This window comes from Nuphar pumila, chromosome 12 (genome assembly GCF_984573655.1).
Source record: "Nuphar pumila chromosome 12, dmNupPumi1.hap1.1, whole genome shotgun sequence".
NCBI lineage: Eukaryota > Viridiplantae > Streptophyta > Magnoliopsida > Nymphaeales > Nymphaeaceae > Nuphar > Nuphar pumila.
Window position 1 is genome coordinate 55850806 of NC_143260.1, and position 72089 is coordinate 55922894.

The window sequence follows — 72089 nt, forward strand, 5'->3', positions numbered from 1 at the left end:
CCGAACACCATTGCTCTAGGGAGAGGGCCAGGGTAGAACAACACTGCACATTTTTAGGTGTCTCAGTGGAAGCGTGGGACGCTATGTTTCAGGCATCCTGTGTGCACCATTTGCATCGGGCACGTGAAGAGCGGACAGCAGAGACCCGCAGGCACTGTTGTGCGCACAATCAAACACCCCCTAAGGTAACAGAGGATCAAAAGGCCTTGTAACGCAAACACAAAATCCAAAACTCACATCCTAATAAGCCTCAAAGTTTCTTTCTCTATCAAAGTCACTCTCTTACAAGAACCCCATGTAGGATATTATTAATAAGAATCCAGCTTCAGATAACCCAAATGTAGTTTCGATAAATTGCGGACTTTCAAAGCATTGTGACTTTCCTCCAGATAAATCAAATGTGGCTTCCAGTATTCATAATACACTGGAACACTGAAAAGTCCATCATACGGCTGCTACCAGTTTCATAAAGCTTCATCAGCTGAAGAGTCCAACACACAACTACTATCGGTTCTGATAAGATCTATCAGAAAATGATAATCAGTAATTATCATTTTCTGGTAAAATGATAATTCAAGACTATCGCATCCCATCAAAACTATACTTCATGTATTTTTGTGTACACAGTTCCTTGTAATTTTGTATATTCAAAGACCTATAAATAGATCACTCGACTCTCTAGAAAATATATAGAGAAATTCGTGATTCAAAATCTTCTTGCAATTCTTTCATGGTATCAGAGCTTCTCTTCTCCAACGAGTCATCCATGGCAGCCTTATCATTCTTTTTGTCCTCCATGACCCAATGCAACGCCATTGCCAGCCTAGTCTCAATAAAGTTGAATCGAGACAATTACATGTTGTGAAGATCACAACTTGAATCAGTCAGGATCTTCTTCAGTTTGTTGATGGATCTTGTCTACAACCAGATCCCTTTACTACTGAAGATGGACGTAAGATGAAAAAACTGAATTACCCTATTTGGATTCGTTCTTATTAGTTGGCCCTCAGTTGGATTAAAGCTATGGTCTCTAAAGTGGTTCTCGGGCAAATCATAAGAACTAAAACGGCTCGAGAAGCCTGGCTTCTCTTGAAAAAAGCATATGGGTCACAATTTCCTTTAAGACTCATGCTTCTGAAGAAAGATCTCACCTTTATCAAAAAAAAGAATATGGACATGTTGTCCTATCTGGATCGTATTAAATTTTTAGCCAACTCTCTTGTTGTTGCTTGTCATACTATAGGAGACGATGAGCTGGTACAAATAACCTTAAACGGCCTTCCTCTTGAATATGAAAGTTTTGTAACCTCTATTACCACCAATTCTGCCATGTATACTTCCATAGATTTGTATGATCTGCTCCTTAATCAAGAACGATGTGTGCTTCTGACCCGCACCAAGCCTTCTGAAACTCAAGAACAACAACAAATTGCCTTTTCCACGTTCAGAGGAAGAGGTCGTGGCCATGGTTACTATCATGATCATGGCAGAGGACAAGGAAAAAAAATCTTCAAACATGTCCAACAACAATACTGCGCCCCAAACGCAGGGTGGTCGTGGAGTTGTCATCTACCAATACCGTAGAAAATGTGGCCATATAGCCAAAACGTGTTGGGATATCCCTCAATCCTTTTCTGTTATGTCTCTCCAGCAAAACATAGATGATTTTTGGTATCCTGACACCGATGCTACCAATCATCTCACCATGGATGATAATCATTTTTCTCAAAAGTCACAATATCAAGGGAGTGAGCATATCATGATTGGTAACGGTAGGATGCTTTCTATTTCACATGTTGGTAATCTTACTCTAAACGCCCATGGTTCTACTTTTGATCTCAATAATGTTCTTCATGTCCCTGTTATCTCGAAGAACTTGTTATCTGTGGGCTAGTTTACTGAAGATAATAATTGCACTTTTGAATTCACTCCCTTTGAATTTTGTGTTGAAGACCTACAGACAGGCAAGATTCATCTACGGGGACCAAAATCAAGTGCGGGACTATATCCAATCAAAGTTGATGATCAAGTAAAGGTGGCGGCATATGTGGGTAAAGCGGCATTCCTTGATATATGGCACCAACACCTCAATCATGCAAATAAAAAGATTATTTATTATTTAAATTCTAAACATTATATTTTTGTTAATAAGCATGACAAAATAAAAGAGTGTGAGAGTTGTCTTATTGGCAAAGCTCACAAACTCCCATTTGGTAAATCTTGCTCTTCTACCTTATCTTCTCTGGAACTTCTACATGTTGATGTCTGGGGGCCAACTTCAGTATCTTCATGCGAAGGTTTTCGGTTTTAACTTCTTATAGTAGATTATTTTTCTCGGTTTACATGGCTTTTTTCGTTACAAAGTAAGTCTCAAGTTTTTGAATGCTTTAAGACTTTCATTCATATTACTGAAAAGCACTTGCAATAATCCATTTGTACCTTTCAATCTAATAATGGAGGAGAATTCACCAGCCATGACTTTGAAACATTTTTAAAAGACAATGGTATTCTTCATCGTTATTCATGTCCTCACACTCCGGAATAAAACGGCCTTGCTGAGCGCAAACATTGGCATATTGTTGAAACTCACTTGAGCCTGTTACATAATTTCTCATTGTCTGGGTCTTTCTAGGTTGATGCCTTTCGAGCAACGGTCTATCTTATCAACCGTCTTTTGACTCTTGTCCTTAACTGAAAAAGCTCGTATAAGCTTCTTTTTCATAAACCCTCCGACTATAGCCATCTCTATGTCTTTGAAGCCTGTTGTTATCCTCTCCTCACTCTATACCGCACCAACAAATTTTTGGTTTAGACTACCGCCTGTATTTTTCTTGGCTATGCCTCTCATCATAAAGGCTATCTTTGTTTTGATCCTACCCAGTCCCATCTTTATATTCCTCGTCACGTCTACGCACATATATGTTAGACCTTGGCATGGGTCTGTTTTGGACAGACTCCAGCCTATGCACGGAATGCAGCCGCCTCGCTGTCAGGTTCGCTGCCACCCCCTTTTGGTGTTGGCAGCTAGTGTATATATGTATATCTATATATATACATATACATATTTATGTTCCTTTTGTCGAGCCCTAGAGAGTTGAGAGTGGGCCTTTGGGCTGCAGCCTACGCGGCTGCAGGTACTTAGGCAGCATGGGGTCCAATACCCCAACAACGTTATAGTTTTGACTCATTGTGACTCAATGTATTGTACTTGTTGGCCGAAGAAATATTGTATGTATTTTTCTACCTTCATCGCCGAGCTTCTAGCCTTGTTAGCAAAACCTTCGAGCTGCATCCAAAGGGGCTGCAAGCGTATCTGTACGGGATCCAATATCCCAACGAGTCCACAAGTACATGGATTAATCATAACTTGTGCGGCGTGTGTGAGTGGTCGTTGTTCAATGCAAGTTACATGGATATAGGGGTGCATGCGTAGATATGTATACGTAGTGAATGGTGAAAACCATTAATTATTGTAGTATTGTTTCACCCCCGTTGCGGGTGTGGTCGTCTTTGCATAGAGCAGGGAGTGTTCGCAAACGATGTCTTGTTTAATGCCTCGTGATAAATAAGGTGGTTGCGGAATTGAGAATGTATGTTACCTGTTGAATGAATTATTTCAAGTATGGCACCACCCTTGTTATATATGTATATATCCTTGACACTTCATAACTCAATGATTTAAATGTATCTTGATAATGTCACGTAACGTAGTTGTACACACTCGAGCATTTAAGCTTTGCTCTCATGAATGCTATCATATGTCCACCCTGGTGACATTTGAATGCACTATCACATTGGCACACCTCACGGTTTTACCTTAGTATGGAGGGAGTTTGAGGCACCCTTATGTTGTAGTCGCAGTCTTATGAGACTTATACGACTGTTAGAACTCCTTGGCGAGTCTTGTTGCGGGCAATGGCCCCACTTAGCGAGATGAGCTCGCTTGTAGTTGCGAATGCATGGTTATGAACCTTGGCACAGCCTCTGAGTCACACCTTACCATGACAAATGTTTCTAACCATCTCATCATAGCGTACAATGGTTGGCATTGTCGCTTGACTAGTTCTCGCACTGGTGGCATGGTGCACATACGTATCTACGTGTATCCTTACACACTTCACGATATTACATCAATAACTTTATGTTCTGTGATGCATACCTCTTCTGGTTGCCATGACTATCCTTGATAGTTCTTTCTGGGCCAAACCCATTTGGTCCAGGGGATTCAGTCCCAGTAGTATGCGGATTGCGGGACAGTGTGGCTGGTTGTCCCTCTTTGTCTCTTTCCTTAGTTAGACCCTTGCTGCGACTGGTTTGCTTTCACCTCGTTGTGGGTGATGTCACAATTCGGCAGCATAGCCCAAACCAGGCTTGCGTGTGTGAGCGCAGTGCCTTTTTCATCGGTGTGGTAGGTAAGATCACCTACCCCTTTTTGGGAACTGTTCCAACACAGTTGTTGGATTCTCTTCCCTTTTTGTCTTGTTTTCCCACTTCGATAGAGAGTTCCGGACCCCAGCCTAAGAGGTTGCATTAGTGCCTACAAGACAAGACCTGATGAACCTGCTACCTAGGTTTGTACCATTGTCTAGACCAATGGGCGGCATGGGTCCGCATAGCAGTATCACCTTTATAGTGTTGGAGACTTCATTCCCGAGTTGTGCAGCTATAGTACTTGGGCTGCCTTCTAGCTGGATGATGCTGCGGGTTTTAGGCGAGAGTTTGGCCTTGTTACAACCCGATTGGGTTGTTGCTGTTGCGGCTTCGATGCAGCAAATGTTCGAGCTTCGTCATTGTAGTTTCGTAGTCCTTTGTACGAGATAGCTAGTTGACTAGTCGTACCTTCCCCATTGCACGACATAGTTGCCACTTTACTCGTTAACAACGATTGTCTCTGTCGCCGCCGTGATGGCAATAGTAAATAGTTAAATATGTATTTTGTTATGTGTGCATTGTTACGATAAATACATTGGAGTTAGCACTCTCTGTTATGTGTGGGTTGCCAAATATAAAGCATGTGAACACTTATGTGTGACACGATTCCCTGTAACCGTGTGCGTATTAGTTTGCATGAAATTAGATTATTTGGAGGCTTTGGTTTGATGATTCGAACAATGTGTCTTTTCCTACGTGTTCATGACACTTGGCTATTGCACTCCTTTTGAGGTATGTGTCCCTCGTTGTATAGTCGCGAGATTCATGAGATGCGAATGTTTGTACGATGATACTCTGTGTATGCTTGTCGTAAATCTCCTTAGCATGTCATTTTCGAGTTGTAGACCCACTTTGCGAGATGAGCTCGCTTATATTAAAGATACATGCTTTGTATGTTGTCTCGATTTGTTCGAGAGCGGTTTTACCGTGGCCACATGTTTCTAACTATCTTATTATGAGGCAAGTTGCTCTACAATGTTGAATTAGCTTGTTTGTATACTTGTGGTATTCTGCTCATGTATGACTACTCGCACTTAAGATATACTCGCTTAGTTCGTACTATTGCATTGAATTGCGATGCATGGTCACACTTGATTGTTCAGTACATACTCGTACTGTTTTGCCTTGTTTGTGGATATGCGAGTGCCATTGTTAATGTTTAGAGACAATGCTTTACGCAATAGAATATTGATGAAATATCATATGCATATGAATGTGTATTTGCTTGTACACTTATCTGTCTCTCAGAGATGTTATATATAATACCTTTGTGGTTGCATTTGTGCAAAAGATAGAACTTGTGATATTCTTACACTTTGCACTTGGCACACCCTGACACAGTTGTTGAGTAGTGCGTACCCTGAGGAGGTACTTTGCTTGAGGCTTTGGTAAGCGCACCACATGCCCTTACTTCATGAAATGGAAATATAACACCATAGGGTATGAATAATGATATGACTTGATATGGGCTCAGTTAGAGTCTTCGGGCAGTGGCCCTTGTGTTGTGTGGACTCTTGTGTGATATACCCTGAATAAGAAATAAATAATATGGTGTTGTGACTGCTTTCATGAGCAGTGTGCTCTGTTGGCCGCGTGAGGCTGAGTACGTGAATGGGCAGGCCAAGTCCTCGTTTTGCATACCCTGCGGGGACCACGAGGCAAATTCCTCATTGTGAGGTATGACTGAATAATGAGCCTAAGAAAGATAAACCGGCTTCGTCCCATTCACAAAACGGTTCACCTTGGGAGAAGGTGGATGGTACAGCCCTGAGTGACTTGTCGTTACTACGACACGTGTTTTGACAGGAGCCGTAGCGCCCTTTAGCCTTCAGTCACTCAGAGTTAGGGAGGTCGAAGTTACCTTTTTAGGACCTCACTACTGCAGTAGTATGGATTGCAATCCTTCCCTATACGAGTATTTTCTCCTAGTTGTGTGTTGCTCGCATGAGGTTGAACTTGGTTTGTAGCTTCCCCGGTTACCACACTAGAACATTAATAACAAACGTCGGGTGCATGTCTCACAGAATGCGAGGTTCCTTCGCGTACCCGAAGGAGTAATCAGAAGAACTTAAAGACTAACCAATCAGCTGACTTACTATAATTGTACTTTACTTGTTCTCTAGTCTGTGCTTTAGTTTCCGTTCTTGATCAGTTGTTACTTTGGTTGTCTTGTTATTCAGTACTTGGTACAGTTTGTTACGACCTTGTGTCTGCTTTACCGTTATTACAATTGTTACTATAGTTGCTTGCTGATTAGCTCTCATTGCCGTTCAGATTGGTTGTTTTAGTTATTTGTTGTACGACTGCTCTAGTTGCTTGTTCGTTTCCAGCACTTGTTACAGTTACTACAGTTTGTTACCTTTCAATTGACTTGTACTTGTCCTTCTCGCACTTACCTGACACCGATCACAGCACATTGGTTAATTAAGTTCCTTGATGCATGCTTTACCAGTTGATATGGATTGTGAAATGAAGTAGCGTAGCCACCGTTCATGAATTCCTGCTAGTTACTTCCACTTATAATTTTGTACTCTTGCTCATGCTATAGCTGATTAATTATTGTAAATGTGCATGCCATGTATGTCATGTATAGCTCTACTTCGTTTTCTACACTTTGGTATATTGTGTTTGGTTTGTCTCACCAACTCGAAAGAGTACTGACCTTGTTTTATGGGGATACAGGTTGCTTAGGCGTGCGATGCGGCTCGATGTGCTGCAGCGGACTCTGAACCCACACTTCTGGCAGTCGATGGATCTTGGCAGTTTCGGTTTTTGTATAAGGGAATGAGATTGTACACTTGTAAATGTATTTAATAAAAAAGTTGTCTCTTTAATATTGTTGTTCCATGTAGCTCGCCCAGAGTTTCCACTTGTCTTTCCCTTTCAGTTTTCCGCACTTGTGCTCTCTGGTTTTCAAAAAAAAAAGAATTTACCTAAAAATCCAAAGGATTTTTTTCCGAGTAGAAATTCTGGAGCGCCACACACAGACCATGGGTCTGGACATGCACCATTTGTGCCAAGTGTCCAAATTGAGTGTCTACAGAACAGCAAACACGGGACTTCCAAACCACAGGTTCTATGCTTCTTATATTATTTTCTCTTTTTAAAACTCTTTTCTCTTTTATTTCTTTTTTTTCATAACAAATTGCGGCAAGGGAAAAGACAATGCGGGCTAGGTGGTTGAACATCTAGAAGATCTCACCCTGGCCTTGCTTAGATGGAACCAGACCTAGGTGGGCTCACCCTTGCCCTGGTCTGAACTGGGGTGGTTTAGACAAGGTGGGTGCTGCAGAGGGAAAAACCTCACTAGAACCGCACCGGACTGGAATCGCCCGGCATTCCAGCAAAGCAAACGACCAGACCACAGGGGTCACAAGGGACCCTGGTCTGAACCCAAAAGTTTAGACCATGTGCTACACACAGAGTGCAGTCTGGTCTAAGGGCCAAAACTGTGGCCGGCTAGGCCACCTGGGTGCACTAGCACCCGGTGCCCTGCTGCCGCACCAAGGGCCTAGCTGGGAGCAGCTGGTCGAACCCTTGTTCAAACCAGGGTGCTTTTGGCTAAGTACAACCCAGGAGGATGCAGGCCATGGGCCCGCACAAAAGAGGCTTGCCTTCAAAATACAACTCGGGTACAGCCTGCACCCAGATCTAGCCCTTACAAGGCTCTCCAAAAAGAAGGGTGGGGGGTGCCCCAGCCGAGTCCCTGCTTGGCCAAGGAACACCCTGACAGGTCTGAACCAGGGTGGTTCAAACCAATCAGACTGAGGGTCAGGGAGCTATAGCAGGCTCTGGCTGAGGGTGCTGCTGCAGCTCAGCCACGAGCAAAGAAAAAAAAAAGAAGAGAGGGCAAAAAGGGGTTGCTTGCGTCCTGGGAAGAAAAAGGAGGCAGCGGCTGGAGTGGGCTACGAGCAAGCCCAGACCGATCGCTCCAGCACTTCCAAGGCCCACCAAGCGGACCTTGCTTAACACCACATCAAAGAGAAATTGCTTAGGACGAGGCAAACTCCAACCAAAAAAGAAGGAAACAACAAAATAAAACTCACATGAGCAAGGCTAAAAAGAAAAGAAGGAAAAAAAGAAGAACAAGAAGGCGTTTTTTGTTTTGCAAGGAACGAAGGAAAAACAAGTAGCTTAAAGTCCCTCACACTTCATGGAGTGAAATGGAGGGGTTTAAAGCTTTACTCCAGGCCTCAAGAAGCAAGCATTGTAAAAACAAATAAAATATCATGTGAAGAATGTGGATGAAAAAAAAATATATTAAGTGAGTGGGTGTTCAAAAGTGATGAAGCACAACAAACATTAATCAAATAAAACCCACTAATCCGCCAAGGATCCGTGCATGCAACGGATGCACAAGGATACCATTGGCTTCACGTGTTCTCATTCCATATGCCAAACTCTAAGAAAAATGGAAAAGCAACATTGAAAATCTTCACCTTGGGTTTTCGGATGAAAATGTAGGAGAGGGAATCAGCTACTAGCTTGAGAGCTTCCCTCACCAAAGGGTTGCACAACACACCCTAGCAACACACAGATACTCACATGGTTGTGGAGAGAAAGAAGAAGAATGAGAGGGACAGAGAGAGAGAGAGAGAGAATCACAAATTTTGGCTCTCTCTCTTTCTTGAAGGCTTTTAAATGCAAGAGAATCACATGGAGTGGCTAGGATTTAGTCTTGGGAAGATGGAGGGCTGGGAGTGTTTCACGCCCCTCCATGCCATGGCAAATTTGTAATTGTCATGCATGGCCGCCCAACTCCACCACTTGAATTCTTCTTTTTGAAAATCACAAAAAAGCATATCATAAATACTATGGGGTGCAGCCCCATGCATCTCTTGGAATGGCACACCACCCTCGTGATGATGCCCAAAACATCATCATGAGGTCTTGAGCTCAGCGCATGGCTCATTATGAGCCTCCAAAGGGATTACAGGATTGCCATGGGCACCGCCCACTTGGCCAATCTGTGGCACTCTTTCCAAAAGACTCATAGAACTTACCTCCATACCATCGCCCAGCTTGGTCAACCCTTGACCAGCTGGTCTAGGGCTGTCCAAAAATACAAATAGGGGTCGACCAAGGGCTTGGGTCAACCCCCCTAGTCGGATCTAAGACATAAATGAAGAAAATTATGATTAAATTCCCAATTATAACTAGAATTTCCAAGTGTATTTTTAATTTCCATCCTTTGTGAAAATTATCTCTGATATAACCCATACCTTATTGATATACATTCTCCATTAATTCACATAAAATAATAGGATTTTGACATGATTTGAATTATTCGATTCTAGATCCGGTTAACCTTATATCATTTGAATTGAATTTAGGGTTTCGACAATTAATGTATTGTGGATTTGCATTCGTATTAATTCATACATCTATATGTGTATACATTAGGGTTTTGTATATATGTACACACACACACACACACACACACACACACATATATATATATATATATATATATATATATATATATATATATATGTGTGTGTGTGTGTGTGTGTGTGTGTGTGTGTGCGGGAAAACCTCGTAACCATACCAAAAAGATTTATCACAGAATCACATCATACAATGCATTTTCTCAGAAAAATCGCGGGTCTTACACCCTCTACCTCCACCCCCCTCACCACCCATCGTACTTGTAGACCATTCACATCCTTCATATACTCCTTTTTCGTCTGTGACCTCTATCACCGACCCACCTGCATTTTCCTCCCCTATTTCTGAATCTTGTCACTTGCCTACCTGATCACACCCACCCTATGATCACATGTTCCATGACCAACTCTCTTAAACCTCGTGCTTTCACCACTACCTGCCATCCTTTATCTCTCTCTTGCTTCAGCTTTGTTCTTCTTACCCCCGAACCTACCATGTTCAAACAAGCCAACCTTGACTCTAACTATCGCACAGCTATGGAAGAGGAGTTTCACGCCCTTCATCTCAAGCACACCTGGGACTTTGTTCCTCCCCATCCTTATTATAACATTGTTGGCTCCAAATGGGTTTTTTCACATCAAACAGCATAATGAGAGTTTTATGGCTCGTTACAAGGCCCGTCTCATTGCTAAGGGCTTTCATCAAGAGGAAGGTGTTGATTTTTGTAAGACATCCCGTCCCATTGTCAATCCCACCACCATTCGTGTTGTTCTTACTCTCGTGGTTTCATTAGGCTGGCCTATCCATCAGTTGGATTTTAATAATGCTTTTTTGAACAACCTTCTTTCTGAAGAAGTTTATATGGCACAACCATCTGGTTTTGAAGATTCTGCTTTTCCTCACTAAGTATGTAAGCTCGATCGAGCCTTGTATGTTCTCAAGCAAGCTCTTCGTGCCTAGTATCAACGACTCAACACTTATCTCTAGTCTACAGGTTTCACATTTCTCTCTCTGATGTTTCATTGTTTATTCTTTAAGATCATGGACTAGCTCTTTGTATATTGGTTTATATTGATGATATTATAATTACTGGCAGCTCCGCAATTTCTATTAAGCAACTCATTTGACAGCTTAGTCTTGCCTTTTCTATCAAAGACCTTGGACGTCTGAATTATTTTCTTGGCATTGAAGTTATTTATGGTTATTCAGGCCTTCTTCTCTCTCAGCATGCCTATGCACTAAATTTACTTCATCGTGCTACCATGGTTGATGCCTAGCCCGTCTCTACTCCTTTGAGTGCCACAGCTCAATTATCTAAGGATGATGCTCCATTGTTCCATGATTTCACCCTTTATCGCAACATTGTGGGTGGACTTCAATACCTCACCATTACGCAACCTGACATTGCCTTCGCAATCAATAAAGTTTGTCAATATATGCACCAGCGCAAGGTTGCTCATTGGTCTGCTGTTAAACGTATTTTACACTACATCAAAGCAACAATTCATCATGGCTTGTTCCTCTCACGGTCCTCTTCTCACCAACTCAGTGCCTTCTCTGGTGCTAATTGGGCTGGCAATATTGATGATCGCAAGTCTATGAGTGGTTTTGCCGTGTTTCTAGGGACCAACTTAGTCTCTTGGTCCTCTCGCAAGCAACGAATTGTCGCCCGTTCCAGTACTGAAGCTGAATACAAATCTCTCACCTGCGATGCATCGAATTTACTTTGGCTCAACTCTCTCCTCCACGAGCTCGATTATGGGTCCTCTTCGCCACCTATTCTATGGTGTGACAATCTTGGAGCCTTATACCTCGCTGCCAATCCAGTTTTTCATGCCCGTACTAAACATATTGAAATTGATTTTCACTTTGTTCACGATTATGTGCAAAACGACATCTTCAAGTTCGTTTCATCCACTCCTCTGATCAGTTGGCCGACAGCCTAACTAAACCACTTTGATTTTCATGGTTTGCTTCTCTTAGAACCAAGCTCCGCACGGTTGATCCCACGATGAGCTTGGAGGGGCATGATAAGAATCCGGCTTCAGATAACCCAAATGTAGTTTTGAGAAATTACGAATTTTCAAAGCATTGTGACTTACCTCCAGATAAATCAAATGTGGCTTCCAGTATTCATAATACATTGGAACACTGAAGATTATATCCTACGGCTGCTACCAGTTTCATAAAGCTTCATCAGCTAAAGAGTTCAACATACGACTACTATCGATTCTGATAAGATCTATCAGAAAATGATAATCAGTGATTATCATTTTCTGATAAAACGATAATTCAAGACTATCGTATCCCATCAAAACTATACTTCATGTATTTTCGTATACACAGTTCCTTGTAATTTTGTATATTCAAAGTCCTATAAATAGATCACTCTACTCTTTGGAAAATATACAGAGAAATTCGAGATTCAAAATTTTATTGCAATTATCTCACCCTTTCTTTGGAAGACCTATATAATTTTGAGAAAAAACATGATAAAAATCACCTACTGCATTTTATTGAAATATTATCATGTAATTTTTCTGATATTTACAAAAATATATTTTTTACATATTTTTGTATTTTAATGTTTTTATATTTATAGATTTTATTAAATTTTTAAATAAAAATATATTGCTATTTTTCCTAAGATCTTAATGTGAAAAAAAGTTTTTTAATTTATGGTTTTCTTCATTTGTTAAGAAAACCCCGATAGTGAGAATTGTGGTTTTAATATGTATGTTTTTTGTTTTCTTGGTAAAAGTCACCTAATTTTTATATTTTGTCACTTTTTATGCCTTTTTCCTTATATTTTTCTTTATGTTTTTTTATTGTTAATAAGTGGCTTTTTTCTTTTTTCTTTTTCCTTTTTAAGCAAGCCAGTGGGCATAACCTCAACTGTCACTCTAGCTAGAACTCCCTACCCCGTAAGAACCAATATTGTCAGTATGGGTATCGGCCCTGAATGGTTGGGCCACCGATACTCAACTGAATCGTTCTATATGGACTGAAATTTTTTTTAAAAAATATATGTGTTAAAAACAATAAAATATTTTAAAATAATATTAAAAGTATTTTTTGGTATTTTTTTACATTTATTAAAAATAGGCAATTCAGGCCTGCAGCTTATTGAATTTGTGTGGATATGCACGGATACTGATAACATTGGTAAGAACCTAAAATACCAAATGGTGTTGCTACCTACCAATCCAGATGCTACATTTTAACTGAATTTCAATCTCAAGGAGACTTTAGTTAGCACACCTGTTTGGTGAAATTCCAAATGATTTCTGACTGAAGGAAAAATATATAGACTCCAAAACCAAGCCGAGAGATATAGCCCAGCCAGTCTTCCGTGCATAGAATTGACGGTTGAAGATCCCAAAGGATCACTTCAAGTTCAATCAAAGATGACTCATAACTGACAAAGTCACTTTTGAAATGCATCTCTTCACCGACAAAATATAATAAAATTGAGTAATCAAACACTAGTTGTCAATTTAAAGAGACAGTTTTTAACATCTAATCGAAAATAAATTATTTTTTAATAAAAACTCAAACACTAGTTATTCTTGCTAAGAGAGCATTTCAAATTTTGTCAAAACTTTAAGGCAATGTTTTCAGTATCCGCCTACATGGTACCGGCAAAAAATTGACACGATACTAACCAAAATCGATTATTTTTTTAATAAATATAAAAAAAATGCTTCAAAATATTATTTTAATGGTTGTAACACGTGTCATATTCTGATTGATATGAAATATTTTTTAGCCCATTCAGAATGATTCACTTGAGAATCAGTATCAGCCCGATTCGTTGGCCAAACGATTCAGGGCCGATACAGATACGGACACACCGGACCCCAACTGGCCTGCATGGGGCTCACTGGCTCAGGGGACAGCTTGAGACTCTCCACCCTGACAGTCTTGGCTGGCATGACACGGCTTGCAGACTTGCAGTGCTTGCAGTATATCATTCATTTTCCGATACCTAAAGTCTTAGCTTATAGTCTTTTAATTAGTTCTATCTTTTACTTTTTCATTTTCCTTCTAGAGGTTTACTTCAAAGGTTATCTTCAACATTAACTCCTAGAAACGTAACGTGATTCAGAAGTCCAATTATAGATAAGACTTTTAGGATTGAGTGGCCAGCCTAGGTCCACCCGTGTCCATCGTGTCTTAGCAGGTCTTAATAATCCAGATGAAAATGTCTCACGCCCATCGACTTGTTCAACCCATCTGGGTGTCCAGGTCCAACCTGCCCAGGAGGTCCTTATCACAATGATGTGGTTACATGGGATGGCTTAGTTGTGATCCATGACATGGATGGCACCAAGTGGGCCCACAATTGATCCTGAGGTTATTCAGTGCTAGCAGGCATATCCTGGTTAGGCCAACTCAACCCAGCTGTACTTGCGCCATTTCACCCTTAGGTCTGCTAAGCTAAGGTTTATCACGCAGTCCCAGACCCAGTATTTGTCAGTCTATGACCTGGATCCGGACCACAATCCAGGCAAGGTTTGGACAACTTGGACAGTACTGGATCTAACACGAATTGTGGTAATCATGGTTTGATGACTTGAGATACGCCTGATCGGAGTCTGCTCTTGTTCAAGCCTGAACCCAAACTCGGAGCCGAGTTGACTAGTGGTTGCGGCAAAACTCATTTATTTAGATTGAGGCATGATCCAGTGATCGGGTTGAGTACTTTATAAAATACTCGGGCAACACAAAACACAGCTGACATGGAAAAAAACACTTTGTAAAAAGATCGTTGGGTAATTTCCTGTGTTTTGTGTGAAACAAGTACTTTGTATAAATTACTCAGCCCCGATTGCTGGATCTTCTCCCATTTAGAGCCAATCAAAGTTCACGAAGCAAAGCCAACCTATTGTATTTGTGCCGACTCTTGGCCAAGATATCACTAGAGTATATCCTAGTTTAGACACTGTCCAGTTTGAAAACAAGGGGGTGTTTGATAGCACGTTATGCGCATCATGCGGAAGGTTTCGCATCAAACTCCAGACTCATGGCGTGCTTGTGGAACGGACACCCCACCCCCTGTTACACTGGGAATAGGGATGCAGGATACACGGCTTAAAAAAAAAAAACTTGGGTGGTTGGGGTCTACCCCCCATCTCTCTCTCTCTCTCTCTCTCTCTCTCTCTCTCTCTCTCTCTCTCTCTCTCTCTCTCTATATATATATATATATATATATATATATATATATATATATATATATATATATATATATATATATATATATATATATATATATATATATTCTTCTCTAATTCTAATTAGGGGTCTACCCCTTTTCTCTCTCTTAATATATACTCTAAATAAGAGTTTTCTTTTGTTAGGGCTTTGAATCAAATTTCTTTAATTAGGACTTTTAATATTTAATTTTATTAGGGTTTCTTTTGATTTGGTTAAGTTTTTTTTTTAATTGGGGCTTTGAATCAAATATCTTTAATTAGGGTTTTTCTTTGATTTGATGAGGTTTTCTTATTTGATTAGGGTTTCTTATAGTTACTTTGCTTAGGTTTTTTCTTGTATTTGATTAAAATTGTTTTTCTTCGGTTTTTTTATTAGGGTTTGAAATAGGGATTTTTATATTTAATTTTATGATTTATCTATGGTTTATTTGATTTTATGGTTTATTTATTATTTAGTTTTTTGTAGTTTAGGGTTTTTTGGTTTATTTATGATTTCTTTTCTTGTATTTTAGGGTTTTATGATTTATTTATAGTTTTTTTATTTGTATATAAAAAATATGAATTCTCATTTTTTCTCAAATTACCCAAAATTTAAACATTTTTTGGTACTTGGATTCATTTTGAAATCCATATTTGGAGCTAAAATTCATAATTTTTTGATAAACTTTCATAATTAGATCTAATATCACACCGATTAAAGCATTTATATATAAAAAATATATCAATTCTTATTTTTTTCAAATTATTTATATTTTAAACATTTTTTAGTATTTAGATGTAATCCAAGACTAAAATCCTTAATAAACATGTTAAAACACTCCTATGGTGAGACCGATTGAGTCGTACCATTCAAAAGGAAGTTAGCTGACCCATTATCCATCATGTGTTCAAGTTGTCTGCACAGCATAAAAATCAAACAGGGAACCCAACAAACACAACTTCTTGTCCAAAAAAAAAAAACAATGTAATTAAGTTGTTAGACAGAACATTAGTTCTGTCTGCCGTGTTTCATCTAATCTTGGACAAGCTTCTAAGAGACGTACAGACAGCTGGGATCTGACAAATCTGGCTTGGCTGAGACTAATTCAACCAAGACTCTCTCTCTCTCTCTCTCTGACATAACTAGATGCACAGGACAACGTTTGAAAAAATCCAAATCCACAACCGACAAATCTTACAGACCTATGAAAGCAGAAAAAATGTCTTGAAAGTTAGTGAGACGAGAAAAAAGAAGAATATATTGAATAAGAACGCCGTGGTTTTCGTGGCAAGACAGAGAAAACAATAAAAGGAAAAGCAAATCCCACATACACCAATTATGAGCTCAAGCAGAGAGAGAGAGACAATATTAGTTGCAGGCTAGTTGGAGGGGTAAAGAGACTGGAGAAGAGAGGTGTCAACCTCCCCACCACATTGCAGTAGCGGTGGCATTGGAGTGACGGTGTGGGCGCCGCTATCGTTTACTACAAAGCCTGGACGGTGGCCTGCCCCCTATTCTTTTCTTTGACCACACCCATCACCTCTCACATCCGCGTGATAGTGAAGCCCATGACAACACCATGGACGTCTCTCATCAGTCATCAATCATCCTCCCAGTACCCTCACCTCATGTTAATCAATCAGACCCATTGATGCTATGATATTTGCTACATTGGATTCCGTTTGGCATCTGCAACAAATGACAAGAAGTTCGTGAACACTGTCCATGCCAATTAAGGGTGGCCAAATTCATGATTACTTTTCAACAATCTATTGAAACTTCTGGGTTCATTTGACATCGCACGAAATGTGACCAAGTTCGTGAACTCTAAAGAGTTTCTTATGCTTTGTGACCAAAATCATGGTATTCAACTTTTCAGCTGCTTCATTTCAACTTTGGGACTCATTTGGCATCACATGAGATGTCACCAAGTTCGTGACCTTTAACGTCTAGCATAATGTGTGACCACACGATTCTGACCCGCCATTCTGGAATATTGTTAATCGAGACCAGAAATATGAGCAATATCCAATGTCTCTATGGTATTAACCTGACCAATTTTGTCTTCTCTGCGTTTCTGCCATCCTAGGTCAAGTTTGTTCCACATGAAATACACCAGGTTTGGGAACTCTAATCTGTCTTCTCTAGAAAAAAGAGCGCATGACCAAGTTCACTGCCTTAAAGTATTTTACCAAACTAACTAAAATTGAGTTTGGAATAATATAAAACTTCAACAAATTCGTGAATTCTAGATTTCATCGTCGAATGTGCCAAGATTTGCACCAAACTAGCGTGTACAGGAAAACATATGGAATTGTGACGATTTGCACTCAACCTGCAATATCATGTGACGATTTTCACTCAGCCAGCAATACCTATGTCATGTTTTGCACTTACACTTGAGTAACAATTTGTAGAAATCATTGTAAAGAAGAACGATTGGAAGAAATCGTTGTGAAGAAGAACAATTGGAACTCTCAATTAGGAAAATGAGATATTTTATATATATATTTTATATCTTGCATATGCAACCTCTTTTATACAATCGGATGACAACCTGGTAAAGTAATAAAATTACAATGGAAAATACAGATATGCTTATCTTGAGGAAATGAGGAAACAGAATCAAACGTGATCCATCATCCGTGATCCTCCGATGATCATCCGTCAAATGAGGAAACAAATAAAAGTGGAAACAAATCTTAACAATATGAAAACCAATCCTAACACTCCCCCTCAATCTGGAGCATGAAGATCACGAAGGCTCAGATTGAAAGTCAATCTCACAAATATATCGTGTCCAAAAGGCTTGGTAAACATATCAGCAAGCTGACTTAAAGTGTGGACATAAGCAATATGAATGAGTCATGTACACAGTTTCTCGCAAACAATATGACAATCAATGTCGATATGTTTTGTACGTTCATGATACACTGGGTTTGCCGCAATATGAAGTGCAGCTTGATTGTCGCAATAGATATTTATGGGTGAATCATGAGAAACCCTGAGAGATAGGAGCAGAAGGTGAAGCCAAGTAATCTCACAAACCGTATTTGCCATGGCTCGATATTCTGCCTCCGCAGATGATCTGGACACAGTAGGTTGTTTCTTGGTCTTCCACGACATTGGTGTAGAGCCCAATAGAATGCAATAGCCAGACACTGAACATCTAGTTTTCGGACACGCAGCCCAATCAGAATCACAATAAGCATGAATCTAAAGAGAAGAGGAGGAAGATAGAAACAGTCCTTGACCTGGATGACGCTTTAAGTATCTAACGACTCGAAGAGCGGCATCCATGTGAGGTTGTTGAGGAGTATGCATGAACTGACTTAGGATGTGGACTGAGTAAAAAATATCAGGCCGAGTTAGGGTCAAATAGATGACATGCCCAACAAGCCATCGATATGAGGTTGGGTCATGCAATACTTTGCTTTCATTACTTGTGAGGTGTTGGCGTTGTTTCATAGGAACATTGACAGGTTTAGCTACTAATAAACCGGTTTTATCAAGTAATTCCATAGCATATTTCCTTTGAGATAGAATGATACTTTCTTTTGAGCGAGCAACCTCGATTGCCCAAAAAATATTTTAAAGTGCCCAAGTCCTTTATATGAAACTGACTGTGAAGGTATTGCTTAACTGTTTGTATGACACATGCTTTGTTCCCAGCAAGTATGAGGTCATCAACATACACAAGTAATGCGAGGAAAGCATCACCTTTTTGGAAAGTAAAGAGGGAGTAGTCCGCTGGAGATTGACGAAAACCAAATGTGAGGAGTGCAGAAGAGAATTTGGCAAACCAATTTTGAGGAGCTTGTTTAAGCCCGTATAAGGACTTGTGAGGTTTGCATACTCACTGAGGCTCCCCTTGTTGAGCAAATCCAGGCAGTAGAGCCATATAAACATTTTCTTCCAGATCGCCGTGAAGGAAGGCATTGTGCACATCCATTTGTTAAAGAATCCAGTTTGTGTTGCTGCTACTAAGAGAAGACATCAAACAGTTGTCAATTTTGCCACAGGGGCAAACGTTTCATGATAATCGAGGCTCTCTTGTTGGGAATACCTTTTAGCAACTAACCGAGCCTTATAGCGTTCAATGGTCCTGTCAGATTTGTACTTAATCTTGAAGATCCACTTGCTTCCAATGGGTTTGACTCCTGGTAGTAATTCAGTCATAGTTCAAGTATGGTTGGCTTCAAATGCCCGAATTTCAGCAGCCATAGCCTCTCTTCAACAGGAATGCTTCATAGCTTGAGTGAATGATGTGGGTTCAACTTCATGGGATATGGTAGTGAGGAAGGCTTTATGGGACAAAAAACATTTGGAAAACGAAACAAAATTTAAAAAAGGAAAGTATGTACCTTCAATCGATTTTGATGATGGTTGAGATGAGGATTGAATTGATGCATAGTAAAAATCCTTCAATCGAACAGAGGGCTGACGGTCTCTAGTGGACCGTCGTAAGTGGGTTGATAATGAGCTGTCAGATGTATGCAGAGAACTAGGGATTGTGTCAGAAGATGAAGCAGATTGCTCTAAATGAAGTTTTAGAGATGTCATTGGGGCAGAATGAGAGGAGTCATACTGGTCCAAAAGAGGTATAGGCAGCACCGGTTTAGGTGGTATCTCTTTACTCTTATGAAATGGAAAAATTTGTTCATGAAAAACAACGTCGTGACTAAAAAATATTTTATTTTTTTCTAAATCAAAAACTTTGTATGCTTTTTGTCCATGAGCATAGCCAAGGAAAACACACTTTGAGGCACGAGGATCAAATTTCGTCATGGTTTCACTAGTGTTGATAGCATAGCACAAACATCCAAATATCCTGAGATTTGTGTAGCTAGGTTTTTTCTGAAAAAGTTTCTCAAACGGAGGTTTGCCTCCCAATTTGGAAGAGGGTGTGCGATTGATAAGATACGTGGCTGTTAAAATGCATTCACCCCAAAATTTTAAAGGAAGATTTCTTTGAAAGCGTAATGCTCTGGCTACTTCGAGAAGCTGACAATGCTTTCTTTCAACAACGTCATTCTGTTGAGGAGTTGCAACACACGAATGTTGATAAACCACTCCTTGAGAGGAGAAAAACTCTTGCATCTCATGTGAAAAAAATTCAGAACCATTGTCAGTTCTGACGGTTTTGATTTTGCCTTTATATTGAGTTTCAATTAAGCAAAAATAAGATTTCAATAGACTCTGAGTTTCAAACTTATATCTCATTAGATATACCCAGGTGCATCTAGAGAAGTCGTCAACAATGCTTAGGAAATAATGAGCACCATTTAAAGAAGCTTGAGAATAAGGTCCTCAAATGTCATAATGGATTAAATCAAATGATTTTTTTATGACAATTCCACTCAACGAAAAAGCAAGTCTTGATTGTTTTGCTCTAGGACAAATTTCACAATGACATAAGTTATTCATCTGAATACTAGCATCATAGTTATTAAAAATTTTCATACGAGAAGGAGATGGATGCCCGAGGCGCCAATGCCAAAGATGTGTTGTGGTTTGGTGAGACGATAATGTTGATAGAATAGGTAGAGAATGATTGAAGTAATACAATCTATCTTTTTCCTCACCCGCTCCAATCGTTGTCTTTGATTGTAGGTCCTGAATAAGACAAGAGTTTGAAAAACATGTTACTGAACAATTGAGCTGCTTAGTCAATTTATTAACTGAAAGTAAATTGAATCTAAAAGAGAGAATGCACAAGACATCCTGGACGTTCATATTGGTGTTTAAAGTGGTTGAACCAATGTGAGATACTGGAATGAGATTACCATTTGGTAATTTGATTGGAGGAACTGAAGTATTTTGAAAGGAATGTGATAAGAATTCTGGGGAAGCAACCATGTGATCGCTTGCTTCGGAGTCTATAACCCACTTACCTGAGTGTGAATCGGAGTTAGAAACTGACAAACCTGTAAGATTTGCGGATGGAGCATTCTATCGAAGAAGAGCCATAAGCTGATGATATTCTTCTACTGTGAATGAAGGAACCATTGAGCTTGAGTTATTAACCGAATCACCAATGGGAGTCTTTTCATTAGAAACAACACCACTATGATCAAGTGACGTGGAGTTTGCTGCTCCACTGGTTCTTTGACTAACATTATACTGTTTATGTCCAGGAGGATACCCATGAAGAACATAACATTTGTCTTTCACATGTCCCACTCTGTTGCAATGAGAGCACGCAGGTCTGTTTTTTTATTTCCCTTCCAATTTTGATTTTTTGATTTTTGAAAGTTATTTGAAGACAATCGATTTGCATATCTTGAATTCACGGCACAAGCCACTCTGTCCATTGATTGACTAGACCCCTGTCGAGCTTCTTGTTGTTTCTCTTCTTGAAGTATCAACGAGTAGGTTTTTGCAATGGAAGGTAATGATTCCATTAACAGGATTTGTCCTCTCACTGTATGAAACGAATCATTCAAACCCATTAAAAACTGAATGACTCATTCCCTATGGAGTTGCTTGATCATACTTCTAGCAGCTCCACAAGTGCATACTGGCATGGGGGAATATGATGATAACTCATCTCATTATCCTTTTAGCTTGGTAAAATATGTTGCAACTAAAATAGATTCTTGTTGATGTTTTGCAAATGTAGATTGAATTTGATTAATTCTCTGAGCAATGCACTGAGTGAATCTCTCTTTGAGATCATCCCAAACTTCTTTAGTCGAAGTAGCGTAAATGACGCTATTGGCCAATTCTCTCGAGATAGAATTTAAAATCCAGGAGAGGATCATATGATTGCAATGCATCCATATCAATGATTCGGGTGAAGAAGGGCCTGGTTTGGGTAGCGTACCATCTATGAAGCCGACTTTGTTCTTTGCACTTAACGCCATTGTCATGGCCTTGCTCCACGTAGGGTAATTGTCACCATCCAGTAGTTGAGTAACCAGGATTAAGCCTGGACTATCTGAATGGTGCAGATAATATGGACTTACTGCATCTGAACTTAAATTCATTAAAGACGTCGGGGTGGTACCTGCTCCACTTTCTTCAGCCACCATTAATCAAAGTCAGGACTAGGATGACTGATACGGTAGAACAAAAAGAAGTGATGATCTGGCTGTGAGCTTCTACCCATAGTCGTCCAAACAAAATATGGACGTACATGAGTAGCTGGGACTGGATCTTAATGCTTTGATACCATGTGACGATTTGCACTCAGCCTGCAATACCACGTAACAATTTGCACTCAGCCTGCAATACCTATGTGACGATTTGCACTTACACTTGAGTAACGATTTGTAGAAATTGTTGTAAAGAAGAATGATTGAAAGAAATCATTGTAAAGAAGAACGATTGGAACTCTTAATTGGAAAAATGAGATATTTTATATATATTTTACATCTTGCATATATAGCCCTTTTTATACAATCGGATGACAACCTGGTAAAGTAATAAAATTACAATGAGAAATACAGATATGATCCTTCGGAGATCATCCGTGAGGAAACAAATAAACGTGGAAACAAATCTTAACAACATGAAAACCAATCTTAACAGTAATGTCATCAAGTTGGTTTTCTTCTAAAAATGTCTCCAACAGAAGGTTGGCAAGTGCATGAATTACGTAGTTCCTGCCAACCTGTGGCGTGTTTGGTGCAATGTGAACCATGATCTAGTTTGGAAACATCCAATGTCCTATGACCCAGTTCATGAACTTCAAATGCCATGCTAGGTAGTAAAAATAAATGTTGGAGGTCCATAAACTAGTCTACTTAATGAACAGGCATAGCCCGAACATCAACAATGACACATCATTTGATGAACATATTCATACCTTTCTGCACACGGCAATCGCATACTGTCGTTGAATGAATCTATTCCTCACGGAATGAAGGCTTCTTCCAAATCTTGGAAAAACAAGAAGTTGCCACAAATCTGACGTCCCTACATCTTCTCTGAATATATGGGACTTGTTCAGTTGTTCATATTCAACTGCCCATATAACTCTACATGGAATAAAGACTCTAAGTTTGGTCCTGCATCCATTAAATTCAAAACCGTGTAAATTAAGTCTTTCCAATTTCTAAAGGACATCTAAACCTGACTGATAATCCGACCGGGGAGCAGATCAGACCAAGGAGCCCCTGGACAAAAACTGCCCAAGGCTCCTTGGTCTGATCTATCAAGATGAATGACACCCAAAACTGCAGACGGGTTTCATGTTTATAACCGTTCATCCAGAAGGTGAATGGCATCAAAAGTTCTTGTGGGGATCGTCTAGCAGGGGACTACCATTTTTGTTGGATTTTGGGTTCTGATCATCTTCATGATGAACGGCATCCAAGGTGCCTTGAACAGTTCTTTGGACCTGATCCGCTGTCATTCGACCCGCGGTGGCACTAGACAAGAAAAGATTTCTATTGGACAACAAGCCCTTGAAGATCCCCATGGGATCCGCGTCAAAAACTACTCATAAACCCTGAACGTTTGTTCAGTACTCCATCTCTTCGTATCTAAGAGATACAATGAGAAGAATTAATAATAATAATAATAACTGTGGGGGCCCCACGCCTCAGCTGTGACTATGGATGGCCAACCTTATTTTAGAATGACCCACCACCTCTCTCAAATAATACATTGAATACTCCAAAGTTTGACATATTGAGTGCTTTTCACATAACCAAAAGGAAAGTCCCTCTCAGAAAGAAACTGATCATCGCTTCTTTCTATCAATAATGTATAGGTAGGGACCAGCTTTGTTTTTGTTTAAAGAAAATGTAAGGACTAGCATTACCTAGCTGACCGTTCATAAACTACAAGAAACTTCAACCATAAAACGTTAGGTTAGGGACTAGTTTAATTGGAGCAGGGATCCAGGGATAGGCTATGTGCCATGGCTAAGTGCCATAGCCAATCACGTGATAGCATTTTATGTGGGGCCTGCACTCTGAAACTGTGGGCCCCACGCAATGCTGGCATGTGATTGGCTAAGGCACTATGTCACTTAACAGCTCCTTTGATCTCAACTCATTTAATTGGCCTCTTACATTTTATTTGATCGGAGGTGGGGTGCACACTATAGTGTAGTACCATAATGTAATGGAAACGGATCCCATCATTTGAAATAAGATGGGTTTCGTCATGCATTCAATCCTAGCCATCTAGAAAAACCATTTAGTCATTGATTGGATGGTTAGGATTGAATGCATGATGGAACCCATCCTAATTCAAATGATGGGATGTGTATTCTAATGTAATATATAACTCTCTCTCTCTCTCTCTCTCTCTCTCTCTCTCTCTCTCTCTCTCTTATACACATATGAGAGAGAAAGGGAGATGCGGACACTTAAATGGAGAAATTTATTTTATACAAATCAATGAATCCATACTTGGGAAATGCATATGATCTATTACTGTGTGGATTTGGGTGGATGGCTTGAACCACGACCAACAAAATAGATTAGGTTTAATTAAGATGGATGAAAAAATCATGTTTAGTTCTACACCTCAAGTTTCATTAGCTATCATATTTCTTCCAATTTATGATGGTTTCTAAATTTGTTTGTTACGTTCTATGTAGGTAGGGCCGATTGGATCCCCAATTGAATCCAATCCAATTGAGTATGATTTACATCCAATTAGATCTAATCCAAGTCCAATTGGATCTGATCTAAATCCAATTGGATCTGATCCAAGTTTAATTAATTTTATTTATTCAATATTTAGCATTAATTTTTTACTAACGATGGTTTAATTTACTTGTATAGTTGATTTATAATTTAACAGGGTAATTAGCCACCAACTTAATTTATTCAACAATAAATTAATAATCATATTAAATTACTAATTAATTAAATTTTTTAATTTAATTATCAATTAGCCATTAATTATTAACAATACCTAAGTTAAACCTAGAACTTAGGAATTTAACACCAATCATTCACACTGGTCAATTAAACTGAAAAAATTAAAGTTTTCTTGCATTGAATACATCAATTCCTTTTTAAAATTCCTGATTTTTTTTGGGTCATATATCTTACCTCCCTTAAAAAGAATTTTGTTCATAAAACTTGAGCACGTCGATTTACAATTGCTATCGGTTGTTCTGGCACAGTCAAGTCCTCCTGCACTTTCAGATCCTCATCCTCAATGACGTGCGAAGAGTCATGAGTATAAATTTATTATTATTAAAAAATCAAGTCCTATAGGTTCTGCATATATGTGTGATGGTTTGTATTATTTTACTCCGTTAAGAATACATTGATTGACAATAAACATGGTTTGAATGATGATCAATCCTATTTGTTATGACATTGAAGGTTGAAACATATCTCGAAAGAGAGATTCTAAAGACTTGTGAATGAAAGGATTCTAGGATCCATTGACTTCATATATACAGAACCATGTTTTGACTGCATAACAGCTAAGCAAACCAACACATATAAAAAGAATGACAAATGCAACAATGATAAATTATAAATTGTGCATACAGATGTTTGTGGGTCGTTTGCCCCATATTACATGGGTGAAAAGTATTTCGTCACCTTTATAAATGACTACTCTCGGTATATGTATCTCTATTTGTTATTTGAGAAATTTAAAATTTTTCAGGTTTTTCAAGGACTTCAAGAGAGAGGTAAAAAAAATAAACCAATAAAGTTATAAAAGTGGTCAAGTCTAATAGATGCAAATAATACTATGGTGGTTTCACTAAGATGTGACAGAAGAAAGGACCATTAACGCAATTTCTAAAAGATGAAGACATTGTGCCTCAATACACCATATCTAGTAGTGCTTACCAGAATAGTGTAGCTAAAAGTAAAAATTGTACGCTTAAGGAGATGGTTCGAGTGATATTAAGTCACTCAACCCTTCTCTTAACCTTGTGAGGTGAATCTCTTAGGACAAGAGTGCACATACTGCATAAGGTTTCTATGAAGATTGTCTAAAGGGCTTCTTATGAGTTATGGATTGAAAACCTTTCTTGTCATATATGCACACATGGAGATATTCGATTGAAGCTAAATTGTATAAACCACATATAAAAGCCTTTGATCTTAGGACAATAAGTGGATTTTTCATTGGTTATCCAGAGAAAATAAATGGCTTTAGGTTTTATTATCCATCTCATACACCACAAACAGTGAAAACAGATAAAGCAAGATTTTTTTAACATAGTTCTATTAGGATAAATTCATATCAAAGTTTTATATTTGTGGAATTATAGGATTTTGTTTCTTTACCTACAAGAGAAAAAATGCTCAGTTTTTTCAATTATTGTTTCTTAAGTTGATGTTAAAGAAAATCTAGTCAATGACATTCAATCCCAAATAAAACAAGTTGTAAATGAGAATATACAACAACAACAAGATGCAGAGGTTCAAATTGAACCACCAGTACCACTCGTATGGAGCTCCATGAAGGCCAAGAAATATGTTATCCACCTTGATTATATGGTGTATTTACAAGAGTCCAACAATTTCATTGATATTGATGATAATCCTTTAACATTTGCAAAAGTCATCAAAAGTGATAAATCGACATATTGGATCAATGTCATGAAAAAAGAACTTGACTATTGCGAAGAACCAAGTATGAAATCTTGTACCTTGGCCTGATAGAGTTAGACCTATTGATTGTAAGTGGGTCTTTAAGACCAAAACATACTCTAAAGGGCGAGTGAAGAAGTATAAGGCTAGGCTTATTATAAAGGAATTTACTCAGTTGCTCGTATTGATTATAATAAAACTTTTTCATTTGTCTCAACTAAGAAATCATTGAGAATAATCATGGCCCTTGAAGCTCATTTTGATTTAGAGCTACATCAAATGGATGTGAAAACGGTCTTCCTGAATAGGGATCTGGAATTGGAAGTATATACGCAACAACTTCCTGGTTTCAGTATAGATGACTCAAACAATTTAGTTTGCAAATTTGAAAAATCAATTTATGGGCTTAAACAAGCCTCCTACTAGTGGTATAAAAAGTTCAATAAAGTGATTTTGACTTTTGAAGTCACTAAAAATATTATTGATTAGTGCATATACCTTAAGGCTAGTAGAAGTAAGTTCATAATTTTGATTTTGTATGTTGATGATATTCTTCTTGCAACTAATTATTTGAGTCTAGTACATAAGACAAAAGAATTTTTTTCTTCTCATTTTGATATAAATGACATGGGTGAAGTCGCTTATATCCTTGAAATTGAGATCTGTCGTGATAGAACTAAGGGTTTAGTCGGTCTCTCCCAGAGATCCTATATCCTTAGAATTCATAAAGGATATAAGATAGAGAATTGCTCTCCATATTCGGTACCCATAGTAAAAAAGGATAAATTGAGCTTAAAAGATTATCCTCATGATGATAATGATAAGGTTCAGATGACACACATTTTGTATGCTTTGATGGTTGGGAGTTTGCAATATGCGTAGGCCTGCACGCGACTTGATATCAGGATTAGAAACTTCATTTCAGATCTTAGTGTTGTGGACTCTAGTGAGAGGCCACTGAAAATCTTTTGTGATAATGAAGTTGTTGTGTCTTTTTCTAATAATAATAAAAGCTCTACTTTGTGTCGGTACATGAAGTTAAAATACTTTGTTATTGAAGAAAGAACAGAGAATCATTTAGTGTGTATTGATATAATATAAAAGAAATGTATGCAAATTCTCTTACTAAAGGGCTAGTACCAGGATTGTTCTCAACATATAATGAGGATGAGTTTATTTGATTCATTGTGATGTATGACAATACATTATAGTTTTATGTGATCACATTTCTAAAACTAAATTGATTCTCTATATTTTGTACATTATTGAATTTTGTGTAAAGTGTCTCATTTATGAAGAGAGAATAGCAGAATAATGATATTAAAATGATAAAAAAGAATGTGTTAGAGACCAACCTCTTTATAAAGGTACTCTTGACATGCTAAACACTTAAAATGAATGATATTATAATACATAAAAATATGGCATTTCATATAAAGATGTTCATCTCCATGACTCGTATGATTTATTGTTGTGATTCAGTATAACATGTAAACCCACATGGAACTTGAATCAAGATAATAGTAAAAAACCTCGATAATGAGTTTTTTTGTGTCAATAGGTCAAGTGCGAAAATGATGAGCTATAGATAAAATCCAACCTGATATGACCCGGATTGACTTGGGAACATCAAGAGCCTTTTAGTTTTATGGAGGTTATGGTTGCAGGACAATTATGTGAATGTGAAAAGATCACATAACTACCCATGAATGTAGACGTCTCACTACTCAATTCTCTTACTATATAGATCACCACCGATAGTGTGATGAGAGCTATGTAATTTTGGTTTTTTCTCAAACTCTGGGTTCAAGGATCTTGCTCACGCCAAGAACTCACTTCCACCGAAACATCATTCGATCGACAATGGCCGATTCCAATATGTGGCATTCCCCCGGACTTTTATTCCAACAATATCTACTTGTTCATATGCAAACGGGTTCCAATCATCCCCTAAATGCATACCCTTTTGCTATACCATTCTTAGGAACTCACCATTGAAGGTTGTTTTGATTAAACCTAATCACTAAATAGATTTAGTACCGTCGATTTTATAGAAATCGTCCCTTGGATTGTGTTTTTTCATAAGAAATTATATATGATTTTTTAAAATCATAAAATTTTGATATTTTTACATTGGTTGATTTTTGAACCATGGGGAAATCCTGCATACATGAGTTTCCAGTAATTCAAACATCAATTTTCACTATAAGGATCATGTACATTACATCTATGAGGTCAGATTTGAGCCAAACAACTCAATAATGAGAACCGAAGGGTGGCATGTCAAAAAGGTATGAGTTAGGTGATGATTGGGATCTGTCTAGTTCATATGTCCAGGCTTCACTACCCGAATAAATATAAATAAGATTGACATTAAATGTTTATTAGAAAAACATAAATTGACTAAATTTGTAAATACCTTTACATGTTAAAAATAAGTTAAATTTTTAATTTTTTTGCTAAATTAAAAATATATTACTAAAAAATGACTAAAGCAAGTAATTTTTTTGCTAACTGTTATATCATTTGAATTTTGAAGACGAAAATGGTATAAACATCGGCATCATCTTGTCCATTTTCAGCCATCCATCCATCTTTTGAGAGAGAGAGAGAGAGGTTAATTTTGAAGCTAATCGCACATTGTTCTTGAATATAAGAACACTAACCCATCAGCATGCTCCCAATCCCACCCAAATAACAAGCAGTTGGGCTCCCAAACCCGTCTCACATGAAATATATTTTGCATTAAAATATACAAGAAAATTCTCTGTTCAGTTATTTCGCAAAAAAATCATAGCTCAAACCCAACCCAACTGTTACCCAAGTTGGGACCTGGTGCCCATGCCTGGATATCCGGTCATCATTAGGAGTGTCAATGGGTCGGGTTTGACCTGGATCCAACCTCTACCAAACCCTATAGGGTCAGGGTTTGGTGATAAATAAGAAGGTCCGATTAGAATCTGGGTCGGACTCGAAGGGTCCGATCAATATATGGAGGTGGGTATGGTTTGTGAAATTTCATACCAAACCTGGGCTCAACCTGAGTTTTGACTAAGATTCGCAACTTTTCAATGTAAATTTTTTTTTATTTTACTGGTTATGGTCCAAGTCTGGTTCATGTAATCCTTTTAGGATCCAAGTATGGTTTCTCTTATGGTGGTCTGACTGGATCCAAGTCCAGACCCGGTACCATCATTTTAAATCAGGTTTGGGAGTAGTTCCACCTGGGTCTGAACCAAACATGACTCGTTGACACTCGTAGTCATCATATACCTGAGACAAACACAACCCATTGACATCCCTATTATGATATTTTTTTTTAAGGGAAAGTAAACTTTATTTTATTTAATAAAATTAAAGAGAAGAACTCATGGCGTTGAGGTATCGACCCCCAACTATACAAGAAGAGCAAGGCAAGAGGCAAAAATCATGTGTCGGCCATTTTATGCCAGCCGTGTAAAATACATCGGATAAGATATAGACCAGCAATGAGGAGACATGCATGGTTTGTCCCTCAAAGATCCTCGTGTTTTGCTCCCGCCAAACTGTGCTCACATCTGTGTGTGTGCGTGTTGATGTGTTGTACATGCGGGTGAGTGCATGAAGTAGTGATGCAAATGGATCGGATAAAGTTGGACATGAGATCTGAATTTGACATGTAATTTATGAATTTGGATTTTTACAGGAAGATTTGAATGTGTTGAGATTGAATTTGGATTTGTTAAATTAGATTTCTTTTGGTTTCAGATCAAATTCAGATAAGTATTTTAGTTTGGATCTGGTTCAGATTCTTATTAAAATTAAATATGATTGCAAATTTTACTTTTGAATTTTTTTACCAAATCCATTACTACCACATATATTTTGGATATGGATTCAACCCTATCATATCAAATCTGTTTTGATCCAGATTCCAATTCCAATTCTAGCATTATTACATATATTCTGGATCTTGATTCAACCTATCATATGTATATGATTTGGATCCGGATTCAGATTGGATCTATTGTGCACCTTTTAGATCCAGATTTGGATCTAACAATATTCAACCTGTATCTCAACCGTTGGCACTAGTGTGGTAAGATTTAATCCTAGGGTCAGCTGAAGTTAAGCCGAGCCAACAAGCCACCGGTTTCCTGGGATACCGTAAGGGTGACATGGAAGAAAATGTTGACGTGTCGTACTGGCATTAGTCGGTGGAGATTAGGTGATTGGTGTGGTGGGCCCACGCTGCTTCACCCATTGTCCAATAGTGGCGTCGACCACGTTGACTCGTGAGGATGCCTACGTGGGAAGCGGCGCGAGCTTCGTGACGGAACGCCGTTGCCTTACGCTACGAATTCCGGATCGACGGAGAACTGGCAGCAGCAGCCTCCCGCGAGCTAACGGGAGTGCAACTGTTAGGCTGAGCTGGCGATCTGCGTCTCCGCCGGGTTGGTCATGTTGACGTCAATCTGACGTCGTTAAGGCTCCCCCGAGAAGAATGGGTAGTCTTCTCGATGACCCCGCCTACCTCAAACCTATGAGCCATCTTGTCTTCGCTCGCAAAGACTTCCATGTCGACCCGTCATCCCTTTCACTACAAAAAACATTTCTTATCCTTCCTCCTCTTCTTCGTCACCATCATCATCTTCATCTCTTCTCCTAAATCACCATCATCATCGATTCCTCTCTCTCGCTCTGTTCTTATATAGTTAGAGCATGGATGGGCATAGAGAATTTGGAATCGTGGATTCCAGTGAGATTTCTCTGCATGGTTCCTGTAATAATCTTGCCAAAGGTCCAATGGATTTCACAAGGATGGATCACCGGGACTCTATTACTGAGGTGGATTTCTTCTTAAGGGATTCTAGACCTCCTGCAGAAGACGACCACGACGATTCCATTGGGGATACACCTTGTCTTGAGAATCGATTCCCAGATAAAGGTGATCCAGTACTTCTTGATGGTGGCGGGCGTAAGGAAGCAGAATCCTATGTAAATGTTAGTACCCAAAGAGTCGACTGCTGATTGATTGTACAAATTATTTTCTGTTACTATCTTGTTTCTTTCAACAAAAAAAATTTGTTATTACTTTATTTTCTAGCTAGGAATTATGGTGAACGATACTATAAATTTTATATAGTCATAGCTTCTTGGTTTTTCTTTTTCTTTTTTAATCTTCTGTTTCTAGGTCAAATCTTCCTTGCCAACTTTTAATTGGCTAAATAGATTTGTTTTTTTCTGATGGATACGTCAGACAGGATTGAATCTTTTGACTGCAACTTCCAAGGTCCATCAGTCTGCAGACCATGATCAGGCAAAGAACAAGGTGAGTTAAGCCATGATCTAGATTTCTTGTCTCACTAATTAAATTAAGATCTGGATCTTGGCAGTTAGGTATGAATAAGTAAACAATAATTTAATTTATTGGATCAAAAAAAAGAAGTAAAAGACAATTTTGGTGGTAGGTGACAACACTTCAATCGGAGTTGAGTCGGTTGAAGGAAGAAAATTTCATGTTGAAAGCCATGTTGGAACAAATAAGCCAGAGTTACCGTTCGTTAGAGTCACAGCTGATCCTGGGGTTGCAACATCAAAGTCGAATGAAGGATGTCAGGCAAGATAAGGTTGGTGTTAGATTGCATCTTTTTACATCATATTAGCTAAATAGATGCTTGTTTTCTACAACCACGAAATCCAAATTTGAAAAATTCATGAAAGAAATGGATAACATGTGCCTAACATTTATGGCACCAGATTTTCACAAATAAACTTTTTTAAAAAAAATCTGGTTCATATGCATCAAAGAATCCAAGAACCCTTCGCACACATTTTTTATGACAGATTGTCACCTAAATTGGTGTATTGATGTTTTCTTTTATTGTGTTTTGATATAACAGTGCACGCCTAATGAAGGTGATAACATGATGGTGCAGCAATTAATGGATCCTGGTCCATCCAGCATGCTGGACATCGATAAAGCAAAATCTAAGAAACACGAATCCAAAGCGTTTCTATTGGGAAAATATCAGTATGACAATGAAAATACAGATCAAACTACAGAAAACAATGACAGCATTCAGAATTGTAAATTGGAACAGCTGAAGGTTCCGAATCAGTCACCGGCCTTTTCTTGCCAAAAAGCCAGAGTTTGTGTTCGCACAAGATCCGAAGCCTCTGTGGTAAGATGGATTTAGTCACTCATAAATTATGTGTCATCTTATGGAGTGAATGGCTGACACATCAGGGCTTGCTTAAGTAAGATGCATGGAGATTCAAGTCCAGCAAATTAATGCTGTTATTGAAGCAAATTTAATTAATTATCTCATAACTATCCACCTTCCTGATTAGGAGCGACCATGGTTTGTCGTTTGACAGTGGACGACCATGATTCAAAACTTACTGGGGGCATTCCTTGCCACAAGGTCGAAGCTGAGTTTATTCATTGGCGGCTAAGGGTGACCTCAAGGGTTTTACCAACTGCAGGCCTGCTAATGTGCACTTGGAAATTGAGGGGTTCCCTTGGCCTAGCCCAAAAAGAAAAAAAAGAATCTCATAAACAACATAATTCACTCTTAAAAGTAACATGGTGCATTGTGCTACAACTTTTTCCATTATTTTGTGTTCAATTAGGCAGTCATGCGGAACCTGAACAAGTACATGACATTTTCTTGGTTGGGAGACAATGAACCCGATCATAGAATTGTTGTAGTTCATGAACTTGGTCATATTGCATTTGATGCATTAAGTCCGTTGTCTTTTTTTTTTTTTTGATAAAAATGGTAATTGATTTATGTTATGCCGCGAAGGTGCGAACCCATATTAGATATTTGATATGTGAAATTTTCGTTGCTTCAGATTAGTGATGGATGCCAATGGAGAAAATATGGTCAAAAGATGGCAAAGGGAAATCCTTCTCCTCGAGCTTATTATCGTTGCACCATGGCTGCTGGATGCCCAGTCCGGAAACAGGTACGTATTTAGTGTTCAGCTAATGGGGGGCTATAGTTACTGAATGTTAGCATTAGGATTGTTTGGTTCAAAGGGTGTACAATCAGAAGAGCATTCCTTGATAGCAAGAATACAATGGTGTCACATCCCTTTTGAGTTTAAGGCTGTCACTGGGGGATAGCAAGAATACAATGGTCTTCAATTGAGCGTGCATTAATTAGGGACCTTTCCAACCATGGTCAGCCACACATTGTGTTGGACTAGTTGGCTTGACTATGATTGGACCTGGGTGCAGCTGACAAAATATGTCTTATGAAAAGGATCATGTCCTGTTAGGTGGAGCCAAAAATCCATACACAAATGTATATATATCCTCCACAAAAAGTTCTAAGACATGATATACCCCTAGAAGGCTTCATTCTTAATTTTGACGTTATTTTTTTGTTTTTTTTTTAAATTTATAATTTAATTAATGCATCTAAAATGACCATGCTACCCCCACCAAATCTAACGCACCATTCCTAATATGTCTTCTTTCATCTGCCCAGCCCACCTCTCCTACCCTTGTAAGAATTGTTGGAACTTGCTGAAAATTATGCTATTCAGGCGTGTTGAGCTCATATCAATCAAAGTCTTTGTTCACTTTCTAGCCATTGTTTCTCTCTTCTTATTTCTCAAAATCTCTAAACAATGTGCGCCTCTTCTTTTTCCTCTCATTGATGGCCTTCATCTTCATTGACATATAACCTCACCTCATCCACCACCATCCCGAACGCTCAAAACTTCTCCTTCTTTACCTCCAAACAAAAGTGAAATTTTCTCTCTTCTCAAATCTGCAGCCAACCCTGTCACATTTTATTGTCCGACTACTTCTCTGTAAAAGCAGAGGCTGATGAAAGAAAGGTTACTGTGACCACTTCAAACTACCTCCTTGCTTTGAAGCAAAATCCAAAGTCATTTTTTTATTTAATAACGAGAGCACCCACAACTCAACTAGCCATGATTTTTGAGAATTTTTGGCTACATTAGATCAAATGTGATAAGTTGAGCTTGGGAGGATTTTATGAAATACATAAAATTCTTAATGAAGCTCATTTTGTTTATGCAACAGAATATTAAGGTTATTTCTTCGTAGACATTAGAACATTGATGCAGGGGCCATCGATTCCATGATATAGGCGGAACAACACTTGAAGGGTGTGATTTCGGCAAGTTCCAATAGTTCTGGCCATCTTTTTATGGGTGGAAGGTTGGGAAATGAGTGAGTGGATGGAGGAGGACAGATTTAGAAAGGTGTGTGCGAGTTTAAAGGAAGGGTAGAATGGCTATTTATGTTCATTAATTAAAAATAAAGTTATATGGCTAAAAAACCTTTTGTCATAATCGCAGCAAGGTTACCTTTTTTTTTTTTACTTGAAGGGCATATCATGTCTTATAACCTAGAATGCTTAAATGGTTGTGTATTTTAACACTTCCTATATATATATATTACACACTTGATTTACATAGATCTAAGCTCCAAAAGCAAAATGTAACCATTGGATCATGTCTATTATACATTATTTTCATGTGCTAAAGTTTACTCAAATATGATGTTTTATACCATTTTAAACCACAATTATTTTATTAATTGTGAGTTGTTGATTTTCATGATCTTAAAAAAAAAATCTCATGGTGTCTTAAACATGATAAAAGCTTCTAATATATTAAATAAATCATACTAAACACATGAATTGTTAGATTTACCATTTGATGACTAGATCTATGTAAACAAAAGTGTGTAATACTATATGGTATAATGGTACCACTATATATATGTGTGTGTGTCAAAAGAGAGATAGATGAAAACCTACAAAATTAAACATGCTAAATTGGTTGAAATGGGTTTTCTATCACTTTTTTTGCAGCTCTAACTTTGTAGATGTGTTTAGTATGGTCGATTTGCTAGTAATCAACACATAGATCATATATTTCAATAAAAAAAATCAATCTCAAATTTTACAAAGATTACGAGTGATGTATTCTGGTGGGCTTGGGTTAGGTTTATGGGTTTAGATAGGCTATGTTAGGTTTAGAGTTGAGTCAAAAGTTAATTCTGGTGACTGGGTAGACTAGTTCTGATAGGTTTCATTATCAAATATGGTATGCCCAAATTGTGTAACAAAAAAATTCCAAAAATTAGGAGATAATTCTAAAAATCTTAAGGAAGGAATGTGACAAATTTTAGGGTAGGGGATTTATATTTTGAAAATTAAAAATTAGAAAAGTTACGGGTCATGAATGGATTGTTTGCAGGCTGAAAAGAGTTTGGGTAAAACAGACTCGAATTGTAAAATTTGAAAGTGCACTAGGATCGAGGCAACGAGCACTAGAGAGGGGGTGAATAGTGCTTTTAAAACTTTCTGCGGAATATTGAAGGATTTTGCAAATCTCAAAGCAAACACACAAAGAACACAAGATTTTATCCTGGTTCGGTCAAACCCGACCTACATCCAGTCCCCAAGCAAAACCCGCTTGAGATTTTCCACTAACAACCTTGTAAACTACAAGATCACACAGACCATAACCGGTCCCACTTTCAGTAACAATCCCACTGAAAGCAAACAACTCCTTTACACCAAGGAGTCCTTCTTTTTACAGAAAAGAAATAACAACTTACAATACAACCTATGAGCCTTCCTTTTGAATGCAAATGAGATGCAATTGGCTTTTGAGGTTGTTGAAACACTCTACTCACGAATTCACTATCTCTCAAAGTGATTTGAGTGAAAAACTGAAGTGAAAATATCACGTGAGTGAGAAAATCAATACTTGACTGAATAAGAGTGAAAAGCAAGATTCAAATCGATTGAATTGTTGTTTTTTAGTGTAAAATGCACTCATATTTATAGTTAAAAGATTTCATACGTTGAGAGTATGAAAGGGTGTCAAAACTGTTCATTTTGAACGATCAAAACGTTTGAAAAATGAAAAGACACACCTTTTTGAAGTTTCAGGAAAACGGCAAAATTAGTCGACTGAAACATCAGTTAGTCGACTAATAGTTAGTTATTAGTAGACTGACAGTTATCGTCGGTCGACTGATCTGTTAATCGAGCCGTTTGAAAATCTAAACTTTTGAAACTTAGTCGACTGGAGAAAAGTTAGTCGACTGATAATATCATCAGTAGACTGAAAAACCTTTTAGTCGACTGCTGCTAAAAACTTCTGAAAAACAAACATTCTGTTCGGTCGACTGATAAAAAGCATTAGTCGACTGCTGCTAAATTTTTTTCAGAATACACATGTTCTGTTCAGTCGACTGAAAAATCATTAGTCGACTGCTGCTAATTGTCCAGAAAACAGACATTCTGTCCAGTCGACTGATAAAACCTTCGGTCGACTAATTTGACAAGAATGACTTTTTAGAAAATATGTCGCAAAAGGATTAGTCGACTGATAAGTCTATTGGTCGACTAATAAACATGAAAATTTAAGAAAAGAGTTTTCTAAAAAGAGTTTCAAAAGAGTTTCTTTTAGAAAAGTTTTTCTAAAGACTTTTAAGGTGAAATGCAACCTAAATATGCACTCTAAGTAAGGCTCTTATAAGAATCTAAGACTTTTAATGAATTAAACATTTGCACTCTAGTCTTCAAGGATTCTTCACTGAATTCTTCAATTTCTTCATAGCCTTAGCTGAAATGCAGTTGATTCCACTTGCTCATCATCAAAACCTTGTACTTGAAGTATCATGTATGGCTTCATTGTCGTAACAATCTCCCCCTTTTTGATGATGACAAACTTAATCAAAGATGAAGCATTTAGATGCATAGATGGAGATTTTACTCCCCCTATCAATATGCTGCAAAACATTAAAAGTTAGCACATTTAAAGCACATATATCACATATTGATTGGTTTGCATTTTCATTCATCATGTATTCATGTATTTAGAAATACATTTATTCAAAGCTTTTCTTTTTCTCTTAATTTTGCATTTCTCATGCAAGATCTCCTGTAATGTAATTGCTAATGCTATCTTTATCTTTTTCTCCCCCTTTGTCAGAATAAAAAAGAGTAAGGGCAAAAATAGCATAAGCAGAAATAGAGATAAGTTTAAAATATTACAAACCATAAAGTAAGTTTTTCAAAGATCAAAGACCAGAAAAGAGAGTTTAGCAAATCCTTAATGGCAGTTACATCCTTCTGAATTGAAGCAAGTTGTTGAGTCACATCTTCACGAAAGGTGTGTTGATGCAGCTCTAAAGCTTCCAGTCTCTGCATAACTTCATCATGGTCTTGATTTGTCAAAAATTTCTTTCTTTTTGCATGAGATGAAGGTGTCACAGAAGGTAAAGGTTCAGAAATAGATGGTTCATTAGGATCAGATGGTTCAGTTTGATCAACATTTAAGGGAGGCAGATATTTAATTTTCATTCTTTTAAAAAATTGTTTGATCAAAGAACTTTTTTTGCTTAATGTATTTTTCATTTGTTAAAGGAACTTTGAAATGTCTAAAAATACGGGTTAAAAGACAACCATAAGGAAGAAATGGTTTTTGTTTCCACAAGTTTGTAAAATACACATTGGCCCAGTTGACAGAAATATTCCCAAATAAAACATAAAGAGCCGTAGATAGATCTCTGGAATAATAATCAAAAGAACCAGTTTTGGGTAGAACATTGTGGGCAAGGATTCGTCCAGCAATGCGTGCACGAGTTTGAATATTAGTATTTTTAAAAGGAGGGCAGTGAGGTGCTTCTAGAAGAAGAATTTGTTCAAAAACTCTTTCATCATTCAATTCAATAGTGTTGAAAAGAGTGTCTGAAGGTGGAATTTCAAGAATTTCTCCAAGCAATTTCGAATCAAACTCGATTTCAACATCACAAACGAGAGAAGACAAAACTCCAGTTTCATGATTCATTTGTAAATTTGTTTAAAACAAGTGAATAAGAAAAGGATAGTGAAGAATATCTGCACAAGCATCAAAAAGATGTGAAATATCAGGAAATAATTATCTTATTTTGTAACGAGAAAACAAGTGAAATAGATCATTTCGGCCTGGTAAAATAGGTAGTGCAGAAATTGATCCAAAAGTGTCATAGAGAAGAGGGTTGCGAAGTAATCTTAGTGAAAAACCATGTCTTGAAGTAGGTGTAGGAGGAGGAGAACCTAAACCTTTTGCAGATGCAGACTTCGTGCGAGGCATGGTTACCAAAATGTCGGCTTCCAAATAACGTCCGGCAAGGGGAAAAAGCTTTCCGACGTTCAAAAACAAAGGACGATGCGGTGGCTGACGGCGAGGAGAGGTCGGCCAAAAGGGGATTCCGACAAAGCACTGTCACGGCAAGAGAGTTCCGGCGTGTTTTTGAAGATGCGCCAGTCACTACAAGAGGATTCTGGCGTTTGAAGATTACGGCCACAAGTTTCCGGCGTCTCCCTGTTACGGTAAGAAAATCCCGGCGATGATGGAGTCGAACGGTACTCCGAGGGTTTTTCGGAAGAGAGAGAGAGAGAGGGGCAAAAGAGAAAGAGGGATTTTTGGTTTAAAGGGTTTCGTTTTTAAGAAAAATGAAAAAATACGAAGTGAAACGATGCCTTTTTTAAAAAAAAACGGGTTTTAAAAAACAAATCCAAGGGGTGTTGAGTCCCTTCACTTAAAATTTTTTTAAAAAAATTTAGTCGACTAAAACTTTATCGGTCGACTTACAAAAGTGTGACTTATTTAAAAAATATCATCAGTCGACTAGAACTATATCGGTCGACTAATATGATGCGATACATTCCAAAATATAAAAACACCAGTCGACTAGAATTTTATCGGTCGACTAATATAGTGCGATTTTAAGATTTTGTTCAAAAAACAGCATTTTTATAAATCCAAAAATGAGCAAATACCTGGTTCTCTCCTAATTCTCATAAAATCTTCATTTTTAAGAGGTTTAGTGAAGATATCGGCATGTTGTTCTTTAGTGGAAATAAAATTTAATGAAATATCTCCTTTTAACACATGATCTCTTAAAAAATGATGTCTAACTTCAATATGCTTAGTTCTTGAGTGCTGAATAGGATTTTTTGAAAGATTTATAGCACTAGTGTTATCACAATAAATAGTTGTTGTGGAGTAGTTCAAACCAAAATCTTTTAATGTCTGTTTCATCCAAAGTACTTGTGAACATGCTAAACTAGCCGCTATATATTCAGCTTCAGTTGTTGAGAGTGATACTGAATTTTGCTTTTTACTAAACCAAGAGATTAAGGAATATCCCAAGAAATGACAAGTTCCACTAGTACTCTTGCGATCAGATTTACTTCCTGCAAAATCTGCATCACTATATGAAACTAAATCAAAGGAAGATGATTTTGGGTAAAACAAACCGAAATCTGAAGTATCTTTCAAATAACGAAGATTTTGTTTTACTGCAGTTAAATGAGATTCCTTTGGATTAGCTTGAAATCTTGCACACATACAAACACTAAACATAATATCAGATCGACTAGCAGTTAAGTATAATAGAGATCCGATCATACCTCTGTAGAGCTTAGTATCTACACTTTTACCATTTTCATCTTTATCAAGAGAAGTAGTTGTACTCATAGGATTCCTTCTTGATTTCGATGAGTCCATCCCAAATCTCTTGAGAAGTTTTTTTGTATACTTACCCTGATTGATGAAGATTCCTTCTTCAGTTTGCTTTATTTGAAGTCCAAGGAAGTAGTTTAATTCGCCCATCAAGCTCATTTCAAACTCTTCCTGCATAGCCTTAGCAAATTCTTTACAAAGAGAATCATTAGTAGAATCAAATATTATGTCATCAACATAAATTTGCACAATAAGAATATCTGAATTAAAATGTTTAATAAATAAAGTGGAGTCTACCCGACCAATGGAAAAACCAGATTGTTCTAGAAAATTTCGTAGTCTTTCATACCACGCTCTTGGTGCTTGTTTGAGTCCATACAGAGCTCTTTTCAATTTGTAGACCTTTTCTGGATATTTCTCATTTTCAAAGCCTGGAGGTTGCTCTACATAAACTTCTTCATTGATGTGTCCATTTAAAAATGCACTCTTAACATCAATTTGATATAACTTGAAGTTCATGTAACTAGCAAAAGCAAGCATCATACGAATTGACTCTAATCGAGCCACTGGTGCATAGGTTTCATCAAAATCTATGCCTTCTTCTTGATTATAGCCTTGTGCCACTAGCCTTGCTTTGTTACGAATGACTTCACCATTTTCATCCAGCTTATTTCGGAAGACCCATCTTGTTCCAATTACTGGATGATCCTTTGGTCTATCAACTAGATCCCAAACATCATTCCTAGTAAATTGGTTAAGTTCTTCAGACATGGCTAAAAGCCAAAATTCATCATCACATGCCTCATTGATATTCTTTGGTTCTAATTTAGATATGAAAGCAACATTTGCAATATATTTTTCTAACTGCCTTCTAGTTTGGACATCACTCTTTATTTCACCAATAACTTGTTCATGTGGATGATTAGGAACTTCTTTCCAAACCGGTTGAAGAGGAATATTTTCTTGAGAAGTACTCTCTATCAAGGGTTCTTCTTGAAGTATTGCTTCTTCTTCTTCGCTTAGAGGTATAACCTGCTCACAATTCTCATCAAATGCAACATGTAGAGATTCTTCAATACAAAATGTTCTTTTATTGAAAATACGATATGCTTTACTTCTAGAAGAATATCCAAGAAATATTGATTCATCTGATTTTGAATCAAACTTATCAAGATTATCTTTGGTATTTAACAAGAAACATTTACTACCAAAAATTTTGAAATATGAGATCTTTGGTATACGATCATAATACAATTCAAAACATGTTTTATGTAAAATTGGTCGAATAAGAACACGATTTAAGACATAACATGCTGTATTAATTGCTTCAGCCCAAAAATATTTTGGTAAATTTTTATCTTGAAGCATGGTTCTAGCACATTCTTGCAAAGTTCTATTCTTTCTTTCAACAACTCCATTTTGTGGAGCCGCTCTAGGAAAAGCAAAGTTGTGAGAGATACCATGTAAATCACAAAACTTTAGAAAAGATTCATTTTCAAATTCACCACCATGATCACTACGAATTTTAATAATAGATGTAGATTTTTCATTTGTAATTCTTCTACAAAGTTTAGAAAATTCTGAAAAAGCATCATTTTTGCTTTTTAGAAAAATCACCCATGTAAACCGAGAATAATCATCTACTATAACAAAAGCATACTTGCTACCATTCAAACTTTGAATTCTAGATGGTCCAAATAGATCTAAATGTAAAAGTTCAAGAGGACGTTTTGTTGAAACTATATCTTTAGCTTTAAAAGAACTCTTAATTTGTTTACCCCTTTGACAAGCATCACATAAGTGATCCTTTTTATATGGTATTCTAGGTAGGCCTCTTACAAGATCATTCTTGGATAATTTTGAAATAATTTTAAAATTAACATGTCCAAGTCTCTTGTGCCATAACCATTGAATTTCATTTGAAACAATAAGACATTTTTCATTAAAAGAGGGTAATTCATCTAGATATAGTTCATACACATTGTTTCTTCTTTTACCTTTAAAAATGATCTTTTTAGAATGAAAATCAGAAATTAAGCATAAATCATTTTCAAAAGAAACATGAAAACCTTTATCACATAATTGACTAATAGATATTAAATTATGCATTAAACCATCCACTAAAAGAACATTTTCTATCAAGGGAAATTTTGGATTACCAATACCTATCACTTTTCCCTTGTTATTGTCACCAAAGGTGACGGTTCCTCCATCCTTATTTTGGAGGGTGGAAAATAACTCCGGCCTTCCAGTCATATGTTTGGAACAACCGCTGTCCAATATCCATTTGCTCCTTATGTTGTGTACCTACAACAAAATCAAACAACAGAGCATTTGACCCCTTTCTATTTTCGGGTCCATGAGAGTTAGTCTTAGGAACCCATATCTATTTGGATTTTGGTTTCCTTTGATAATAATTATTCTTTCTATAAAAGGATTTAGAATAAACATTTCTAGAATAATCATTTCTAGATGCATTTCTATTAGAACTAGAAAATTTAGTTTTATGAACAAAAGGTTGAGAATAATGTCTTTGATTTTTCACCACATAGTTTGGTCTATTTTGAGTATCAAAGAAGCTATATCCCAATCCGGTTGTATTAACCGAGCATCTTTGAGAACCAAGAAGTTTTTCTAGATTCTCTTGACCATTTGTAAATTTGGTCACTATAGAAAGAAGATCATTTGACTTTTCTTTAAGACTAGATATTTCCTTTTGTAAGCGATTGGTTCTAACTCCAATTTCTTTTATCTCAATTGCCTGGCAAGAATTTTCCTTCTTGAGATCTTCTATTTCTTGAAGTAACACTTTATTTTAAGAGTCAAGAGTTAAATTTTCAGTTTTTAACTCTTTATTTTTAGAACTAAGACTCTTAAATTTAGCATGCAAATCATTAAATGCTTCAAATAACTCATCATAGTCAAATTGACTTACCGATTCTTCTTGTGCTATAAAACACATGTTGGCGACTTCTTCATTTGATTCTTCATCGGAAGAGGAGTCACTATCATCCCAACATGCTTGAAATGCCTTTTTCTTCTTGAATTGGTCCTTGGGCTTGAATTTGAGAAGAGGACAATCTTTCTTGATATGTCCTGCCTTTTTGCAGTTAAAGCACTTTACTTCATTGGGAATGGAAGAATCTGCTTTCTTTGCCTTTCTTTGAAATCTTCCCTTTTTGATGAATCTTCTGAATTGCCTTGTGATGAGGGCAATATCTTCATCTTCATCTTCATCTTCTTCAGAATTTTCTGAGTCAGAAGTAGCCTTAAAAGCAAGAGATTTCTTTTTAGGCTCTTCTTCTTGTCTGTCTTGAAGTTGGACCTCATATGTCATTAGGTTACCAACTAAGTCTTCAAGAGTGAGAGTATTGAGATCATTTGCTTCTTCAATAGCAGTGGTTTTTCTCTCCCATTCAGGAGTTAAACACCTTAGAATTTTTCTGACTAAATCCACTTGTGAATATTCTTTTCCAAGGGATTTCAAAGTGTTAGTTATATCGGTCATTCTAGTTACCATGTCCGATATAGATTCATTTTGCTTCATTTTGAACAATTCAAATTTATGAACTAAAGAAGCAATTTTAGATTCATTTACCTTTGACGTACCTTCATGTGTTACGAGAAGAGTATGCCAGATTTCATTAGCTGTAGAGCATTGAGAGATGCGATTGAACTCTACCTTGTCAACGCCACAATATAAGGCATTCATTGCCTTGGCATTAAGTGAAGCAGTCTTCTTTTCATCATCGGTCCATCGGCTGAAATCAGTTGATGGAGTGTGATACTTTTCTGAAACAACTCTCCAGATATTGAGATCCATGGATTGCAGGAATATTGTCATTCTTACTTTCCAGTATGCATAGTTTGTTCCATCGAAGAGAGGAGGACGAACAGAGGAGCTTCCTTCTTTGTGCTGAGATGTTGTAGTTGTCATGCTAGATGATGGTCAAATCAAAGTAATAGCAAACTTGTGCTCTGATACCAAATGAAAGTGCACTAGGATCGAGGCAACGAGCACTAGAGGGGGGTGAATAGTGATTTTAAAACTTTCTGCGGAATATTGAAGGATTTTGCAAATCTCAAAGCAAACACACAAAGAACACAAGATTTTATCCTGGTTCGGTCAAACCCGACCTACATCCAGTCCCCAAGCAAAACCCGCTTGAGATTTTCCACTAACAACCTTGTAAACTACAAGATCACACAGACCATAACCGGTCCCACTTTCAGTAACAATCCCACTGAAAGCAAACAACTCCTTTACACCAAGGAGTCCTTCTTTTTACAGAAAAGAAATAACAACTTACAATACAACCTATAAGCCTTCCTTTTGAATGCAAATGAGATGCAATTGGCTTTTGAGGTTGTTGAAACACTCTACTCACGAATTCACTATCTCTCAAAGTGATTTGAGTGAAAAACTGAAGTGAAAATATCACGTGAGTGAGAAAATCAATACTTGACTGAATAAGAGTGAAAAGCAAGATTCAAATCGATTGAATTGTTGTTTTTTAGTGTAAAATGCACTCATATTTATAGTTAAAAGATTCCATACGTTGAGAGTATGAAAGGGTGTCAAAACTGTCTATTTTGAACGATCAAAACGTTTGAAAAATGAAAAGACACACCTTTTTGAAGTTTCAGGAAAACGGCAAAATTAGTCGACTGAAACATCAGTTAGTCGACTAATAGTTAGTTATTAGTAGACTGACAGTTATCGTCGGTCGACTGATCTGTTAATCGAGCCGTTTGAAAATCTGAACTTTTGAAACTTAGTCTACTGGAGAAAAGTTAGTCGACTGATAATATCATCAGTAGACTGAAAAACCTTTTAGTCGACTGCTGCTAAAAACTTCTGAAAAACAAACATTCTGTTCGGTTGACTGATAAAAAGCATTAGTCGAGTGCTGCTAAATTTTTTTCAGAATACACATGTTCTGTTCAGTCGACTGAAAAATCATTAGTCGACTGCTGCTAATTTTCCAGAAAACAGACATTCTGTCCAGTCGACTGATAAAACCTTCGGTCGACTAATTTGACAAGAATGACTTTTTAGAAAATATGGCGCGAAAGGATTAGTCGACTGATAAGTCTATTGGTCGACTAATAAACATGAAAATTTAAGAAAAGAGTTTTCTAAAAAGATTTTCAAAAGAGTTTCTTTTAGAAAAGTTTTTCTAAAGACTTTTAAGGTGAAATGCAACCTAAATATGCACTCTAAGTAAGGCTCTTACAAGAATCTAAGACTTTTAATGAATTAAACATTTGCACTCTAGTCTTCAAGGATTCTTCACTGAATTCTTCAATTTCTTCATAGCCTTAGCTGAAATGCAGTTGATTTCACTTGCTCATCATCAAAACCTTGTACTTGAAGTATCATGTATGGCTTCATTGTCGTAACAAAATTAATATCTTTATACAGAGATATGACAAAATCATGATTTTTGGAGCATTCTGATATAGATGTCCTAAAGGTGTTTGAGTCAAAGTTTTAGGTCTAATTGACTAACAGTTTGGGCTGGGTAGCTTCTGCTAGTCTGGCAAAAATTTTCTTTGTCAGCAAACCAATTATGAATAGATTGAGGTTTATGAAGGGTACAGGGTTATGGACAGGGTTCTAATGACTTACACGTTTCATAAGAAGAGTCCTAAGGCTGGGAAAGGATATAGTTTGTCTGTAGTTAGCCAAGGTTCCACGTACTCGACTGGTTTGGGTCAAGTACACCACTTTGTTGATGTAGTCCACACGAACACCTAAGTAGAAGTGGTTTGGCTTAGCTTGGATCTATTTGCATGATTCAGACTTTTGAAGATGGATCGAGCTCACTCAAGACTTGGTTTGCATCAAAGAGTCCTTGATTTTTTAAATCATACAAAAAACATATCTTTGTGTTGGAATATGACGATCTAAGAACCAATCTAATTAATATATATATATATAGAGAGAGAGAGACAGAAAGAGTAGGGGTGGTAGTTGCCTAGAATTTTTCTAGCCTGCTAGGGTTTTAAAGGTTTTTTTCATGTTTTTCTTGAATTTGACTACACATATGTATTATACATGCTTGATTTTATAAGGATCAAATCTTGGATCGTCCAATTCTGATATGTTGGTAGGTTTTTATAAGGTTTAAAAATGTACAATGTAAGATTTTCATAAATATTCAAGGCTTAAAAAGAATATTTTTAACAAAAAAAACATGTTTTTAACAAAAAAAACATGATCCAAGTGTCATTTCCTAGCAAATTGAATCGAATGTATCTGTAGCTTAAGTCAAACCGAATGTATCTGCAGGTATGGCTGGTAAACATACAGAACAACTCATGACTCGGCTGGGTTTATCTCATCACAAACGCATTTGTGATTGGTTCATATAGTTGGTGAGTTGAGCCATGAGTAGCTGGTTTAGCTTAAATGAGTCAAGCCCAAACATAGATTTTTGGCTCGGCTCGGCTCATGAAAGCTTGTATAGATAAAAATATAATTTTTTTATGTATAATATGTTTTAAGTGTAATATATAAAAAATTATAATGCATGAAAATATATATAAAAGAGAAGAATGAATGAAAATTATACACCTAAAATATAAACTATTATGTGTAAAAATTCAATATGTAAAGTCCGAATGATGATAAACCCGATTATTAGAGAAGGAATGTCGTAAATTATCATCATTTGTAGATTTTGGGCCTTCTTTTGGTTGGACGGTCCACCTTTCGTTTATATATATATATATATATATATATATATATATATATATATATATATATATATATATATATATATATATATAGTTGATGTGGTTGCTTCTTCCAACCCAAAAGGCTCATCGCCATTTAGGTATATGCATTTTCTGTTACTCAATAAATACACAAATCAGTGTGTTATATATGTTTTCTACATGATACCCAAGCATTGCAGTCACTTTTCTTAATTAGTTAATTAGCTGGTCTCACTGATGCCATCTCATAACAGGTTCAAAGATGCGGGGAGGACAAAACAGTACTCATAACCACATATGAGGGTAGCCACAATCACCCCCTCCATCCCGCTTCTGCAGCAATGGCCGCAACAACTTCTGCAGCAGCAAGCATGCTCCTAGCCAATTCTTCTTCAACAACTACCATTCTCCACCCACACCTCTTTCCCATGCTGCCCAACTACCGCTCCACCATGGCCACATTATCTGCCGCTTCACCCTTTCCAACTGTCACTCTAGACCTCACCCAGCACACTAACCCTAACCCTAATCTTCTTCAATTCCAACGGCCAACTCCACCCTCTTTCCCACTACCATTTCCCAGTTGCTCTCAACTCATAGGGCATCCTCTATATGATGAGTCTAAGCTACCAGGGCTGCCCGTCAGCCTTTTGCCGGTGCAATTTTCATCGCGACAAATGCCGTTGGCCGAGTCAGCCACAGCTGCAGCTGCAGCAACATCTACTGCAAACCCGAATTTTGCAAGCGCTTTAGCAGCTGCTATCAGCTCTATCATAGGGGAAACAGCAAGGAATATAACCACCACCAGCAATGGCAACAACAACAATAACATGAACAGTTGCTACAACATTGGTACTAGTAGTAATGACACAAGTACCAAAACCAACATTATTGGTTCTTTGCCTGCTGAACTGCCTGGATCGCCACAGCTTCCACAATCATGCACCACTTTCTCTATAAACTAGAGATGTCCGTAAAAAAAAAAAAGAGTTACATCTAGCCATTTTCCTCACTTTTTTAAGACAAAAGGAGGCTGAGAGACTTGTGAAGGTCGGAGATAGATGGTGGGCTTTTTATGTAAAAAAGGATGTTCAGAGAGTTGTAGTTTAGTCTTTTACAAGCATAATTTCTCTGTGAAGTTACGAACTTAAATTCAGGTGGATTGTTCGTTATGTGAAATCAACAAAGAACGGAGATGTGCTGATTATGTGATGAGCATGTATCTGCGGCCTGTTGGATAGAAGTGGAGGCTTTGTAGTTTGTACATATATATGTAATTCTAGAATAAAACGAGAAGGATGAAGATATGCATGATGAACTTTCTTTTTTATTTTTTCGACAGAGAAAGCTGGGGTTAGGCAGACCCCTACCAGTTATACAACATACCATTTGGGGTTCGAACTTGCAACGTCCCAATACAAGGTAACGCACTGCTCCTGCCAGACAAGCGGAGCCCCCGTTGGTTGTGTTTTCTTTTTTATAGCATCAATTTTTTTAGGCTTTTAGATGTGGGCACTGGATCAAACCCCAATGGCACACGGTGTGGGTGGGTCCATAGCTTTTAGGCCATGTAAGGCACGGTGGTCGTGGGACCCCATCTGAGGTTTTTCCCTCTTCGGTGAGGGTTTCTCGTCATAAAAAAATATTATGCTTAGAAAGGCTACGGACACACCCATGTGTACCCCCTTTCATCAACAAACCATTGAACATAAGCTGCTTCTGACCACTGCGTAGGAGAAAAAAAGACCTCTAGTGTGGCGCAAGGTTGTTAAATGTGATGAGGGGAAGCGAGGCGTTGAGCATGTTATGAAGCGAGGCGTAAGCCTCGATGCGTTGAAGCTTAAGCTTCATGATCAGAATAATAAAATATATAATAATAATAAAATAATAAAAATTTTAAATAAGAACTACTAATTTGCTTTTAGTTATTTTAGTACAAAATCATAAGAAAATAAAATAAAGATTCATCACTGATCTCTGCGTCCGCCATTAACTGATCGGGGTCGAACAGGGAGGCGACGTCAGAATCGACCTTGAATGAGACGATGCTTGCAGCGTTTTCCGAGAACTGCTCGCCAATGAAAAGCCGCGTGTCGCAGTACTCAAAGAGGAAGAGGAGGAGAGTGTACCAAATTATGCATTGGAGGGCGACGATCTATAGTTTGTACCATGAGGCTGTCGGCAGACCCTCACTGGCTACATCTGATCTTGAGAGTGGTTTTTCCATGTATATATAAAAAAGGCCGCCGGCAGACCCGCCCTGCCCATCAGAAGTTTTTTTTTAATTAAAACTTATACATGTAAGCCTGGACGCATATAAGTTTTAATTAAAATTTAAAACTTATACATTCGTTGAGGAGGCACCGTACATTCCAGTACGCTTCAGGTACTGAGTGTGCGCCTCAGTACCTTGAGCGTGCACCTCGCCTGTGAGGCGTACGCTTCAAGTGCTGAGGCGTACGCCTCTCACAACACTGATGTGGGGGTTGCAACCACCACTAAAACTCTAATTTCTTATTAACATGCATGTGCTGCTATCGCACTCACGATTATTGATTATTGATTATGGATTTTGGATTAGTGTTTGATTGATTTGGGCTTTTAAATTAGGGTTTGATTTGATGGGGGCTTTTGAATTAAGGTTTAATTTGATTAAGGCTTTTTATGTTACAAAAATTTCAAGATTTTGTTGATAAATTATTATTTTTATTTCTCTAAAATTTTGTAGATAATAACCTAAAAAAAATACAGAATTGTTTTTTACATATTTTTATAATCAAATCCAATATGATACCCACTAAAGCATTTGTATATCAAAAAATATGATTCCTATTTTTTTCTCAAATTACTCACATTTTAAAATCCACATCAGGGGCTAAAATCTAATTCAAACATGTTCAAACACTGAGATGGTGGGGTAGTCGCATGAAACAAAGCTATCCAACCCATTTTTCATGTGTATCCAAACTGTCTGCATAGTGCAAATTGAATGTGGAACACAAAGAACACATGTCCTTGTCCAGTCGAAGCAAACACTAGACAAGTATAGTTATTCTTTTTTTGAACAGAACATGTGTTTTGTCTATGCTTGGACAAGTATTTTGTCCAAGCTTGGACAACAATCTAATAAACCCAAAGAGTCTTGAACTCATAAAATAAGTTCGACAAGCTCATGAACTACATGGTAGGCTCAGCTAATAAGTTCGTTGAGTAGTGATAAATACATTTTAGTTATACTTTACAACACGAAGTATAATGTATCACAAATGTTTGAAACTTATAGTTTGTAATCAATAAGTTTAGAGTTCAAATTATATTACTTTTAATTTTAAGACATTGTTTTTTGGTAAATCAGCTAGGTCACGCTTACTTTAATAGATTTAGAGTTCAAATCTTATTACTTCTGGCTTTCAAATAATGTATTTTTAAGCTTGGCTTGTTAAGCATGGGCTCGTCATGAGCTCAAGCTGGCTCAGAACACCACAAGCATGAGCCAAGCTTTAACACCTCAAGCTCAAACCAACTCATTTACCAGCCTTATCCATAGGGTTTGATCTATGAAAAACATCAAAAAATATGAACGGTCAATCAAAAGATCACAATTTTACATTAGAAAAGCAAGATCCAAGGCTTGATCCTAAGCAAAAAAAATCATGCTAAACACATCTATGTCATTAGATTCATTCGTTACCACTTGCACTATGATTTTTAGCTCATTAGTTACTCACCTTCATTAGTAGCAAGTGTGTGTGTGTGTGTGTGTGTGTGTGTGTGTGTGTGTGTAAACGAAAAATGACCATACTGTATGACAAATATGATCTGTTTCTTGAAATGCCCTACAATTTTTGCTATTCTTCTAATGTCCAAAATCGCAAATATTTGACATCGTTAGGACCCTTTTATCCTTCGCAACTATAAATTTATGCCTTATTGCGATAAAATTGTACCTCTTGTTGGCTAGTTTCAACTTCCACTTAAATCAATAATTGTAGGTTTTTTTATGCCGAAACTCAAACCTCACAAACTCGCATAAATTTATTTGTGAATTTTTTGGTGAAACTGAAACCACAAAAATCATAAATACCGTACTTGTTCGTATATGTTTCATGAAATCGCAAAAATATATGTGAAACTCCACTTACCACTAAATTCGCAAATATCCTAGCTTTTGCATATACTTCCCAAAATCGCATAAATTTATGTGTGAATCTGTACTTACTACTTACCACCAAATGCACAAATATCTTACTTATTCGCATATATGACACAATATTGCATAAATTTATCTGTGAAACCCTACTAAATTTGCAAACATCTTACTTATTCGCTTATACTACACGGTCTCAAATAATGTAATTTATGAATCGCCTTATATCACAAATACTATATTTAACTATTTGCGAAAGTATGACACATATGCGATATTGCTTATTTGTTGTGAAATATTTTTTTGAATCATATATAAACTCGTTGTGGTCCTCAACCTGATTATTTTTGCATAATCTAGGGCTTTTTTTTAGCTTTTGTCCCCGACCAGCTTCCCTTCCGACAACTATTTTCGTCAAATATTTTTGGCTGCTATTTTTGGAAACTATTCATCAAAGGCATTTCATCGTTGTTGAACCATCGACGGCATGTTTTTTTGATAAGCACAATGTGTCCTTTTGTTTAATGGCTGAATAAGAACAAAACTGTGTTGAAGGGAACCACACCCACATCATTTGAATTTTTGCAAGAACAACAATAAAAGCCAACGAAGAACTATAAACTGGGTCATCCTGGTAATTTAAAAGTATGACTTAGTGTGCAAAAGTGGGTAGAGAGGGAGCCATCCATTGCCAAAAATGTGTGTGTTCGACATTTTTCATAAAAAATATACCATCAATAATCACATACAGTTGCATTCAAGCGGTGAGCTGAAAAAAAACTTGAATTGCCATACAATGAGCAACTACAATTTTCAAAGTGACCCCATATCTAAGGTTGAATGTACAGAAAAAGTTAAGCAGTTTGTAGGCATAATCTTCTCTCTTATTTCAGAAGCATCTAAAGAGGGGGACAGTGACCCATTGTAACGACCCCAACTCATACTCAAGAAAAAGTATGGATTTAAAAAAAAATATTGCAGAAATCTTCCTAGAGACGTGGAGCCTTTACAGTTCCAACACAACTAGGAAACTCGAAGAAACCACAAGGGATCTTACACCCATCATCCAAACCATAGCAAGCAATTTCCTATTGGAGGATAGGAAAAGAAGTAGACATATCATCATAGACTAGACGTTCGCTAATGAGTATCGTGTCTTCAGAATTGTAATCTTCCCATGGCAACTAAGCTACTGATACATTTTTCCCAAAAGCGAGTTCGGCACCAATTGTAGCCGCACCATCCGCCATTTTTTATGGTCCCTTAAAAAGGCATTTACCCCTATGAACTTGAGGTTTTTGATGCATCCTTGTCTGCAAAATCTCTCTTCAAATCTTTTTCTTTGCTCGTCGTATGTATATGTACATGTTTCATAATCTGCAGAAAGTCGTGCCCAAATTTTTATTTGACACTCGGCTGGAATCGGTTGAACCCAGTCTGCTGCACCTAAACAAGTGTTGCAGCTGTTGCCCACCCTGCACAAAAGGTCTGCAGCAATTTGTTGTGTTCAGCATGGTGCGACACCCAGCCGTTCATCCATAAATTAGTTGTCAGTTGGGGGTTGATAGACCCCAGCCAGTCTACATAAGTCTCTTTTTTTTAAAACGATCCAGCATATACATGTTGAGCCTGGGAGCTTCCCGCACCTGCCCAGCCAGCTACTCGACTAGTCCTGGTAGGAGATGGTTACGCCCAGCCAAGCCGAGTTGTGCTGCCAGCCAACCAAGCAACGTCAAACAAAATAACATGAACAACTTCGAACGTGCAGGGACAAACTATGGTTTGTTTTATTTCAGGTATGCATGCATACAAATTTATATGGTCAATATCAATACACATTCAGTTGTCATGTTCATATGTATACATAAGAACACCCAGTTACAAGCATGCATATACAGATTCTTGGCATCTAAAGTTTCCTATGAGTCTATAAGAACAAATTGACATGAAGCATTCAACAAAACATGCTATTCTCGCACGAACACTAAAAAAAAATTAAAATAAAATTTTTGGTTTAACATGTAAACAAGTATGCATAGCAAAAAAAACTTTTTGTAGAGTGTATGCCAGCCAAGCCCACTAGGTTGGGCCGTGCAATGCCTAGTTTGGGTTCGGATAGACTTTGGTTATGCCGAGGCAGTCCAACCTGTCAGGTCTAGACTAACAGATAGTGATTACTATACAATGTAAAGCCAATATACATGTGTATGCATATTTATAATCTGATCTACATCAATATACAAATTTATATTCAAGAGTACATGTTTATGCAGATTCATTTTCATATGTACACGGATATGCAGATTCATAATCAGGTTTACATGAACATGCATTTATTTTTAAGAGTACATGTATATGCAAATTTATAATCAGGTTCACATGAATATGCAGATTCATGTTTAAAAATACATGCACATGCAAAATTATAATCAGATTAGCATGAACATGCATATTCATGTTTAAAAATACATGCACATGCAGAATTATAATCAGATTAGCATGAACATGCAGATTCATGTTTAAGAGTACACGTATATACAGATTTATAATCAGGTTTACATGAATATGCATATTCATGTTTAAGAATACATGCATATAAAGTATTCTATCGCATGCTTACATGCATCTAATGATCCATAACATGGATCATCGATGAAAATCGATAATATCATAATGCAAACACATAACAGGCTATTTTTATCATGAAATAAATTTTATTTTAGTATAAAAGAAAGCATACACAAAATTTTATTTTTGACAAGGTAAATAAAATCGAAAACAAAGCCATGGAAGAGGATCCATAAATCCTATTTCATATATTTTAGAGTAAACATATAGATCTACTCTTTTCACATAGTTTTTTATCAAAATCATGCATGAAAAACCCATCTATATTCAATATCTCACTCGATTCAAGAGAGGAGACCCATACCTTTACGTGAATCGAAAAGAAGCAAGGAAAATAATGGTGGAAAACCAGATGGCTGGAGAAGAAGGCTCCTTCTTCTTCTTTTTCTCTTTTCCTCTTCTCTCTCCTCCTTTCATTTTCCTTTTTCACTTTTCTTTTTTTTTCTTTTGTTTTTTATCTTAAATAGCTAAGAGGGTGGTGACGCCCCTCCCCCCTTCTCCCGCCCTCTCTAGATAGGCTGAAGAAGGAGAGTTTCCTCTTTTGAGGACTCTCGCTCTTCTCTTTCTAAAATTTCCAAAACTCTCATATTTGACTTTTTTCAAATTTTCTATTTTTTTTTAAAAGTATTTCTAAAACCTATTTTAGCCTTCTTAGGCATGTACACAGACTCTTTTAAGAAGTCCTAGTCATCCAAATAATTAAAATTTAGAATTGAATGAAATTAATTAATTATTTAGTATTAAATAATTAATAATTATCTAGAAGTTTCCAAAAATAGCCAAATTAACTTGGGAGACTTATTAACCTTATTTAACTTCAATTTAAAGTGTTTTAATAAATTTAAAGCTAGAAAATTATTTGGCATGGATTTGGATTTGGATCCAAGATTCAAATCTATCTCCAAAAATCTCAATGGGTTTTGGATTGGACCAAACCCAGATTAATATGGGTCTTGGATAGAGTCTAGATCCATATTAATTTAGATTAAATCCCTTGGATCCAATTTGATCCAAATCTGGACTCGACCCATCGAGGTAGTCCTTTTTTGAAAAAACATGATTTTCGAGCCAACCAAAACTAAAATTTTAAAAAGTAATATATCGTTGTGCTCGGCATTTCGAGACGCATCCAACGATATATAACAAGAATATAAATTTCAAATTTTGCTTGAATTTAAAGGTCACAAATAAAACTCTTTTCTATATTTTGAATGGCTCATTTAGACCTAGTTGATGAGACCTGGGCCAAGCCCAAACTCAAAAGCATCAGTCTAATATCTAAATTCAAACAATTTTTCTTCTATACTTAGCCAAATTTTCAACAAAATCATGAAATGACTAAGTATGAGAATGCGTGATATTACACCCATTGGCTGGCTATGAGGTTGTTGCTAACCTCAATGCCTCGATAAATAAAGTTGGAGATGCGGCCACCTGTAGTGGCACTGGTGAGAGGGTGGAGGAGGTACTTGTCAAAGGGGCTGAGGTTAATGTGGTTCCTCCTCAAGAAGTAGATGTAAGTAAGGGTCCTGTGGCAGGCTCGGATACAACACCAATCAGGAGTCTGATGCTACTCTCCATGTATAGGAGAAATTGCATGCTATGATGAAGAGGTCGCAGCGGGAAAGAAGTATGATGGTCGTGGCCAAGTATCTTGTTCATTTGTTATTTTATAATAATCATTGATTAAATTGAAATTGCTACTATACATGAATGTAATTAATTAGTTTGTTATGTATGTGTGCAACATGTAAAAATTTATTGTAATTGATTGATTTTATTAATTAAATCGATATATATATATATATATATTCCTATTATACATGATTGCAATTGATTAGTTAGTTATGTATGTGTGCAACAAGTAAAAATTCATTGCAATTGACTGATTTCATTCATTAAATTGAGATATATATTGCTATTATACATGAATATAATTGATTAGTATGTTATGTATGTGTGCAATACATAGAAGTTCATTGCAATTGACTGATTTTATTGATCTATATATATATATATATATATATATATATATATATATATATATATATATATCGCTACTATACATTAATGCAATTGATTAGTTTGTCATGTATGTGTGCAACATGTAGAAATTTATTGTCATTGACTGATTTCATTGATTAAATTGATACACACACACACACACACATATATATATATATATATATATATATATATATATATATATATATATATATATATTTCTATTATACATGAATGCAAAGCAATTGATTGATTTTTCTTGCATGTGTGAAACATGTAGAAATATATTCAATCATTGAAATTGATTGATTTTAGTAACATTAATTTGGATAGTAGGATTCCCAGCCAATTGATTCAAAAGAGCTAACATCCTGTATGCATTGGTTCTACTAGAACCAAGCACAACAATGATTTTTAACACTAGAGTTGGAAGTGAAGAAGTTATTGGATCAAATGTATTTTTGCAAATTCTTGAAGATCACATCAAAGAACATCAATTCCCTCTTAGAGGCCATTATTGTAACGCCCTAAAATTTCAACTTGTAATTTTGAAAACATTTAGAGAAAACTTGTCAAAGTTCAGGATTTTTATCTTTCAAATAGTAAGCGGAAACAATTTTCTTTTAGAGAAGATAACAAGTTGATAATTATGGGCACGTTAGCTTACAACCCAATCTTACTTATAGAGAATAGTCAGAATGCCAGTATAAAGAGGGTGATCTTGAGCCATGTTGCATCGCGCCATCGACCGTCTGAAAATCCTACTCGTCACCTGCCCATGAAATGGTCAGTTTTATGACAAACTGGTAGGTGTACAAATAGACAACATATAATAAATAAAGTAGGACATTAATAAGATAAGAAGTTTATTTCATTAAAGGCAGTGGTAGCATATATAATTGAATTACGATAAATTACATCTATTCTAGCATGAGCAACATAAGCAAAGAACAACTAAACTGAAGGGAATGTACAACACAAGGTGTAAGCGTCATTATAAGCAGTTAGCTAGCCTGAGTAGCTAATTATTACAAGTAAAGAACGACGTTAGTAGTTTAACTAACAAGTGCAATGCCACAAAAGGCATAAACAGTTCGACTAGCAATAAGAACAGATTAATTTTATATTTTGATATTAGCTGGCCTTGCAGGTACGCACAAGGCACAAATCACAAAAATAACTGAGACTAGTTCGAGGGTCTATTATGCCATGTATTTTCAATACCCTGAATAGCTAGTTGAGTCCACTCCTAAGAAGACGGTCGGTGACCGACAGAGAATTCTCCAAAGGTCACTTGTTTCACTTGTTTCACTTGTTTCAAATGATGCATCTAACTTCTGCAGAAGTGTTGAGCTAACTTTGTAGCCTCTTTTCCCTAACTCCGATGACTGAGGAATTCGAGTCTTTTGCCCGTAACTATCATTAAAGGACCTGTCCATCAGAGTTTTATACCTTTCTATCCTCTCTTTTAATGGGAGTCAGCGGTTTGAATGGATATGTCAGGTGTTAGTTAACTGATTACCCATTCTGCATGCTCTTATCTTTCAACCAACTCAAGCATCTTTCCTGTGAAAGTGAATCATCACTATTTATGTGATCTCAACATTGTGCTATTTACACGTTTCGAGGTTGCCACAACCCATCATCTAATCATCGTAACACAAACTAGACATACATGTTCAAAGGTATGGTCATACATGTCTAAAAGTATAGTTGTACATGTCTAAAGGTACGACTATGATAAAAAGGTTAACATTTAATATGTTAAAATTTTATTTAGTTCAAACTTGACATGCATTGCTTTTTGAGCAATTTGCCTGAAGAGGTAAACATTATTATCTTTATTTATTTCAATAGAGTGCTTATTGTACAACTTGAGGTGTTCAACGACCTCTCATACTACTCATTGTAGTGAACATACCGTACCTATCAAAAATGTTCAGCGATGACAGTAGGTCATGGGTTTCTCGAAGGATAACCCCACACAATGTTTCATATGACTTAAAAGTAGTAATATACTTGGCATGCTCAATCACTACAAAACAGAAAATCTCAAACAAGTCTTGGGATCATTGTGGATCCAATCATTTCTTTCGCGTAATCGACTCGGGTATAATTAGTTGCATCTAACAACACACAGAGGGAATGCTAGCTTTAAAAAGTAGGCTTTTGTGCTTGAGTAGTTGAGCCTTGCACTAAGAAGGCTCTCTTCTCGACACTACAGTGTTTGTACTCAATTTCTTACTCCTTTTGAAGGGTGCAAAATATGGTACGTGCAGTCACACACCTTGCGAGGCTTGCCTGAGGGCAACAAAAGAACAACCATGTACTAACAAAACTAAGTATCTACAGTGTGATGTCAACAGAAAATAAGTACAAGGAGCAGTAGCAGGAATTTTACTATAGCACAAGCCTATGCATGTAGAATACAAAAAAACATAAATTTTAGAGAAATAAAGACAAGTAAAGAACAGGAGATCACAAATTTATATGCATGTAAATATTACTTGGTATTATCTAATATCCAAAAACTTTATTTAATTCATCTAAAGTCCTCATACAAATTTTCCTACCTCAGGAGGTTGTGTCGCTGTGTGCACATACGAGTGTAGGTGATGCAGAGCTTGGGTCGTGAAGCATGAATGAGATCCATCGCGCGAACTGAAAAAAAGTAAATAGTTAGCAATTTGTAAAGAAATGAGAGGGGCGGGGCGGACTCGTATGTGAGCCCGACCCAACATGGCATTCATTAAGGGAGGCAAGGGCTTCACCCTTGCCGACCTGCTGAAGCTACAGAGGGTGGCAAAGAATGACAGGGGACCCAGCCCTTGCCGATCTGTAGGGAAGACATAAGGCAGCAAGAGCTAAGTCCTCTGCCGACCTTCTGTTATTGCAAACAGGGACAATGGCTTGGCTCCCTGCTGACCCGCTGAAAGGTAGAAAAATGACAGGGCTCGGCCCCTACTGTCTTACAGAAGGTGGCAAAAACTTGGCTCCTGCCGACCTACCAGAAGCAAGAAGGTGGCAGCAGCGGTAGGGGCATCGCCCCTGTCTGTTGACCGATCAAGAGAGAACAAGAGACGCAGGCCTTGATCCTATTGACCCATCAAGACAAGCATAAGTGATAGGGGCTTGGCCCCTGCCAGAAATGAGTGGCAGAGCAAAAGCCCCTGCTCGACCAAGGTGAGGCAGGGCTTCACCCCGCCTACCGAGAATCTTAGGCGGCAAGGGCGAAACCCCTGCTAGAAAGAAACTCAAGGGGCAGAGGCGAAGGCCATGTCGAAAAATCGATAGAGGTAGCCCCCCTATCGGGTGGGGAAGGGGCAGACTCTGCCTGCCAGAGTGCGCAAATGGCAGAGCCAAGGCCTCTACCTGAACGAAGAGGCGGAGCCTCACCCTGCCTAGAGAAAGGAACCTGTGAACACCTCAAATTTTCCAAAAAATCCAAAAAATCCTTCTTTGCCCCTGACCTCCATCATCTGAATAATTGGGTCAATTTTTAACAAAAATTTCATTCATTTCTCGGATTCACAGGAATCCAAACTCCATTTTTATGCTTGACCCAATTTTTGATCCAAATCGGACCCGGATCTATTCTGGAATCCTAATTTTCAAATTTAAATCAATAATTTCCAGAAATCTCATTTCTCAGAGAACCTTATAATTTCAAAACAAAAATTTTATAAAATTGCTTCAAATAACTCATTTAAGTCCCGATTGCTAAAAACCTTCACATTTTTGAATTATCTTCAAAAATTTCAGAAAAAGAGTAGTTTCATCGACTTGTTGAAATCCCTTTTTGCTACTCTCTTGAGAAACCATTTTATGAAAAGACTTCTTTTTAAGAACCACCTTTTGAAAAATTGCCCTTTTGATAAAATCTACCTTTTAGAAAAAATCTGATAAAAGAGCCTCGTTTTGGAAATTTTTAAAAATTTAAGCAGTTATTTTGAAAAAAAAAAAACCCTAAAAAGGGTGGCTCTCTCTCCCTCACGGCTTCCCTTCACGAACCTTCTGAAATCCTCTTCCCCATCGCACCTCTCCACCACCCATCGCCGATCATCCCCCTTTCTCTTCCACCCATCCTTCTCATGCTTCGCCGCGACCCACGATCGCCAACAGCCTCGCAGGCCTTCCCCCATCGCCAACCCTTCAATCATCCTCATTCGCCTCAGTCGTTGATCCATAACCTCCACCCTTCCAGACTCTTCTCCCCCCTCTTTAAAAAGAGCACGCAGGAAGACCTCAAAGTCACTCGTTTTCACCTCTCCATCGTTCTTCTCTTCTCAAATCCTTTTTTTTTCTTCATTTCAGTTTTGAAGGGAGTCCGACAGCAAACCGTCTTCACCTCCCCATTTCCTCCTTAGACGACCGCTTCTCACCCCAGCCCCATTCTCCTCCTTCGACGATCGCGTTTCACCCCTCCATCAAGATCTTCTCGTTTTTCTTCTTCCTCTCCTATTCTCCCCTCCTTATGGCTTCCTCCCTCTGGCGCCTCCTCTGCAAGCAAACTAGAAATCAATTCCCCTCTGGTGCCTCTGCCACCATCGTTTGAAGAAGATCAACCTCACGGCAGCCGATGGTAGATGCCTCATCCTCCCCCTTTTTATCCTTTACTCACATATTTCTTGAATTTTACAGATTTCTAGAGCATTTTCCTATTCTCGTATTCATTGTCTTTTCATGTACATCCTCTCATCTGCATTGTATTATCTGATATTCATTTCTGTCTCATCTTCATGATGGGTTGGGTTTTGATTCCCTTTATGATTTTTAATTCTCTTTGATTTCTAATTTTCCTGTTTAATCTCTTCGTTGGAGCACCAGTGTAGGGTCGATCTGCTTGTGGTAAGATCGGCTCACGCAAGTGCAAAGTCAACAGGAGCATATAAGCTCTAACATATATCTCTCTTTTCTGCAATTTAATTATGCATTCTCTTTTTGTTTTGGTTTTTGTTTGTTTTTTATCTCTGTTTCGGCGTAGTTTGTGTTCTATTTTGGATTTGATGGCATCATAGCATTTACTGCAGCTTCATCCCCGTTATTCCCCGGGTTTCATTCTTTATAAGTCACATTTATTTCTTGCGTTTCCTTTGGTAAGTTTATTTGATTTCCTCTCTTACACCTCATAGCATTCACCATAAATCCAGGGTTGGATTTAATTGCCTTCATCCCAGTAATGAGACCAGACCCGAGCCTGTGTTAAGATTGATCGATGGCATATGCACACCGGTTATGTCGGTAGTTTCATTAGCTTACCATCCCCTTTCTGCGTGTATCTGTTTAGATAGCCAGTTATATTCCTGTTTCTAGCTTTACGATGAATTTTCTGCTTTGGACTATATTTGACTAATGTCTCGATTATATTTTTTTTTCATTTTGCCCGTTGTGTGATGTCCATTCTTCTTATTATATTAGATTGTTCATCATATCTGGGTTTTCTCTTAGTCTGATCTCCTGTCCTTGGGTATTTTATCATAAGGTGTCTTTCATTGAAGCTAATTTTCACATTCGATAGTGATAAATATGCATAAGATATAACATGAATGGTGTTTCATGGGTTTTCAAAGTGATTTCCTGTTAATTAAGCTTCAATCCAGATTTTTATTTTTATTTTTAGCATCGCTTTTGTTTATAAATTAATCCCTGCATTACAGATGTTTGGGTAAGAAGTTATACTTCCTGTATCTTATCAATGCCTCTTTTTGTTTGCAATCTCCCATCAGCCTGCTATGTTTTGTATATGTATGAAGGATTGGCTTCATCCTTGTATCTGATTACCTCCTGCCCATCTATGTATGTTTGTATCCTTAAATGTCATAATATATGCCAATGCTATCTTCTGTGTTTCATATGTGAATCAACATCCCATTTCATACAGTATATCTCATCACATCAGTACTCGTTACACTCATTTCATTTTATGTTGTGTTTTTTTTTTCTTTCTTGATTCATTCATGTTATGTGTTATCTGCAAAAATACCCTAGTAGAAATGTTATCTTTTCACAACATCCCCACCATCGCAGCCACTTTGCTATTTCCACTATCACAACACTCCAGTCCCACACTTACACCTACACACATTCAACACAACCATCCTATCCACGATCTCATTCAGCATCAGCTTGGTCACGTTATATGGTAGCTGGACAGAGATCCTGTTGTCATGAACGTGGTTCTCTGCTTCAAAGCAACTTTGGTTTGGTTCCATTGGACACGATACAACAAAGAATTTGGTACATATTAGGCATTACAAAAACTCGTGAATGTATGCAAGTTTTTTTTGCTAGGGATATCTTCCTTTGTATAAGCTTCCTAGGTGCAGGGCTAGGTAGCAGAGAAGTTGCTAAGTGGCCTCGTAGTTGGAGAATGGGTGCTCTATTTATGTCAACAAAGTGAACAACCAGTATCCCGGGGAAGAGATGCTTCATAATTTGATTATGTTATGCTCAATCTGACCTCATTTGGTTACCAATTTTTCCAGTGAAAGTACATCACTGCTAGAATTCCAAATTGCTGGAGAAGCTGTTGTTGCAATGGTTCATCTCAGAAGATGAAGAAATTGCTTGGTGCATGATCAAGGTTTCGACAAAATGTATGTTGCCTAACAGATTTTTGTGCATATGGAGCTACAGATATTCAAGCTTCATCATCGACCAAGCAAAGTCCACTTGATTCATAGCAAGTGGCTCCAGCACCACTTGTGTCTGTAAGTTCAGTTGGATTCATAACTCCTGCAACCAGTCACCTGAGATCAAGTGAGGATCAACTCATCAGGTAGGTCATTTAGCTATTGTTGAGCATGGTTAGCCGAGTTTTGCCAACTAGGTTTGTTATCACTGCTAAGTTTAACAGGATTCTTTTTTTTTACTAATTATTAAACTGATTTTCATTGCGATTTCTGCTGATTTTTCAATGCAATCTTTATTGTTAGTTAATTGGATACCATTAGTTGTTAATTAAGTAAATTGGTGGCTATTAGTCCAATAGATTGTTAGTTGGTTGGTTGAGTAATTAGCTAAGTTGTTAGCTATTATATAGTTAGAGCACTTAGTTATTTTGCAATAAGATTTAATTAGTCCCTTTGTAATTAGTTGATTTCATTTATTAAATTTACTTAGTGATTGGTAATTAAGAGCACTCAATTGATTTACAAATAATTAAACATCTATGCGACACCCCAATGCATATTAGCCCCTGTGCACATTTCACTACAGTTTCTGCTACAAATACATATTTTAACCAACACCAGCCATTCCTACTTTGGCTACTACAGGCTAGTTCAGCATAGCATTATATCATCATTCCCTGTGCACTAGTACCTGGTTTTCCATGCACTTGTGATACCTTCACTTTCACTACACTCTGGATTGCACCAACAGTGGCTGTACACAAGCATTATTCCATATTACATTTCCCACTTTGTTTTACCATCTGCAGTTAAGCCTATCCATGATTTCATTTGTTTTTCTGTTTGGAATACCAGCTCACGGGCCCATTCACTGTGAGTACTTCCTTCTCAGTCTTATATCTCTGCATAAAGCCTTATGATTTATATTATAGTGTATATATACCTGGATTTTCCCGCAGCACGGGGTGCATCATCATGGCTTCACATCTCAGTTTGCCCTTGTATGTTATTTAGCAACATGTCTGTTTTCTTTACTTTTATATTTGAGCACTTTCTGCATAGCATGCATGTGCCTTTACTATACAAATTCATTGATCCTCAATACTTGAACTTCAATGTTAGGTTATATCTCATTTCCCATAAGTATTTATTTCTGGATTAGATGGCACCTGAGTAAATGATGATTTATTTTCAAATATCTATACAGCATTAGGCCTTTTAACAATGTCTTCATTTCACCACCCACTCCCGTATTGATTTTTGAGCCCTGAATCCACCTGAATATATATATATATATATATATATATATATATATATATATATATATATATATATATATAAGTATATGTATACATACATACATCTTTAGTGCACTAAAATTTTCATTCCAGCATTGGATAGGCATTTGAATATTCCACCGTTTTGTATACAATGTGATTTTCCTTTCCATATACCTATTCTACTTGTGTTAAATTCAATTTTTTGCAGGAAGCGTGTAACGAGTATCATTTCCTCCTTGAGATTAGTGTAATTTTAGTATAAATTATAAATGAGAAATTTACATTTTTAGTCTTAGATTAGAATATATGAGCATGCATATTTGCTAGAAATACTTGTTTCATATCATTTCTTCTTTTCTTTCAAAAAAATTCACTAATGGTGAAATACGAATGGCACGTGCATCATTTCATAAAAGGTGATTAAATCCTAAGTCGATGATTTGCATCAATGGCCATAGTCAAGGTGTAAACAAAACTTAGGATTTTCATCTTTTATAAAATAACATTGGATCCACACTGGATCTTTTTCAAAAAATCATCATATTTTCAAAATTTTTTTCTTTTATCAGGGTTTAAATTAAAATTAACTCAAAATATATATCAATGGCCATAGTCAGGATATATTGAGAGTTAATTTCATTTTAAATTCTATAAAAGCACCAAAATATGTTTTATTCTTCATCTGAATTCAAATATGATTATTATATAATACATTCAATGACCATAGTCAGGAGTGTATTATATCTTCAATCTTATTTTCATTCATTTAAAGAATAAGATATCTCTTTCAAAAACCAGATTTCAAACTCTTTCATTTCATCATTTAGGATAATATCATATTTTCAATGTTCTTGTGATAATTCTTCAAATACCTTCTTCATTTCTTAAATCAATTCTCATTTCTGAATTCAAGATTCATGTATAATTCTTCTTTCTTAATTCTATCTCATTTTTTTTTCAAAAATCAGAAATTCAAAGTCCAATTTGACTTTGAAATATTCAAATTCATTTTTTTCATTCAAAATTCAATTCCTCATTCAAATCAAATTTCAAAGTTCAATCCAACTTAGAAATTCCAAATTCACTTTTTCAAGATTCAAATTCAAGCTCAAATCAATATCTCAAAATCAATTTCAAAGTTCAATTTAACTTTGAAAATTCTGATTCATCTTCTGATTTCAAATTCAAAATTATTCTTTATCTTCAAAGTGCTTCTCAAATTCAAAAAGCAAGGTTTTGAGATTGATTCTAAATCTCAAAATTTGACTCTTCCTAAATTTTTAAATTTAATCTCGGTTTTTCAAAACCCAGACCCATCTTCAAAAGTCTCATTTGGACTTTCAAAATCCAAATCCAAAGTTAGAACCCAATCCCAACTTGGATCCAGATTTCCAAATGCAATCTCCACTTTTGGATCTCAAACTTCAGATCCAAATCCATTTAGAATGCCAGATTTCAAATCCAAATCTATCTTTGATTCCCAGAAATCAAATTTCACTTTCAAATCACATCTAGCCTTCTTGAAATCAATTCTATCTTCAAACTCAATTTGGATTTCTCAAATCTCATTCTGATTTCAAACTTCAAATATAGAATTCAATTCCATTTTAAATTTCATCCAGGTTCAAAATTCAAAATTTCAAAATTCATTTCTGACTTTGAGATTTCATTTCATTTCCTATTAGCTCAGCTTTATTTTTTCAAGCAAAGACTCAGAACTTCAAAATATCTTTTCCTGATCTATCTCAAGTTCTAAGTTAGATTCAACTATTTAGAAATCATTTCTTCATTTCATCATCATATTTTCACTTGGAAAATCTCAGGTTTCCAAAATCATTCTGTTCAAAAAAAGCATACATCTTTGCATTACACAAAGCATGATTATTTATGCATTTAGACTTATAATAAATTCTTAGATAATCTTTTAGCAAAGCAAAGAGGCATAAATTTGATCCTTGGTTCGATTACCCCTAGTAAAAGTGCCAGAAATGGTCGAACTTCGTACCAACGAGCGAGCCCCGTCTCCCAATTTTTGCCACAAATATTTCAAAAACGGAGGCGAGTAATCTTTTAAAATCTTTTCAAAATTAAGGTCAAGTGAGACCTTCGCAAAAGAGTTCCTCTCTCTTTTCTTTTCTGTCTTTTATTTTCCCCTTTTAAAAGGGGAAAATAGAGGCTCGAAAAGGGAAAGAGAAGGAAGAGAGAGAAATACCGAGAGAGGAAAATTTTTGCGATTATCACAATTTTGGCGACCGAGATGGGACCCGTCTCCGTCCGGTCGAATTTGTGCCTTTTGCTTTGCTTTGATATTATCTAAGTCTTTATTCTAACAAATGTCAGCTTCATTTTCATGCAAACCTTAGGAGCCTAGACTCTGTTCTAAGCTGACATCATTGCATATAGGATCTAAATATGGTTTGGTAGGACCATATTGAGGAGATTATTCCATGTTCACATTAGACTTAGGTCTGAAATACAACTCTCCTCAATTCTAGAGATCTAATGCAAATAATGTATGCAAGTCTATGCTTCTCTTCGTTTTAATCTATCTCTTTTGGACTTGCATTAGAGCCATCTGATTTCTTGTATTTAAACATGTTTTGAAAACCTTCCTACCTATATTGTCTCGGTCTTCACGTTGCTAGGTTGTCTCATTGAACCATAGTTCGGGAGAGAGCCTCACAACTGGACCACTTATTTGGGTTCGCGCCCCCTACCACGTACCTAAGGGCCATAGTCTGAGGTATATCGGTAGGTGCGCAAGGATATTGGGAAGTCATTACCTTAGAACTGAAGAAATATTCTTATGCCACGTACTTCGAGCTTCGACTTGAGTATATCGGCGTATCTTGATTGGAATCAGATGATCTGAACCTTAGAGTTAGGATTAAGGTCCTACAAGCCTTTTCAAATATTGCATTTAGAGTCAGCTTTTAGGGAGTTCTATTTTGTACATCATTGCTTGTATAATTTGATTCTTTTTGTAGATATTATCTTAAAAATTCTTATTTTTCAAAACCCTGGATGTTTATTTTACAAAAATTCTTTTATTTTCTCAAATCCAAGATTGTATATTTCTCATTCTTTATTCTTTCATAAATTTTTTAAAAACCCTGGATATTCTTTTAAGTCTTCCTCCATCTTTCAAAGGTCTGGGTGTATTTTTCTCTTTTCTTTTCTGATTTATTCAATTTTCTTTGATCCTGTCCGCAATTTTTCAAAAATATTCAGGTCTTGTCATCCATCATCAAATATGTCTTCAAAAATTCTATTTTTCTCATCCAAGATCTCTTTTTATTGAGAGATCTCCCTTCAAAATCTTTTTCTTCGTCTCCAAAACTCTTCGAGTTTAAATCTTTCCTTTATTCTACAGAAAGCATCAACATTTCATCATGGTTCAAACGAGAGCAGGAAAAAGGGCAGCTCAGCAAGACAATGATAGTGAGGTGGAGGAAGTGAACTCTCCCATATTATCCCGAAAACATGATTCAGATGAGGATGGTGTCGACCCGACAATGTACAAAATATTTCAAAAGATGATGGCAAAAATGATGTCCGAGCAAGCTGGGGCAAGTTCAAAGAAAACATCCTCTAAAAACAAAATCAAGAGAAAGCCAGTAAAGAAACATGTCAGGATCAACAAGAAGCAAGTTCAGCGGGACAGCACCTCTGAAAGTACAGACTCAGGAGAGGAGGATTCCGAGGAAGAACAATTCGTGTTCATCCCAAAACATTTGCGACAACCCAAGAAGGTGACGGAAGAGCCTGAATCAGTCAACAAGCCTAAAGATGTGATCCCGACAGAAAATTCAATTCAAGTATTGACTAAGATGGTCAAAGATTTGCAGATTCGAGATAAGGGAAAGAAAGTGTATACCAAGCAGGACTTCTACCTTGGTCTAGATGGGGATAACAGCCTGGAAGACCTCCCCCGAAAGTTTATTAAGTTTGACGGGTCCGACAACCCAAAGGCTCATCTCGCCATGTTTTTCGCAGAATGTGCCAGATTCAGTGAAGACAATCTGACCATCTTCTTGTGCTTTCCTCGCAGTTTAGAAGGCGTAGCAGCGAAATGGTACGCAGAGCATATCAACCTCGTCGAGCTGCAAAATTTTGATAAAGTTGTTAATCTGTTCGTGGAACGGTTCATGTTCAACACTGAGGCGTTGTCAACCCTCAATCACTTATACAACCTGAAACAAGAAGATAAGGAGAAGGTTGTAGACTTCATCCGACGGTGGAGAGATACCTGCAACAAGATGAGAACCCCCATTTCAGAAGAGCATGCGCTCCAAGTTATCTTGAACAATTTTTTTCAGCCTCTCAGAAGCCTTATTTCTACTTACCCATCAAAATCATTCATAGAGCTTATTGAACGAGCTGAGTGGCTGGAGATGGGGATGGACAATAGGAATTATGAGGGCATCACTCTCATCAAAAGCGGTCAAGACCTCAAAAAGAAGGCGAATTATACCTTCTCAGCTAACTCTGGGGGCAGTAGCAGCAAGGATAGCAAGAACAAGCAGACGGGTCAGCGAGAGGAACCCTTCAACCAGAATGACAAGTCAGTTCCAGCCAAGCAGAAGGAGAATATAAAACGTGAAGGTTGGGGCTATGACCGCCAATTCACTGCTCTGGAACAGTCCCTCGAGCAAGTTCTGGAGTATATGTTAAGCAAAGATATGATTAAACTTTCGAGAGTTGTTGATCCCCCGGTCTCCCTGGGAAAATGGAAGGACAAATTCTGCAAGTTTCACCGAGCAGTGGGGTACGATACCGAGCATTGCTTCGTCGTAAAGAACATCATCCAGTATTGCATTGATAAAAATCTTCTGATAGAGGACGAAGATGAAGAGTAGCCCGTTGTCCTAACCAAGCCTTTCCCAGACCACTCCAAGAATTAAAAGATACCAAAGTTTCTCTGTTTTTCTCTTCTAGCAATCATCTTGTAGGGGCAAGTAAGTCCCAATCTTTCGTGATCCTTTTTTATCACATACTTGTAAATATCCAAGTTTTGTTTTCAATCATTACTTATCAATGAAATGTCAATTTTCTTCCTATTTTTTATATTCAATTCTTATTTCTTTTGCCATATTGGGGCATCCTTTTTACATTTACACTTCAAAATATTCTTTTGTCATCAAATTCCCATTCTTTTCAGAATGAGGAGCAATCTCGACAATCCTCCATGAGAGAAATGATATTACCTATGAGGGTTTTTTTTTCAAAATCATAAAAATCTGAAAAATTTCTGCAAAATCTTCATCATGATCACCAAAAGTTCAAAATTTTGATCCAATCTTTTTCAAAATCAACCAGTGTGTTGATCCTCCTTTTCAAATCAGTTTTTCAAACCATTGTTTTCAAAGAATCAACCATCACAATGATCTCTCTTCAAAATCAACCCTCGTGTTGATTCTTCCTCAAAGATCAACTCTCGTAGTGATCATTCTTCAAAATCAACCTCACGGTTGATCCTCATTCCAAAAAAATGATTTTCTCATAAACATTCTCATCTCATTTTAAAAGATCCCACATGCAGGCATGATCAAACAAATTCTTTCCTCAATCAACTCTTTTCATTTATCAATTTTTATCAGTCTTATCAATTTTTATTCATCTTTATCAAATTTTGTCAATTTTATTGATTCTTCATTGATTTTATTAATTTTTCTTGTCAATTCTTATTTGAATTACCCTTTCAGGTTAAGGGATAAACCCGATGCCTCTTTCCCATGAGGTATTCCTTTTTCCTTCTTACCCACTCAGGTTAAGGGATAAACCTGAACCTCGTCTCACGAGGTCCTTCTTCCTCCAGGATAAGGGATGATCTTGAAGTCTTTTTTTCATCGTCCTCCGAGTATCCTCAAATTTTCAACCAAATTTTATCAATTTCTACCAGATCTTTATCAATCTTTGTCAATTCTTTATTAATTCCAATTCTTTATCAATTTTATTGATTCTTTATCATTTGTTATCAATTCTTTTAATTCTTTATCAATCTTTTATCAAATTTTGTCAAATTTGTCAATTTTATTCTTTTTTTTCTTTCAAGTTAAGGGATAAACCTGAATCATCTTCCATAATTTCTTTAATTTTCATCAATTCTTAAAGATTTGGGTTTCGACTCGGGTCTTCCTTTTATCTTTTCTTTTGAAGTTTCGAGTTCCGACTCGGGCTTCCCTTTGGTTCTAATGCTCGCATTGGACCAATCGTTTTCTTTTATCTTTTATCTTTTTCTTTTAAGATTCGGGTTCCGACTCGGGTCTTCCTTTTTATCTTTTTTTTGAAGTTTCGAGTTCCGACTCGGGCTTCCCTTTGGTTCTAATGCTCACATTGGACTAATTGTTTCCTTTCAAAATTCAAGTTCCAAAACTCGGGTTTTCTTTTATCTTTTCCTTTTAAGATTCGGGTTCCGACTCGGGTCTTTCTTTTTTGGTTTGAAGTTTCGAGTTCCGACTCAGACTTCCTTTTAGATCCAATGCTCGTGTTGGAACCAATCGTTGTGTCAAAAATTTGAGTTTTCAAACTCAATTTTCTCTTTTATCTTTTATCTTGAAGATCCGAGTTCTGACTCGAGTTTTCCCCCTTTTTTTTCGTTTGAAGTTCTGAGTTTCAACTCGGACTTTTTTTTGGATCCAATGCTCGTGTTGGAACCAATCGTTGCTTCAAAATTTTGAGTTTTCAAAACTCAATTTTCCCTTTTATCATTTGTTTTGAAGATCCGGGTTCCGACTCGGGTCCCCCCCCCCTTTTATGTTCCATCTTCTTTTTAATATCCGAGTTCTGACTCAGACTCTTCTCTTTTTCAAAAACCCAACTCTCGGGTTGGTCTATCTTGCTTTTTAAATATCTGAGTTCTGACTCAGACTCCTCTCTTAAGCTTCAGGTTTATTCTCTCCAAAATTCCTTCTTTCCCACTCAGGTTAAGGGATAAACCTGAATTTTCCACTCAGGTTAAGGGATAAACCTGAATTTCCCACTCAGGTTAAGGGATAAATCTGAATTTCCCGCTCAGGTTAAGGGATAAACCTGAACCTCATCCTACGAGGTCCTTCTTCCTTCAAGATAAGGGATAGCCCTAAAGTCTTTTATCATCTTTCAAGCGTTATCAATTTTCTACCAAATTTTACCATTTTTTATTAGATCTTTGACAATCTTTGTCAATTCTTTATTAATTCCAATTCTTTATCAATTTTATTGATTCTTTATCATTTTTTATCAATTCTTTTAATCCTTTACCAACCTTTTATCAAATCTTGTCAAATTTGTCAATTTTATTCTTTTCCCTTTCAGGTTAAGGGATAAACTTGAATCATCTTCCATAATTTCTTTAATTTTCATCAATTCTTAATTTTCTTTTTATATTTTCCTTTTAAAATTCGGGTTCCGACTCGGGTCTTCCTTTTTATCTTTTCTTTTGAAGTTTCGAGTTTCGACTCAGGCTTTCCTTTGGTTCTAATGCTCGCATTGGACCAATCATTTTCTTTTATCTTTTATCTTTTCCTTTTAAGATTCGGGTTTCGACTTGGGTCTTCCTTTTTATCTTTTCTTTTGAAGTTTCGAGTTCCAACTCAGGCTTCCCTTTGGTTCTAATGCTCGCATTGGACCAATCATTTTCTTTTATCTTTTATCTTTTCCCTTTAAGATTCGGGTTCCCACTCGGGTCTTCTTTTTTATCTTTTCTTTTGAAGTTTCGAGTTCCGACTCAGGCTTCCCTTTGGTTCTAATGCTCGCATTAGGCCAATCATTTTCTTTTATCTTTTATCTTTTCTTTTTAAAGATTCGGGTTCCGACTCGGGTCTTCCTTTTTATCTTTTCTTTTGAAGTTTTAAGTTCCGACTTGGGCTTCCCTTTGGTTCTAATGCTCGCATTGGACCAATCGTTTTCTTTAAAAAATTGAGTTCCAAAAGCTCGGGTTTTTCTTTTATCTTTTCCTTTTAAGATTTGGGTTCCGACTCGGGTCTTCTCTTTTATCTTTTCGTTTGAAGTCCCGAGTTCTGACTCAGACTTCCTTTTGGATCCAATGCTCGTGTTAGAACCAATCGTTGCTTCGAACATTCAAGTTTTCAAACTCAGATTTTCCTTTTATCTTTTATTTTTTGAAGATCCGAGTTCCGACTCGGGTTTTCCCTTTTATCTTTTCGTTTGAAGTTCTGAGTTCTGACTTGGACTTCCTTTTGGATCCAATGCTTGTGTTGGAACCAATTGTTGCTTCAAAAATTCGAATTTTCAAACTCGGGTTTTCCTTTTATCTTTTATTTTGAAGATCCGAGTTCTGACTCGGGTTTTCTTCCTTTATCTTTCATTTGAAGTTTTGAGTTCCGACTCAGACTTTCTTTTGGATCCAATGCTCGTGTTGGAACCAATCGTGGCTTCAAAAATTCAAGTTTTCAAACTCGGGTTTTTCTTTTATCTTCTATTTTGAAGATCCGAGTTTCGACTCAGGTTTTCGCCTTTTATCTTTCGTTTGAAGTTTCGAGTCCCGACTCGGACTTCCTTTTGGATCTAATACTCATATTGGAACCCATCGTTTCTTCAAAAATGCGAGTTTTCAAAACTCAGGTTTCTCTTTTATCTTTTATTTTGAAGATCTGAGTTCCGACTCAGGTTTTCCGCTTTTATCTTTCATTTGAAGTTC

The 72089-nt window shown here is 37.0% G+C and overlaps 1 protein-coding gene across 1 annotated transcript; it reads left to right on the forward strand.

Moving 5' to 3' along the window:
* The first annotated feature begins 31111 nt into the window (after positions 1–31111).
* LOC149820918 (putative WRKY transcription factor 47) lies at positions 31112–48064 on the forward strand. Its single transcript, XM_089983162.1, has 6 exons — positions 31112–31523; positions 31780–31851; positions 31991–32149; positions 32423–32704; positions 33381–33494; positions 47012–48064. Exons 1-6 carry the CDS (start codon positions 31242–31244, stop codon positions 47720–47722), a joined length of 1620 nt encoding a protein of 539 aa, XP_089839288.1. The 5' UTR covers positions 31112–31241; the 3' UTR covers positions 47723–48064.
* The last annotated feature ends 24025 nt before the right edge of the window (positions 48065–72089 follow it).

Excerpts from the sequence above, each read along its gene's own strand:
- LOC149820918 (XM_089983162.1), top strand. The coding sequence starts at position 31,242 with ATGGATGGGCATAGAGAATTTGGAATCGTGGATTCCAGTGAGATTTCT. Across the intron at positions 32,705-33,380 it reads CAAGATCCGAAGCCTCTGTG|ATTAGTGATGGATGCCAATG; the intron begins GTAAGATGGATT and ends TCGTTGCTTCAG. Across the intron at positions 33,495-47,011 it reads GATGCCCAGTCCGGAAACAG|GTTCAAAGATGCGGGGAGGA; the intron begins GTACGTATTTAG and ends ATCTCATAACAG.